The 72,089-nt window shown below is 41.3% G+C and overlaps 1 protein-coding gene across 1 annotated transcript; it reads right to left on the reverse strand.

Moving 5' to 3' along the window:
- Window positions 1-573: 573 nt before the first annotated feature.
- On the reverse strand, window positions 574-32,744 carry EXD2 (exonuclease 3'-5' domain containing 2). The gene is made up of 8 exons (XM_068966075.1): window positions 32,409-32,744; window positions 18,319-18,575; window positions 11,335-11,461; window positions 6,130-6,461; window positions 4,845-4,951; window positions 4,454-4,589; window positions 3,031-3,387; window positions 574-790 (listed from the first exon to the last, which is right to left on the reverse strand). The coding sequence occupies exons 1-8, from the start codon at window positions 32,742-32,744 to the stop codon at window positions 574-576; spliced, it is 1,869 nt and encodes a 622-aa protein (XP_068822176.1).
- Between the last annotated feature and the right edge of the window lie 39,345 nt (window positions 32,745-72,089).

The raw sequence follows: 72,089 nt of genomic DNA on the forward strand, positions 1-72,089 counted from the left end.
CCCAGCTGGGCCAGGTCCCCATCCAGGTGAGCTCCAGCATAGCATCAAGCCAAAGAACTTCTAATCATGAGGCTGAACTGGGAATATGAATCCAACCCCTTTCCACCTCTCCAACCTCTAGAAGAACGTTTTATTTTTTTCTCCCTCCTAACCGGGTGGGATTGAAATACTTGACAGGTCCTGTTTGAGATAAACCAACACGCTGGACAGGGAAGAAAAAATATTAAAAACTTGAGAGTTTTAACAAGACACTTCAGGAAGAATCCTTCATGTGTTGCCTGTATAGGGAAAGCATTATAGGGAGAGGGGAAAAATATGTAGGCCAAGGTTCCCATTTGTCCAGAAAAAGGTGGAATAGAGAATTCTCACTCTGCCCAGCTGAAATTCAAAACCAGGAGCACCCCTGAAAGCATAGCCTTGCTCCACCAAAAGCATCCTGGGATGATCACGACGGGTTAGTATTGTGAGTTGTGTCACCAGAATCTGACAATGACATTAAAACAGGAAGAGGTGACTTGGCAGCTCCCCCCGCTCCAGCTTCCCAGGCGTCCTAACCCAGAAGGGAGGCAGCGATCACGACAGCTTGATGGGAAGGTCCTCCCCGTATTTCCGGAGCAGCTTCTGATGGTTGTGGTCCACCGACCACTGCTGGGGCAGGTGCCTGGGCTGCATGGAGTCCAGGAAGTGCTGCCGCCAGCGGCTCTCCAGCTGCATGAGGGAGCGCAGCCCGCCCTGGGTGTGGCGCTGCACCACCTTCAGCCCGTGAGGAGCGTAGTTTTCATTGGAAATCCTGCCAAGATACAAAGGACAAGGGTCTGAGGAAAGCAAGCACAGGACAGCATCTCAACGGCTCCAGGTGCTGTGGGCCAAGGGGCCGCCATGGGGTACATAGAGAGGCTACGGAGTCCTGAGGGGTGGCTACTCTGATGCTTTTAAAAACATCTTTCCCATAACTGACTTTTTAAAAATAGTTCGAACATACTAAGCACCATCGATCCAAGAGAAGGCATCTGGGGATTCTGAGCTATACTTGTGGGAAAGCCACTGCATAACACTCAACCCTACTATCGGGGGCCCCACTGCCTAGCAGATGATGGGTGGAGAACAGAGGTCTTTCATTTACTCAAGGGTTTCCTTCCTATCGGCTCACCCTTCTTCTTTTTTAATATTTATTTATTTGACTGCGCTGAGTCTTGGTTGCAGCACGGGGGATCGTCAATCTTTGTTGCAGTATGTGGAATCTTTAGCTGTGGCCTGTGGGATCTAGGGCTTCCCGGTGGCTTAGATGGTGAAGGACCCACCTGCAGTTCAGATCTAGTTCTATCAGATCCAGGGGAAGAACCTAGGCCCCAGCATTGGGAGCGCAGGGTCTTCGCCACTGGACCACCACGGAAGGCCCTCGCCCTTCTTTTAGGCTACGCATTCTGATCGATACTTAGTCTTTATATGAGCTCTTCAATCAGCCCACGTGTTCCGGGTTTTGATCACAGTATAATACCTGAATGTAAAATAAAGGCGGCATATTTCTTTGGTGCCTTCATTCTCATACAAAGAAATGCCAAGCCACATCCACAAGACGTGTTTGGGTCACAACGAAATGCTACCGTGGTTGCTCAGTTGCACAGCTCGTGCTGTTTAATGAGAAGATGAAGCCCTGCCTCCTTTCTCACTAAGATGCCTTGTGAACAGTGCCGTCACCTCCTGTGAATGAAAGGATTTCCCTGTCTGGGATTCAGTTCCTCTCCCTGGGTCCACACCCGACTCTCAATCCTCCCTGTCTAGCCTGTTCGTGTCCTCTGGGTATTTGTGGGGCATTTTCTTATTTAGCTCACAGACATACCATTAACTTGCCTAACTTCCCCCAAATGGCTGTTCTTCTTGGTCCTAGACATCCAAGCCCAGCACCCTCCCATCCAAGGCAGCAAGATGAATTTACTAGAAAGGGGAAATGTAGCTGTTTTAGGAAATACTTTTGGGAACTGGTTAAAGGAGCCAGTCTCCTTAATTTGTAATGTAATCTTAACCTTAATTTTGAGGTATCTAAAATAAAGTTTGGAAAATAATCTTAAGAATAATTTTTAAATCTTGAGAGATTAAAAAAATACAGGATACGATGTTAGCAGAAATCAATAAGAAATCTAAATCCTACCTCACAGGGTTGTTATAAGAAATAATTAAGGCAATTAATATAAAGTTTATTAACTGGGCTAAACAGATTAGCATATCTATAAAAATTTGTTCAATAAATATTAGTTGCTATAATTGTTTATGGTTGTTTTTTTTTTTTAATAACAAAACTTATAGGCAACCAGCAGCACTATCAGGATTTGTGAACTTATCAATTACTTCAATCCCTGGAAAGAACTGACAAGTTGGGAAGCAAACTATAATAGGCAGCCCAGAGTTTTTATCATCTGGGCCAAGTTGCCAGTCATTTCTCAGGACTATAAAATGCCTCTCATCTAGGGACACTGAGTTAAATGATATGAATTCGGTGAATTCAACTAGGTACTCAGGGGGAAAGAGAGAGAAAGCAAGCAAGGAAGCAAAAACTAAAAAGTAATTTAAATACTAACAGCAATCCTGGCCAGCATGCCATTCAGCAGGCCAGGCAGGTTAGAGACAGGAAACAAGAACCCCTGTGTCTCAATTCCCACCGACCTGGATACGGGAAAAGATGCAAAACCACACACTGTTCGGTGCTGACCGGAAGATTTCCTTCTGCAGAGAATGCATAAGGTTCAACTCCAGCGCCTTTGAACTCTCCTGCTCATTAGGAAAATGGCTGGACGTGCAGATATGATCTTAAAAGGTCAAGGACAGAAAGCAAGTCTCCTCTAGAAAGTTAATCAGCAAATAGATTGCTCTGTCCCACCTGCCTGGTTATTTTGAGCCACACAGACTAAGTTGGGGTGAGCCCGAGGCTGCCGCAGGGCACCTGCTCTGCCCTATAGGCACTCAAACCGAGCAGCGGGCGTAAAGACACTGGCCCAGTCCTCACTCCCCTCTGAGCAGGACCGCAGATCATACCTGGTCTCCAGGCTGGCTGCCTCCTGAAGCATCTCCTCCGTGACCGTGTCTGTGCGATAAAACTCTCGCAGCGCCTGCAGCAGCTCCTCCTTCCGGTGCACAGGCAGGCTCTCGGCGTTGAGCAGGGCCCTGGCCCCCGAACGCACCTGCCGGCGCTCAGGATCCTCCAGCAGGCGCAAGCCCTCCTCGGAGCCAATGGGGGCCTGGAACTCCCTGGCCAGCTGCTGCTTCAGGTGGTTGTCGTAGTAGTTGGAGATGGCGTGGCAGGAGGTGCAGAGCAGCAGTACATCGTGGGAGTTGTGGTCCTTCATCTCGATGGGAAAGTGCTTCCGGTACTCGTGCGGGATCACGTTCTTCCTAAGGGAGCCAGCACAAGGCAGCGCGCATTAGCCGACGACACAGACTGAACACCGAGTCGGCAGGCGCCCTGCTGGGATTCTGATCTGGGCCTAAACACGACTGAGGAGCTGGGGCCCCGAAACCCAACCGCCATGACATAAAGGCCCGACTACCTATTCCAGTCTCTGCCCACCTGCCTGTGGCCCTTGGGTCCCCCTCTCCTTGAAGTTAGCGCAGACCACCGGCTCCCCGACTCCTCTGGCGAGCCAGGGGTAGGAAGAGGCTAATAACCAGCTCTGGGAAGGCTGTGCTCCCCAACGGAAAAGTATCTTAGAAATGAAAAGAAATTCTAATGGCCTACTCCCGAAATTTTGGAAGCCTGGTGACCTGTAAGAGCCCATTTCCTTCATCTGAAGACTCCCTTACTCTCAAATTATTTCCCTGTTTATTCATCAAAGTCCATCATTGTCTTCTAAGGAGAACTAAGCTCTCAGGAAAACTGCTGCCCGCCACAACTATTTGTCTCACTTTGCAAGAAGAGATAGGAGCCAAGTGAGTTACCACACTTCAGTAGCCAGGGAGAAAGCCCAGGTGTCTGGGTACCTGGGCCCAGTGGTAACGTCACCTTTATTGCCTGGGGACGTTGACGCATATAATCTCAGACTATTCCAGAGGGTGCCTTCAGGTCACCTGGATACTGATGTACCCAGGGTCACAAAGCCTGTGAGCCACTCAGGGGAGGATCAGAAGGACACAAAAAGGCAGCTTCTGAAGGAACTGGTTTCCGTTCCTTCATGAGCAAAAAGGAACGACTCTCTCATGGCAAACTGTTTTGACAAGAGTGTTTCATTCCAGAAACCAAAAACTGGCTCCAGTTGGGGGGCAGGGGGTCGTGGCAGGCACCACCACAGCAAGGCCAGGCAGTGTCGAAGCTCTCAGGGATACTGGGATGCCCCCTGGGGACAAGTCTCTAAGCGAAAGGGGGCAGACTCAACCAAGCCCACCGAGGGCCCTGCATGTGGCCTGAAGGGCAACTTCCATCAGAGGCAGACAAGAGGGCAGCCCCAGCCTGCTGGACACTCACCGAATGTACGAGTCTTTCTTGCCACACACCACACACAGGTTCTCTTTAACCATCAAGTAGTAGTCTCCTGGGGATTCGGGTCTGCCCGCAGGTTCAAACTGCAGCTTGACCACAAAAGGCTCTTCACTCACCAGCTCTTAGAGGAGAGAGGCAGCGTTAGCGCATGACCATCCGCCCACCTCTCCCTGAGGGAAGAAGCACCACCTTAGTGGTTCTCTGTTGTATCCTGGGCAGGGATCACTATTTCTGGGCTTTGAACAGCTCCATCCCGCGTGTGTCTAGGGCTCTCTGCCTTCTACACATCGCAACCCTCTCCCTTATCTTAGGCCCACTCCAGTCAGTACCCACATGCACCTAATTATAAATCAAGTAAGACGGCTGAATCTCAAACCTCCGATGCCTTTGTCCAGGTACCACTGAGCCTTTCTTCGATCACAAGTGCAGAGAGGCTGTCCATCAGGAGCGTGGAGAAAGCAGTTATCGTAGAGAGGTGATTTTCTGGGGGGAAGGGAGAGAGAAATCTAAAATTTGGAGCAAACTATTGATCAAGGTATCAGCTACCTTCCTATATTCTGAGTGACCCAAGCCATTCAACACTAGGGTCATGTGTTACATTTATGGGGGACAAAAAAACATGGTGAGAAACCATGTTTATTCCTCCATCTACAATGGGCTAGGAAAGAGAAATTAAAGTGAATTAGTTTATACCATTAGTTTTTATATTTATAGATTGGGAAATTGGGGAGTAAGTTGGGTAGTGTTTATATGGTTCTACCATGAAAGCAAGCAGGAACAGAACATGAAGAAACTTCCCTGTAATCACTGGATTAAACCAAGTCAATTAAAATTCAAGCTAAAGTAATGAGTGCCTTGTGGATTTATTTCTGGCTCATATGCAATACTTGCTTCAATTTAATCATCCAATTCCTAAAGGCATTTTGCTTAGAGGAACCAAACTTCCACTTCAAAGTATTTATTAGTCATCATTCTTCAATAGAGACATAAGCTGTACAGGAAAATTCTCATTGACTAGAGAATAACATAAGTTTAGGGCCTGGATACCATTCTAAACAATCAAATGCCAAATGAGTAAGAAATCAGATGATTCATTTCTCCTGAAAAGTCTGAGGCACTTCATGTTACTTTGCTCTCCTGAGGCACGCAAGGAATAATAATTATACCCCCTGGTGGCTCAGATGGTAAAGAATCTGCCTGCAATGCGGAGGATCCAGGTTCAATCCCCAGGTCAGGAAGATCCCCTGGAGAAGGGAAATGGCAACCCACTTCAGTATTCTCGCCTGGAGAATCCCATGGACAGAGAGGCCTGGAGGGCTACAGTCCACGGGGTTCACAACTGAGGGACTACACTTTCACTTTTCTCATCTATAGTAGAAATACAGCTCTAAGGTTGTATCAAGGTCAGTGGCAAAGCTAGGTTAAGCACTCCTCATTTCCACTTCCACTGCTCAAAAATAAAACAGTAGAAGGGTAAAAGGGAAAAGTACACAAATAAAGGCTAGCTCCAAATGTCCTTAAAGGAAAGGAAAAATAAAAATCCTTGGAGAGCCTCTGCCATCTTACCACACAAGCCTTCTTCCCAGACCCAGGGTAAAGCATCATGCCTTTTGCTGCAGGCGGGGCCACGGAACCTACTAGACACAGAACGACTCAGTTACCTGGCAGAATAGCCCACTCCCAGGGGCTTTCTTTTATGTTTTCTGGGGTCTCTCCCTTGGTGGTTGCCTGGCATCGTTCCATCAGCTTTGGACTTCTTATTTCTTGTCTTCTGCTGAGATTCTGTTGCTTCCCCATTAACCTCTTCTCCTGATCTGCTAAGCCCTTTGCTTCGGAATGGGATATCTACCACATCCTGACATTTCTCTAAGATTTTTCTCCAGACAGTATGGTCATCGTTTTCTTCTACAGTCGAATTCCTAGAGAAAGGGTATCCAAGAAGATGGAGAAAGAGAGCCACTGAAATCTGGGCATCCCTGGCAGCATAAATTACCTAAAGAGAAAAGTCAGAGAAAGGTAAGAGACCGCTTCCAGGTTCTAACTCAAGATGCACAGTAACTCAGGCACCATCTACTCCTTAAAACCTTTTCATTACAAAAAAAATCAAACTAGACAAAAATAAATCAAATGGTATAATGAATCCTCATGTAACATAGAAATAATGACTTCTTAGAATAAGTCATGCTTGAAATTCCTAATCTATATAAATCAGTGAAGTTTCCTTCTATCTGCTATCTGTCTTCTATCTTCTATGTATTCTATCTTCTATCTGTCCACACCTGCTGGACAGATTTTCTTCCAGCTTGGGGTAGGGTGCTTATCACAGGTCTGACAGCTAGTACATGAATTTCACTTTGGAAATCGTCATCACCTAGGACAACTGACACCAAGATTCATTAAGAGGCCTGTGTGACTACTGATCAGAAGCAAACTGCTGTACATACTAATAAGATGTGTAAAACAAGAAAAACAGCTTCAAACGTGGACCTCAGATCAAAAGTCACAAGGGTCTATTTCTGGAATTTTTGAATAGTAAGTCATTCTCTCAAGCAACTAGGCACAGGCAAGCCGGTCATAAATAAAAGTAGTCAAAACTGTTAATTTTATTAATAGCTCTTCCTAACAAAGCATGTAAGGACTTTAATTAAAATTCCTTTAATTCACCTTTAATAATCAAGCCTGGTAAATAACACTATTAGTATGGATCTTTTTTCTGTGTGTTCTTTTAGAACAACAAAAAAAGAACAGAATATTAGAAAAAGAAATTTGGATAAAATTTTCCACGTAGAAAATTTACAACCATCTACATATCTGTCAGCAAGCAGTCTTCCACAGGAAAAGAAGGTGTTTGAATGTGAAGAGTGGAGAATACTTTTTTAACAAATTGTTTTCAAATGATAAGGAATCCAAGGCACTTTCAACAAATGGTGCTGGAATAGCTGGCTATCTACATGCAAAAGGATAAATTTGGACTCCTACTTCAGACTGCACACAAAAATTAACTCAAAATGAATTACGAACCTAGGTGTAAGAGCTAAAACATAAGATTCTTTGAAGAAAACATAAGAGTAAGTGTTCATGACTTTAGGTCAGGCAACAATTTCTTAGATATGACAGCAAAGGCATCAAGAATAAAAGAAAAAAACAGATAACTGGACCTCATCAAAATTAAAACTTTCATGCTTCAGATGATCCCATCAAGTAAGTGAAAGGAAAATTTGCAGAAAATGGGAGAAAGTATTTATAAATTATATATCTGATAAGAGATTAGCATCCAGAATATATAAAGAATATGTATGCATACACACACACACACACACATCTGTTAAAACTCAACAATTTAAAAACAAACAACATTAAAAAATAAAATAAAAAAAACAAACAAACAACATAATTAAAATGTGAACAAAGGATCTGAATAGACATTTCCCCAAAGAGGATACAACATTAGCCAATAAGCACATGAAAGATGCTCAGCATCATTGGTCACTAGGGAAATATAAATTAAAACCAAATCAGACACAATATGGAAAATTGGAACCCTCATACATTGCTGGTGGGTTACTTTGGAAAATAGTTTGGCAATTGCTGAAACAGTTAACATAAAGTTACCATATGACTCAGCAATTCCATTGTAGGCTGTTTACCCAAGAGAACTGAAGATGTATGTCCACATAAAAACTTATACACAGATATTCAGAGTGGCATTATTCATAACAGCCTAAAAAAAGGAAAGCAACTTAAAATTCTACCAAATGATGAACAAATGTGGTCTATCTATACAATGAAGTATAGTTAGCAATGAAAAAAAATGAAGTACCAGGTCACATGACTTACTGCAGTAAACTCATATTACTGCTTTGTTTTACTCAGTGTACAGAGTTTGGGTTTTGACAAGTGTAAGTTATATAGTGGTTAAATCACAGAGGATCTGAACCTAGTAATATCAGGGGTGGCAGAGGTTGGGGGCAAAGTGGGCAAAAGAGGGATTATGGGAAAATCTACATATTAAATAATCAGATAACCAGCACCACCTCTTCCACTCAGCTACCAGAATATAGGCTGTAGGCTTATACTTCTTGGGTAGAAGACTAGAAGATTCTAGTGGCCTGAGAGAAAAGACTTACAGTTACCAACATTTGATTATAGTTTACAGTTACTGATAATAAAACTCACTAGTCAAAAAAATTTGGCCATATGTGCTGTGCTCTCATGCCATTTCTTTAAATGTCAAGTTTAAATATTATTTTCTATATTTTACAAAATCTCATTAAGCATTATGCTTAAAATTAAAAAAACAATAAACATTTTGAATGAATAAGAGTCTTTGGAAATTCTGAATTTTCATAACAATATGGATCACAAATCTGGTTTCAAATTTGGTGGCAATTAACCTTTTCTCCCCAATGTTTTCTTTTGAAAGTTTCAAACCTACAGAAAAGAATGACAACTAACATTCACAATTGTCAACATGTGCTTTATCTCTTTATAATACATTCACCAAATACTTCTCTTTTGGCTGAGCACTTTTCAATATTGAGTTGCAGCTACTATGATACTTCATCCTTAAATACTTTAGTGCATATCTTCTAAGAACAAGGACATTCTCCTACATAGTCACACCACTGTCACACCCACTTTAACACTGACAAAATACAATAATACACGGTTGCCTTCTAATGTCTCCAACTGTCCCAAATATGTCTTTTAGAGATGCTGCATGACTCAGGATTTTTCGTATATTTACAGAATTGTGCAACCTTTATCATATCAATTTTAGAACATTTTCATCCACCCAATAAAAAATCTTATATCCTTTAGCAGTCATCCCCTACTTCTTCCAGTCCTAAGCAACCACCAATTTGTTTTGTCTCTACAGATCTGCCTGCTCTGAACTCTTCATATAAATGGACTCATACAATATGTGATCTTGTGTAACTGGCTTCTTTCACTTTTTAGCATAATGTTTTCAAGACTCATCCATGTTGTAGCATGTACCCTTTTAACTGTTGAATGATATTCTATTCTGTGGCTATACTGTATTTTATTATTCATTCATCAGTTGGCACTTGATTCAATTGGCCAGTAGATTCAATTGGTGCTTTAATGTCTCCTTCGTAAATAAAAATGGATAGGTAAGGATCTAAACATTTGAAAAAAAAAATCTTTAATATGAAAGACAAAGACCAAATCAAACATTTAAAATTAGAAATTCAGAGGAAAAGGAGGCAATGCAGAAAGGAAAAAAAAAACCTTCAGAACCTTCAATACTCTAAGATAATAGAAGATATTATTAAACAAAAATGAAAAGTTATTTTAAAGGTGAATATTCAGAGAAGACCAGGAGCTCTTATAACAACAGGAATAATTAAAAATGTGAGTGACATATTGAAAGATAAACTTGAAATTTCCCAGAAGATAAAACAAAAAATATAGAGATGGAAAATCAAAGAGAAAACATTTTACTAAAACAACGAGAAGATTAATTCAAGGTATCCAATATACATACAATACGAATTCTAGAAACAAAAGAAAGGGAAATTTCCTAAGAAATGTTATGAGAATGATACCCTGAACTGAAAGACATGAGTTTCAGATCGAAAGGGTCCACTGAATTCTAAGACTATAGGGGAAAATGTCTCACACTAATGTATATCATCATGAATTTTAAAACTAAGAATAAAGAAGAAAAAACGAGTCACATACTCAGCATCAACACTGGAAGCTACAAGCAGCACTGTCTTCAGAGTTCTGAAGGAAAATGATTTCCACCCTAAAATGCTATCCTCAGCCAAAGTATCAGTTAGTAGAGAGGAAACAAGTATCTTTTCAGATGTGCAGCGTGTCATAAATTAACTTCTCATTCTCCTTTTCTCAGGAAGCTATTTTCAATGTATTCCACCGGGACAAGAAAGTAAAAAGACACAAGATTTGTAAAACAGAGGACATGCTATAGCAGAGAGGTGTAGAGAATTCCGACTCTGACGGTAAACACAAACAGGATGAGAGTCTGGCAGGCAGGGCTACAGAGCAACCAGTCCTGAAAGTAACAGGAAGACCAAGGACTCCACGAGGGCTAGCTCCAAGGGAAACTTAAATGACTAAGTTACCTGACTGTGTCTGAACCAGCAGAGAGGAGAGTCTGCAGTAGACATAGTTAACAGGTATACAGAAAACTAAGCAAACGAAAATATAAATGACTACTCCTGGGAAATCAGAGTTGTATAAGAAAAATACTTAACTGCAATTGACTATGTGGAGCAGCTATAAATAATATCAATATAAGTAGATATTAACCTGATAAAAATGACGATTTACCTCTGTTGGGAGCATGGGGGAGGGAATAAGTATCTGTATGGGGATACAGGAATTGCAAGAACACTAAATCTTGCTGTTTTCCACAGCAAGAAGTCAAAAGATAATATGTAGAAAAGGAAAGAGTAATATATGCAATTTTACAATATAATGATAATTATCAGAAAAAAATGAAATTGGTTGCCTCTGAAAAGAAGGAAGAGCAATTAAGAATGAGGGAGGAAGGCAGGAGAACTACTTGCTGTTCCTTATAATAAGTCTTATAACACTGTTTTTTTAAAGTATGCATTTTTATTCGTGATAAAAATTTTACATTTTTCTGAAATCCCTGGCATATAGTAAATGCTCAAAAAAAAAAATAGAACAGCGAGTCTTACCCTTTTATTCAAGTGGCATGTACATCATTATAGAGCATTTATCTTGAGTATCATCAAGGAGGCTATTTTAAGGCATTTCCACCCAACATATATCATTTTGAGGCTTAGAGTTTTTAATTATACTTTATAAGCAATGACTCTTTCACTCTTCAACTACTCTGATAAGAGAAGTACCTGGTCCTCAGAAAGATTCTCAGCATCCCAGTTGCTGCAGCGAAGCAGAAGGGACTTGTCAAGAGGAAAGTTCAAAACAGTCTCAGAGAGTGATTTCAGGCTAAGCCCATTAGAGAGCAAATTGTTTCTACAAGAAATAAATAAAATCATGTGTCAAAAATGGGCAAAGGACAAGAAAAGGACAATCGAAAAAGGCACATAAATGGCCAATAAACAAATGACAGATACTCAATCTCACTACATCAAATAAAACAAAAAGTATATACAATTTTAACCTCCATCAGATTATGAAGATCTTTAAAAATAACTACATCTAGTATTGTGGAACATGAAGAATTAAATTACAGTCTAATCTAAAATTTGTGAGCTGAACATCTGTTCAATCTTCATGAAAAAGTTTGTCAATAAATGTTGTTTGTTGTTCAGTTGCTAAGTCATGTCCAACTCTTTGTGACTCCATGAATTGCAGCATGCCAGGCTTCCCTATCCTTCACCATCTCCCAGAGTTTGCTCAAACTCCTGTGCATTGAGTCAGTGATCGTATCCAACCATCTCATCCTCTGTCATTCCTTTATCCTCCTGCCTTCAATCTTTCCCAGCATCAGGGTCTTTTCCAGTGAGTCAGCTCTTCCCATCCGGTGGCCTAAGTATTGGAGCTTCACCTTCAGCATCAGTCTTGCCAATAATATTCAGGGTTGATTTTCTTTAGGATTGACTGGTTTGATCTCCTTGCTGTCCAAGGGACTCTCAAGAGTCTTCTCCAGCACCACAGTTTGAAAGCATCAATTCTTCAGCACTCAGCCTTCTTTATGGTCCAGCTCTCACATCTATACATGACTACTGGTAAAACCATAGGTTTGACAGTACGGATCTTTGTCAGCAAAGTGATGTCTCTGCTTTTCAATATGCTGTCTAGGTTTGTCATAAACCTAGGAATGTCTAGGTTTCCCATTCTTCCAAGAAGCAAGCAATCTTTTAATTTCATGGCTGTACCCACCATCCACAGTGATTTTGGAGCTCAAGAAAATAAAGCATGTCACTCTTTCTATTTTCCCCTCATCTATTTGCCATGAAGTGATAAAACCAGATGCCATGATCTTGTTTTTTGCTGAGTTTTAAGCCAGCTTTTTCACTCTCCTCTTTCACCTTCATCAAGAGGCTCTTAAGTTCCTCTTCACTTTCTGCCATTAGGGTGGTATCATCTGCATATCTGAGGTTGTTGATATTTCTCCCAGGAACCTTGACTCCAGCTTGTGATTCATCCAGCCCAGCATTTCACATGATGTAGTCTGCATATAAATTAAATAAGCAGGGTGACAATATACAGTCTTGACTCCTTTCCCAATTTTGAACCAGCCCATTGCTCCATGTCCAGTTCTAACTGTTACTTCTTGACCTGCATACAGATTTCTCAGGAGGCAGGTAAGGTGGTCTGGTATTCCCATCTCTTTAAGGATTTTCCACAGTTTGTTGTGATCCACACAGTCAAGGCTTTTTTAGCTATCAAAATTTTGAACAGGAATATTCTGTGATTTGATAATTCTACTTCTAGTAAATTATCCTCAGGCAAATGTACATAAAACAATCTTCATTACAGCACTATTTATAGTAGCAAAGAACTGGAAATAATCTAACACCCTCAATAGAAGACTAGTTAAATATCCATGCAATTAAATTCCATATAGCTGTTAAAAATAAGGATGTGGATCTATATTGATGTGAAAAGATGTCCATGACATATTAGCGAAGTAAAAAGAGATTATTAAAGAAAACATATGTTATGAACTCTTTGTATTAATATATATACAGTACACAATAAATGTGTGTATGTGACTCTAGGTATGTGAGAGAGAAGCAGCACAAAGAGTTAAGTAGAAAAATATTAATCAAATGTTAGTGATGCTATCTCTAGGTGTAGGGTTTGGGGTAATCAGAAATCCTTACATTTTTTATATTAGAATTGGCTAGTGTTTGTGCATTACTTTTCAAATTTGAAAAATATGATAAGGCTATCTTCACTGAGGGAGTGAAGATACCATAAAATCAAATAATCCTCTACTTTTTTAACACTTTCTGATTAAAATAGCTGCAGGGAGGTGAAAAAAATTAACTTAGCCAAAGATTGGAAAGTTCAAATAAAGTTTAATGTAAAATTAAGAATATATCAGTCCAAAAATAAAAAGAACAAATCAGTCTACACAAGTGGGGCTGACTTCCTGGTTACCAGGTGAGAGCTTAGAAGTTTTAGAGGAAGCTAGGAGATGAGGTTCCCGTCAGTGTTAGATATACAGGACTCCCTCAGTTACTCTGAAAAATGAAATCATTGTAATGATAAAGAAAAGGAAGTCTTTCCTTACAAAAACAAGCAGTAACTTGATGGATTTCATCGCCCCCAAATGGCAGCACTGAATAAAAAGTTAAAAAAAAAAGTCCAGATATACTTATGTGAAATATATCAGGTCAGGGTCCAATTGATGGGAATGAAGACTTTGCGGTAAACAAAGTACTTTCTCTTTAAAATCTTTTCATGTTTTCCTTTATAATAGTAATCATAAAAGAAATGAATGCTTATTGTTAAAAATGCAGACAACAGAGAAGAGTAATCGGTGAAAAGTAGAAGTCCTCCACCCCCTCACTTCCACTCCTCAAGAATAATGACCCTTATGAGTTATGCTGTGGCCCTTCCAGACACTTTCTACAGATAAGCAAAGAGGTGGCTAGATGGGGGAGCAGATATAGTGTTTTAGTATTTGTTCTGGTTTTGTTCTGAAACTTGCTCTATCACTTAATGCATCGGGGACCTCCTTCCATGACAGTAAATACTTACTTTATCCTTTTTTGTTTACTTTTTAAATTTTATTTCCGACTGCATGGATCTTGGTTGCTGTGCACGGGCTTTCTCAGGGGCTGCTCTCTAGCAGCAGTGTGCAGGCTTCACACTGCAGCGGCTCCTCTTGTTGGGGAGCACGGGCTCTATGCACATGGGCTTCAGCAGTTGTGGGCTACAGGCTTAGTTGCTCTGTGGCATGCGGGATCTTCCAGGACCAGGGATTGAACCTGGGTTCCCTGCATTGGCAGGCAGATTCTTGCCACTGGACCACCAGGAAAATCCTTATTTCAATCTTTTTAACATCTATCCAATTTATCAAGCCTTGGTATTTTGTAATTTTTGAAATCATTTCCCTCACTGAAAAGCAGCACTTGGTTTTTATTAATTCAATTCCATTTAGGTCATTAATCTTTTTTTTAAATGTCATATTTGGGCAAGCTTCACATTTTTTGAGGATGAATTAAAAACAAGAGGCCATCTTTGCCACTTCAAAGTTTCACTAGGAAACATTCCAGAATCATACACAAGTTTCAATAATTGCCTGGAAAATCCCATGGATGGAGGAGCCCGGTAGGCTGCAGTCCACAGGGTCGTGAAGAGTTGGACACGACTGAGGGACTTCACTTTTGCGTTTCACTTTCATGCACTGGAGAAGGCAATGGCAACCCACTCCAGTGTTCCTGCCTGGAGAATCCCAGGGACAGGGGAGCCTGGTGGGCTGCCGTCTCTGGGGTCGCACAGAGTCGGACACAACTGAAGTGACTTAGCAGCAGCAACATATAATAAAAATAGAGAGAGCATGAAGAAAAGAGAACAGCGTTACCAAGAAAATTTGTGTTCCTTTCCAAAGTCAAATGAAAGTATCAATCTCTTACAGCCAACATCAGGGACAACCTATAGCTAAAAGTGTTAAGTATAATGTCTAATTTCTTCTACTATAATGTCAAAAATTTAAAATTTTACTACTAAAGTATTCAATAATAAAATAATGTTTAAAATTTTATAAGATTTCATTAAAAATTAAAAAGCTTAATGCTTCAATCTTATATCTAGAGAAGTTTACAGTAATATTCCACTTTGGCCAAATTTTTATTTTGACACTTGGCCATTCTGCATTTAGCCGTGTAAGCAAGGGTACTTATAACTTCTATACACTCACAATGCATGGGTGTGTGCTCAGTTGCTAAGTCATGTCTGACTCTTTTGCGACCCCATGGACTGCAGTCCTCCAGGCTCCTCTGTCCATGGGATTTTTCAGGCAAGAATACTGGAGTGGGTTGCCATTTCCTTCTCCAGGGGATCTTCCTGACCCAGGGATTGAACCCACGTCTTCTGCATTGCAGACAGATTCTTTACCGCTGAACCATCAGGGAAGCCCATATACTCACAAAGAGGGCTGTAACTGGATAGAAAGTGATCTGGAAGGACAAATCAATCGAATGATCATGGTGCTGAAGGTGGTAGTAATGATGAGGATGATGACTGAAATTTACCCAGCACTCTGACTATATGTCAAACACTATTTCTAAGTTCTTTACATAGTTTAACCCATTCAATCCTCACACCAATCCTATGAGATGGGAATATTGTTATTTCTACTTTTTACAGACAAGGGGAACTGAGGAACAGTGAGGCTCAGGAACTTGCCAAAGGTAACACAGCTGTTAAGAGGAAGATGGGGACTCCCGCCCACACAGTCCGCTCCAGAGTCAATTCCTGGCGGCTATACACACGTCCTCTAATAGCAGTAGCTGGGCACTATGGTGACCCAAGAACAAAAGAGCAGATAAAACCAAGGAGGGTCTTGGAAAGGAGGAATGGAAAAATCAGGCCCTTATTGCCTTTCCCTCCCCCATGAGGTAATTATTAATGGAGCAGTATAACCTGTCTTCCCTCCTACCCCATAGGGAGGAGGGATTTGCCTTACTCTTCACCCCACCCAGTATACATGCCTCATCCAACCAGCAAATGACCCGCAAGACCCCATCCCACTCCTTGTACTCTGCCCTGGGTATAAAGGTGGACTAAGGATCCCCATTCAACATCGGTTCCCTTGAGCTGGTCCACAAACAGCGTCTCCCACTCTAATAAACTTTATTTCCTCTCATTCTGTCTCATGTTTGGAAATTCTTTTCCAACCCGCGCCCGGACCATGACAGGCACCTCTGGGGAGCCAGTGCTAGGGGGAGGAAGGCCTGATGGAAAGTGGCTTTTGCTGGTAGACTCCAAATACTTTTACTGAGCTAAAAAAATTATATAGTAAATATTTTAATATATTACTAGAAAAAAATGGACACTTTATGAGTTTTACTAAGCCAAAATAGAATTTCACTTAATACTAAAAAATTATGATAAACATAGATTTTAATCAGGCTTTCTCTTGATTTATCAAATCATCCAAACATTTAGTATCAGTATCATGGAGAAAGTCAGGGATAAGGGCTGTTTCAGTTCACACTATTAAAACGTGGACCACAAATATACATGAAAATATACCTTTAAAAAAAGGTAGAATTTCCCTAATAATAGAATGCCAAGGAAAAGGACAATCTCTTCCTCTCAGTGAAGCATTAGGTTTCATCATTTTTGGCCTAAAGCATGGTTTGTACATTCAAATGTTTATCAGGATGAGTCAGGGGTTACAGCAGGAGAGGCGGGGACTCTGGCAAACTGAACAAAACATGCTCATCTAAAGAGGACAGCACTACCCGCCAACTGTTACCACCCAGAACTGACTTCATGTAGTCAAATCACCTAAAATTCCCCCAAATATCATCAGTTCAGTTCAGTTCAGTTCAGTCGCTCAGTCATGTCCGACTCTTTGTGACCCCACGAATCGCAGCATACCAGGCTTCCCTGTCCATCACCAACTCCTGGAGTTCACTCAAACTCATGTCCATCGAGTCGGTGATGCCATCCAGCCATCTCATTCTCTGTCGTCCCCTTCTCCTCCTGCCCCTAATCCCTCCCAGCATCAGAGTCTTTTCCAATGAGTCAACTCTTCGCATGAGGTGGCCAAAGTACTGGAGTTTCATCTTTAGCATCAGTCCTTCCAATGAACACCCAGGACTGATCTCCTTCAGAATGGACCGGTTGGATCTCCTTGCAGTCCAAGGGACTCTCAAGAGTCTTCTCCAACACCACAGTTCAAAAGCATCAATTCTTCGGCACTCAGCTTTCTTCACAGTCCAACTCTCACATCCACACATGACCACAGGAAAAACCATAGCCTTGACTAGATGGACTTTTGTTGGCAAAGCAATGTCTCTGCTTTTCAATATGCTATCTAGGTTGGTCATAACTTTCCTTCCAAGGAATAAGCGTCTTTTAATTTCATGGCTGCAGTCACCATCTGCAGTGATATTGGAGCCAAAAAAAATAAAGTCTGACACTGTTTCCACTGTTTCCCCATCTATTTCCCATGAAGTGATGGGACCAGATGCCATGATCTTCATTTTCTGAATGTTGAGCTTTAAGCCAACTTTTTCACTCTCCTGTTTGACTTTCATCAAGAGGTTTTTTAGTTCCTTTTCACTTTCTGCCATAAGAGTGGTGTCATCAGCATATCTGAGGTCAATGACACCACCAGGCCAAAAACAGAAAAATCTGCAACTCTAATTTGCCTAAGGAGTTCATCAGTTTACAACCTGTAGCTTATAGAGAGAGACACCTTATTAATGTTTCACTAAAAGACCAGTTCTAGGTAGCTAAAGTTTTCTCAGAAGGTGGAAAATTTCCTCACAAATTCAATAGGCATCTTAGATGCCTCTAAGCTTCTAAAGTATTTTAGAGGCTTCATTATTGAATCTCAGTAAAAGGCAATGGTACCCCACTCCAGTACTCTTGCCTGGAAAATCCCATGGACGGAGGAGCCTGGTAGGCTGCAGTCCATGGGGTCACTAAGAGTTGGACATGACTGAGTGACTTCACTTTCACTTTTCACTTTCGTGCATGGGAGAAGCAAATGGCAACCCACTCCAGTGTTCTTGCCTGGAGAATCCCAGGGACAGGGGAGCCTGGTGAGCTGCCGTCTCTGGGGTCGCACAGAGTGGGACACGACTGAAGTGACTTAGCAGCAGTAGCAGCAACCTACAACTTTTGCTAAAATATTCGCCCCACAGCTACAGGAATCCAAGTGTTCATACAAACCATACCTCTGCCTCATGGCTAGGTATCGGAGGTCCAGGCACCCCTTAACGATGAGGCCATAATCCTGCAGAAGCTTGCTGGCATCTTCTGAACACCCTACTCCGACTTTTAAAATTGTGCCGTCTGCCAAAATGTCCAATAATGTTTTTGGTAGTGTTTTTCCTCCACAGATCAGCTTGGGCAAGCGAACCAAAACACAGAAGCCACTTGGAGAGGCCATCTGAAGGAGTGACAGAGGACTGGCTTTGCCTTCCGAATTCACCTGCAACAGAGGAAAACAGGGCCACAGCTCACACTCCAGCACAGCACCAAGAACAACGTGACACTGACAAAAATGTCTGAGAGGTACTCCCTTGACTTCCCAAAGAGAAGAGCTGACCAGTTTGGCTCAAACCTAAGGATGAGCCTTTGCTAACAAATGCAATGGACTCCGAAACAGCAGCCTAAACAGGTTACTGAGGGCCCAAATATGAGCCTGAAATATGAGCAGGCCATAAATAGTGACCAGCTGACCTGGAGGAGCACTGGGACACACACACTGGCAGAGTCATGTGAAACACATTGGTTTTAAAAAGCTAAGGAAATGAGCGCCAAATGAGAATACATTCTTCATTTTCTAGACTCTTTAACGTGCATGCTTGTAAACTGACTCGTTTATAGGGCATCACTGGCTGTAGATCTGATTTTCACAAAGAGGCAGGAAATACAATACTAACAAGAAATGGGTACCTGCCAATATAATAAATCCTTGTAGCACAAAGTGCTTTCTCAGCATTTTATGTTCATAAGCTGTTCATAAAAATGTATACTGAGCATAAGCTAGGATTCTTATATCTTAAGAGATGAAAATAACTTTACATATTAACTGATTTAGTTTTAATTTTTTTGAAGTAATAGATAAATTGGAGAAAATGCTTACAGCTAAGGAAATTATTCCTAGAAAAATTTACATGCAAAATTCACATTAATTCAAGGTCCCCTAAAGCTATCCAAGGAAGCCAAGTTAAGCATTCAATAAATTTCAATCCTTCTCATTTTTCAGGAGAAGAAATGTAAGGGCTACAAATGAGGTAAACTGCCTAAACATGGAGAAACTGGGGCAAAGTCAGAACTGGAACCTGAATTTCCCAATCTGTAGAATGTAGAAGAAACAGTCTAGACCAGGAATCATAAACTTAGGAGGGACTGCATCTTCAGCTTCTACTTCTATGTTAAGTAAAACCATGGTTTGACTCACAAAAGCTTTAGGAGTTCCCTTCTCAGGCACTGCTTTATCAATGAGGGCTATTCCATATCCTCAAATGAAAGCAGGTCAGTTTGATGCCCAATGTGTCTGTTTCTTGGGGCTCAGCCAAAGTCTAAAAGATCTAGAAGAAATTCAACTACTGCTTCCTGTTCTGTAATATTCACCTGGATGTGGCCAAATCACCTTTTTTCAATTAGTACATAATTCCCTCAGTGTATAACATCAGGTTTCTCCAAGAAAAAGTAGAAAATCTCCACTTCTAATATTTAGCACTGCTGCTGCTGCTGCTAAGTCACTTCAGTCGTGTCTGACTCTGTGTGACCCCAGAGATGGCAGCCCACCAGGCACCCCCGTCCCTGGGATTCTCCAGGCAAGAACACTGGAGTGGGTTGCCATTTCCTTCTCCAATGCATGAAAGTGAAAAGTGAAAGTGAAAGTGAAGTCATGTCCAACTCCTAGCGACCCTATGGACTGCAGCCTACCAGGCTCCTCTGTCCACGGGATTTGCCAGGCAAGAGTATTGGAGTTGGTTGCCATTGCCTTCTCCGTTAGCACTGCTAATTTGATATAATACTCACTGCTAATTCCTAAGGCCAGGGATCTTTGAAAATCTTTTCAATCAAGTTCCACTGTCTAAAATACAGTAAACAGATAAGTTATCTTTTTAGTACTGTTTCTGGATTGTGCTTAAGATCTACTGAATGATAATTAAGGTTTTTCCACTAGGAATCCAAACGTTTATGATTCCAATAGGTACCCAATTTATACTCAATGTATAATTGGAAGAATAATGCTTCTAGCAGAGTCAATTTGACATAAAGAATAAGCTATTTAGTTTTAATTTCTTATATTTCATTCTCTGCCAACATCTTTTTGCCCTGACATCAGTTACTACCCATGGAAAACAATGAAATTCTTGGTTTACCAATGCTATATTTAATAGGAAAAAAATAAGCTATATTTTAATTTTGTTAGTCTTATGCAATCCAGTGGTCACTGTCTTTTTTCTTCTTTCTGGATTAGTCAACTCATAAAAAATATTTGGGACATACACAATAAATATACACATGCATTTTAAATCATATAAATGTGGTACTATACTAATGATATCAGTTCAATTCAGTTCAGTTCAGTCGCTCAGTTGTGTCCGACTCTTTGCGACCCCATGAATTGCAGCACGCCAGGCCTCCCTGTCCATCACCATCTCCCGGAGTTCACTCAGACTCACGTCCATCGAGTCAGTGATGCCATCCAGCCATCTCATCCTGGGTCTCCCCTTCTCCTCCTGCCCTCAATCCCTCCCAGCATCAGAGTCTTTTCCAATGAGTCAACTCTTCGCATGAGGTGGCCAAAGTACTGGAGCTTCAGCTTTAGCATCATTCCTTCCAAAGAAATCTCAGGGTTGATCTCCTTCAGAATATAGATGTTATTAAATACATACAAGAGCAAAAATTTTAAATGGATGGTGCCATAAATCATTGTAAACAAAATTTCTAACACTTTTTCTATATTTCAGTGATTCACTTAGAGAGAATTGGTTTAGAGATTATGGAAAAGTCTGTGATTCTTTAAATGACCCCACGATGGCAGCAGGGAGCAAAGAAAAATCCGAAACCATATTTGTAGGCTGGAACAAAGTTAACTAGCAGTAAAGAATCTGCCTGCAATACAGGAGCCACAGGTTCAATAACTGGGTTGGGAAGATCCTCTGGAGGAGGGCATGGCAACCCACTCCGGCATTCTTGCCTGAAGAATCCAGGGACAGAAGAGCCTGGTGGGCTACAGTCCATAGGGTCGCAAAGAGGACACGACTGAGCGACTTAGCATGCATGCACATTGAGCACCCCCTCTGTGGAGTTAATGAATCAGTTAAATTAGACCATGGCTTTGAAGGAATGAACTTGTCCATTCGGGCAACAGAATGAAGGCCCAATGAGGCTGGAAAGTAGTAAGAAAGAGGATGGAAAGAGAATAGGAGACAAAATGAGAGATGCTGAGAGAGGCGAAAGAAGGTGAGTCATTAAGAACACATAATTAAGACACCTTGGTTTTATACAATGCAGTGGAGGCTTTTAAGCAGGGAACTGAGGTGATCAAGCGTGCATTTTTAAAAGATCACTTTGCTAACTCAATGGAGAAGGGATCGTAGGTATATAAGAGTCCAAGTAGGGAGGCCAGTCAGGAGGCATTGCAAAGGTGCAGATAAGAAATACTTGAGGCTTGGACTAGAAAGGAATTAGAGGAGATGTAAAGGTGTAGACGATGCAAAATCTATTTCAGAGCTAGCACTGGTAATACTTCCTAAATGGAAGGGAAGGGTTAATAGTAAGGAAAAGGGAGGTGACTTCAGGCAAGCCTGAAGCCTAGGCCTGCAGAGGGATGCTCTTGGGAAAATGACCTTCACTTCATTCAATCTTTATTACACTAATTATTTGCATCTGTTAAGCAAGGCTGTCTATAGCCAGAGACTCCAGAAAAAAATCAGGCAGGAGTCAGGGGTTGGAAAGATAGTTAACATCTCCATCCCCTGCCTCCAGGAGAAAGGCAATAATAGCTTCTAAAGCATGGAAGAATCCTCATTTTGTACAGGATTTATCCACAGTTGCACATCACCATGGGTAACTCGGCGGAATCTGGAAACACATACCTCTGTCTGGGAGAATGCTGTGTTATTTCCTGCTTTCTATAACTGCTTCTTTGAATTTCCATATATTTTGCCAATAAAGAAACTTAACATTCTATAACTGCCTATTTGTGTCTGACTTTCAATCATATCACTTCTGTTAGACAACCTGTAAGGGGGAGGATGTCTCTCTGATTTTAATCTTAAAGGTGGAGAAGACTAGGGATAATACAAGTGTGAGAAGAAAAATCAAGAGCTCTGTTAGGAACATATTAAGTCTGAGATGACTATTAGACATTCAAGGGAGGATTCAAGTAGATAGATGGATATAAAGAGCTGGAGTTCTAATTTTTAAAGTCTTCAGCTTATCATGACACTTAAAGCCACAAAAGTACATGAGATCCCTTAGAAAAAGAATATAGAGGACACAAGTTAGAGATGCTGACCCACAGATATGTTTAATATGATTTTTTTGGTCTCCACATTTTAAAAACAGTGTCAGAACTTTTAAATTAGTGGAGCTCACATTTTAAAAAATCTATTATGTTAAGTTTCTTTTTAAAGAACTGGACAATCTGGCAACACTTGGCTTGAACTGCACAGCAGCTTCTTCATTTACATAAAGCACAAATTCTCTAATTCACCATAATGTCTTCTCAACACTGAAGCCAACTGTCATTTCCCATTTATCATTGTAGCTGTAAACCACTGTTTCTCCAATACAGAGAAATGTTTCTCAGTCCATGTCCCTATCAAAACTAGAAAAATGGAAAATAGATCATAGACCTTGTGTTTAAAGAAAAAAGGAAGGGAACATATTTCTTTATGAAATTGAAAACTATTCTTATGCCTTCAAAAGTGCAAAACAATCTCTCTACATCATTCACTGACATTTCCTATCTGGACCTTGTAGGCATCTGAGTTTGAACTGGGGTGGGTACAGAAGAGACCAAGCATAAGCCATCTCAATTTTTAGATATGAGGTAGAAGGGGGATCAGAAAAGGAAAAAGAGGAAGACTAGGGGCTTTCCTGGTGGCTCAGTGGTAAAGAATCTACCTGCCAATGCAGGAGACATGGGTTCAATCCCTAGTCCAGGAAGATTCCACATGTCTTGCAGCAGCTAAGCCCATGAACTATTGAGCCTGTGCTCTGAAGCCTGGAAGCTGCAACTACTGAGCCCATGTGCCTCAATTACTGAAGCCTATGCACTCTGGAGCCCGTGCTCCACAGCAGGAGAAGCCACCGCAATGAGAAGCCCTGCACCACAACTAGAGAAAAGCCTGCGCAGCAGCAAAGACTCAGCACAGCCAAAAATAAAAATAAATTAAACAAAAATTTTTTTTAAACAGAGGAAAGACCAGTAAGATAGGAAATAGGAGAGTGTGATGGCATGAATGGAAAAGGTCAGTTTTCATTCCAATTCCAAAGAAAGGCAATGCCAAAGAATGCTCAAACTACTGCACAATTGCACTCATCTCACATGCTAGTAAAGTAATGCTCAAAATTCTCCAAGCCAGGCTTCAGCAATACATGAACCATGAACTCCCTGATGTTGAAGCTGGTTTTAGAAAAGGCAGAGGAACCGGAGATCAAATTGCCAACATCCAGTGGATCATGGGAAAAGCAAGAGAGTTCCAGAAAAACATCTATTTCTGCTTTATTGACTATGCCAAAGCCTTTGACTGTATGGATCACAATAAACCGTGGAAAATTCTGAGAGAGATGGGAATACCAGACCACCTGACCTGCCTCTTGAGAAATCTGTATGCAGGTCAGGAAGCAATAGTTAGAACTGGACGTGGAACAACAGACTGGTTCCAAATAGGAAAAGGAGTATGTCAAGGCTGTATACTGTCACTCTGCTTATTTAACTTCTATGCAGAGTACATCATGAGCAACGCTGGACTGGAAGAAACACAAGCTGGAATCAAGATTGCTGGGAGAAATATCAATAACCTCAGATATGCAGATGACACCACCCTTATGGCAGAAAGTGAAGAGGAACTAAAAAGCCTCTTGATGAAAGTGAAAGAGGAGAGTGAAAAAGTTGGCCTAAAGCTCAAGATTCAGAAAACAAAGATCATGGCATCTGGTCCCATCACTTCATGGGAAATAGATGGGGAAACAGTGGAAACAGTGTCAGACTTTATTTTGGGGGGCTCCCAAATCACTGCAGATGGTGACTGCAGCCATGAAATTAAAAGACGCTTACTCCTTGGAAGAAAAGTTATGACCCACCTAGATAGCATATTCAAAAGCAGAGACATTACTTTGCCAACAAAGGTCCGTCTAGTCAAGGCTATGGTTTTTCCTGTGGTCATGTATGGATGTGAGAGTTGGACTGTGAAGAAAGCTGAGTGCCGAAGAATTGATGCTTTTGAACTGTGGTGTTGGAGAAGACTCTTGAGAGTCCCTTGGACTGCAAGGAGATCCAACCAGTCCATTCTGAAGGAGATCAGCCCTGGGATTTCTTTGGAAGGAATGATGCTAAAGCTGAAGCTCCAATACTATGGCCACCTCATGAGAAGAGTTGACTCACTGGAAAAGACTTTGATGCTGGGACAGATTGGGGGCAGGAGGAGAAGGGGACGACAGAGGATGAGATGGCTGGATGGCATCACTGACTCGATAGACATGAGTCTGAGTGAACTCCGGGAGTTGGTGATGGACAGGGAGGCCTGGCGTGCTGAGATTCATGGGGTCACAAAGAGTCGGACATGACTGAGCAACTGAACTGAACTGAACTGATGGCATGAAAGCCAGAGAGAATGTCTCGTGCAGGAATTACACAGATGCTCTGGAGAGCTAGCATAACATGAGTCCAAATAAGTGTCCACTGAATTGGAAAACAAGAAAGCCATCAACTTCATCACTTTCAGTGCAGCAGTATGATAGGATGTCAGATTAGAGTAGGTTGACGAATAGATGGAGAATAGCAAATTATACTCAGGCAAGTCGAAGAAAAGAAATAATGAACAGCGCAAATTGGTGTAATAGAACACAAACAAACAATAAAGACCAACAACGCCAGAGCTGATTTTTTGAAAAGACTAATAACATTGATAAACACATGGAAGGAGTAATCAAGAAAAAAGAGAGAAGCAAATAAGCAATGTCAAAAATGAAAAAGGAGCCATCCTTACATATCCCTCTGACAGGGAAAAAAAATTGTTAGAGGATATTATAAACAAGTATACGTCTGTAATTTAAAATTTTGAAAAAAAAAAGACAGATTTAGATGAAAAATATAATTTATCAAAATAGACATGAAGAAATAGGAAATATGAATAGCCTCCAAACTATCTTAATATTGTATTCATAATTCAGAAACCTCCTTTAAAAGAAAATTCCAGATGGTTGCACCAGTAGATTTTAATCAAACATTTAAGGAAAAAAGAATTGACAATCTTACACAAACTTTTCCAGAGAACACAAAAATAATGAACAGCCCTAACCTATTGTATGAAGCCAGCCTCATACTTTAGTCAAAATCCGACAAGGAAAAAAAAAAAAATCTGACAAGGTCATTTCTAGAAAGTAGAATTATAAGCCAGTATCACTCATGAATATAGATTTTCTTAAAAACACTAGCAAAATGAAATCAGCAACAATGTATAAGGAGAATAAGACATCATGACCAAGTTGGGTTTATTCCAGGAATTTAAAAATTAATGCATTTCATCACAACAACAGACTAACAGAGAAAAACCACATACTCATCTCAAGAAATGCAGAAAAGGCACTTGATAAAATTCAACAACTATTCATGATTTTTAAAAAACTTAAAAAAAATTTAAAAAAACTTAAAAAGCTGAAATATAATTGATTTATAAAATTGTTAGTTTCAGGTGTAGGGCAAAGTGATTCAGTTATATATATATTTCAGATTAATTTCCATTATAGGTTATTACAAGATATATAATAAACCTTTGTTGTTTATCTATTTTATGTATAACAGTTTATATCTGTTAATCCCACACTTTTAATTTATCCCTCCTCCACCCCCTTTTCCCTTTGTTAAACAGAAAACGGATTTGTTTTCTATGTCTGTGAATCTCTTTCTGTTTTGTATATAGATTCATTTGTATCATATTAGATGATATCCTAGAATATCTGTCTTTGTCTGACTTAGTATCCTCTGGATCCATCTATATTGCTCCAACAACATTTCATTCTTCCAAAAAAAAAAAAAAAAAAAACCTCTAGTGAATTCCCTGGCAGTCTGGCGATTAGGACTCCATGCTTTCACTCCCAAGGGTCTGGGTTCACTTCCTGGTTAGGGAACTAAGATCACACAAGAGACCAGAAAAACAAAACAACATAAAAGCTCTTAAGAATCAAGAGTAGGGACTTCCCTGGTGGTCCCATGGTTAAGCCTCTGTGCTCCCAATGCAGGGGACCAGGTTTGATCCCTGGTCAGGGAACTAGATCTCACATGCTGCAAGGAAGATCCTGAGTGCTACAACTAAGACCCAGCACAGCCAAATAAGTTAAAAAGAAAAAGAAACCAAGAATAGAATTGAATATATTTAATCTGTAAACAGGGCTTCCCTGGTGGCTCAGAGGTTAAAGCGTCTGCCTCCAATGCGGGAGACCCGGGTTCAATCCCTGGGTCGGGAAGATCCCCTGGAGAAGGAAATGGTAACCTACTCCAGTATTCTTGCCTGGAGAATCCCATGGACGGAGGAGCCTGGTAGTCCACGGGGTCGCAAAGAGTCGGACACAACTGAGCAACTTCACTCACTCACTCAATCTGTAAACAAACCTTACTGCAGATAACATTTGTTGTCTTCAGTTGCTAAGTCATATCCGACTATTTGAGACCCCATGGACTGCAAAACGCCAGGCTTCCCTGTCCTTCACTATCTCCCAGAGTTTGCCCAGACTAATATCCATTGAGTCGATGATGCTATGCAACCAACATACTCAATGTGAAAATGTTGAAAGCTGTCATTCTATGACAGGGAATGAATCAAGGATGCCTACTATCACCACTCATACTGAGTACTCTATTATGATCCTGGCCAGAACAGTAAGGCAGGGAAAAAAATACAAAGTGTAGGACTGGAAAGAAAATTCTCTCTTCACAGATGACATAACAGTTTACACAGAAATCCAAAAGAATCTACAAGTAATTAGAATTAATAAGTGGGTTTAGTTAAGTTCTTTAATAAAATGACATTTCTATCTATCAGAAACAACATCTTTTAAGATTTCACTTGTAATAGAATTTATTAAATCTCATAAAACTACAAATACATTACTAAGAGAAGTTAATGATCTAAATAAATATTTTTATATTAGAAAACTCAATATTAGAATAAGGTCATTTCCTCATAAACTGATCTATTAGATCCAATGCAATCAAAATATCAAGAATTTTTCTTTGGTAGAACTTAAAAAGTCGATTCTAAAATATTTAAGGAAATGCAAAGGACCGAGAATATCCAAGACCTTCTGGGAAAATAACAAGATGGAAAGTTTTGCTGGGACTTCCTTGGGGGTCCAGTGGTTAAGACTCTGCGCTTCCACTGCAGGGGGGCACAGGTTCAATCTCTGGTCAGAGAACTTAAGGTCAGGCCAAAAAAAAAAGAGGAAGTTTTGCTGTCACATCTATCAAGAGTCATTATGAAGCAACCATAACCAAGACAGTTTGTGACCACCGGTGGAAGAATAGAAAATTAGATTACTAGAGTGTCCAGAAATAGATCAACTCATATACAGATGCTTGTTTTATAGTAAAGTAGCATTGCACAGCAGTGAGAAAAATTTTTATCTTTTCAACCAATGGTGCTAGGACAACTGAATATCCATGAGGGTAAAAAATGAAACTCAACTATACCTCACATCATACACACACACACACACACTCAATTCCAGATAGAGTATAAAATCTAAATATGCAAGGTTAAAACTATAAAACTCCAAGAAAATAATATAGGAGAGTATACTCATGACTAGAGAGATAAGGTAAGGCTTGTTACACAGCACTATATAGATTTTCTGATCATCAAGCTTTAAAAGAATGTAAAGGCAATCCATAGAATGGGGGAAGACATTTACATCACATTTAACTCACAAAGGGTTCATAACTATAATATAAAAGAACGCCTATAAATCAGTAAGAAAAAGAAAACTTGATTAAATAAAAAAAGGAGGGAAATGACTTAAACAGGTACTCCATTAAAAAAAGATGTCCAAATGATCAATAGAAAGTTTTTAAAAAGACGCTCACTCTCAGAGCTAATCAGGGATATGCAAATCAAAACCACAATGAAATATGACTACACATCCATTAGAAGAGCTAAAATTTTAAAATCTGACAGTACCAGATGTGGACAAGGATATTGGACAAAGGCAATTTTCATACAGTCTTAGTGAGAAGTTAAATTTTTAGAACCACTTCTGAAAATGGCTGAAAATAACGGGTACATTCATTACTATGGATGACGGTAAACTAGTTAAAACCATCTTGGAATACAATTTAGCATTATTTATAAGAGTTAAAGATATACATAAAACTCCAAGACCCAGGACTCCACTCATAAATACTGTACACCCAATAATAAGTGCGTTTGTTCACTTCAGCATTCTTCGTAACAGCCCCGAACCGTGAACAACCCAAAAGTTCATCAACATTAAAATGGATGAAAAAATCATGATACATTCACACAATGGACATATGGTAATGAAATCACAGTCACACACAACATGGGTAAACATTACAAGCATAATGTTGGAACAAAGGAAGCCAGACACAAAATACATACTAGATATTTTCATTTGCATTAAATTTTAAAAGCAGACAAAACTTAACTATAGTGTCTAGGGATGCATGTTTAAGTAGTAAAAGTATAAAGAAAGACAAGAAAGTAAATACCATAAAATCAAGATAATAGTAACCCTGGTGGGGGGGACAATGATTACAAGGGGCCACAAGGGGAGCTTCTGGGGTGCTAGTAAATACTGTTTCTTGACCTAGTTTCCAGTTACACACTGTTCTCTTTAGATAAACTATCTAGCTATTATATTAATATTTTTGTTTCAGGCACTTTTCTTGATGTGTTTTATTTCACAATTAAAAAAAAAGGTTTAAAAAAAGATTCAAGGAGTAAGTTAAATAGCAGATTAGACAAAATGAAAGAAATAAAAAGAGAACTGAAAAATAGACCTGAAGAAATTGTGCAGAATAAATCCAGAGATTAAGACATGTTTAATATAAAAGAGATTACAAGACATGTCAGAGAGCAAAAAAGTTCAGAATATAGCTGATCAAATTTCAACAAGAAAGAAGAGGTGAAAGAGGAGGGGTGAGAAGAGAAAGAAGAGAAGAAAAAACAGGGAAGGTAACCTTCAAAGAGAATTCAGAACCGATGTACAACACCAGTCACTATATCCAGATATCTCTCTGAATCCCAAGCAGGAAATACAGAAAGACGACAACACTTAGTCTCTCTTAGATTATTAGTGAATCTTCAGAATCAGCAATTCAAAAAGAAGATCTTAAAAGTGTCTACAAAAAATCTGAGTACGTATAAAGAATCAACATTTAGACAAACAGTTACTTGCAACAGCAACAATGGAAGCCAGGAGACAGTGGAAAGTGACCTTGAAACTGATAAGCTGCTAAACTAGAATTTTGTATCCAGTGAAAATATCTTCAAAGATCAAAAGCAAAATAAGGACATTTTCAGAACAATGGGGTTCCTTGATGGCACAGACAGTAAAGAATCCACCTGCAATGCAAGAGACCCAGGTTCAATCCCTGGGTCTGAAGATCCCTCGGAGAAGGGAATGGCAACCCACTCCAATATTCTTGCCTGGAGAATCCCAAGTTCAGAGGAGCCTAGGCGGGCTACAGTCTATGGGGTCTCAAAGAGTCAGATACGACTGGGCAACTAATACTTTCACAGAATAATAATTAATTTACTATCAATGAGCCCTCAAAAAGTGAACTTCTAAATGACAGACTTAAAGAGGATGATGCCAGAAAGTTCTGAGATACAAGGAACGATGAGCAAAGAAAAAGGTAAACACTGGTAAATCTAAACAAATACTGACTGTATAAAACAAGGACAAAAATAATAACTAAGCAAATATACAAAAGCAAACAAAAGAGAAAGGGAATCAGAGATGGAAGAATGGAAAGGAGGATGGATGAAGGTTTTTCTGTGGCAGCAATCAGGGAAATGCAATCACACCCGAAGGGAGGTGTGGCATCAGCGGAAGTTCAATACACTGAAAGCTAAAATGAAGGGGGTTTTGGATTATTTGCCACTTTAACTTACTCTGCTATAGTAAACATATCACTATTAAATCAATAGCTGCTACTAACTATTCACTTCATCCTACCCTATTGTTTCTGCAGTTATACTTCATTTGGTTGGAATAATCAAGGTGTTTGACAAATGAGATTTTTCCTAATCTACTAAAGCTCAATGTTTACTAATGCTTTCTTCTACTGCTGTTGGTGTAAACATTTCTAAAATAACATAGAAATATGTTAATATTTCTAAAATGACATAATTCTTATACACAATCAACTAAAAATCGCCAATCCTTTCTTGATGGCCCAAGGTCACTGACATAAACTACTACTCAACTATTGCTGATATAAAGAAATACCCTCAGTAGCTCTGTAAGGCCTTGTGTGAATACTAAGCCTTCCCCACAGCATCAGGTGTTCTCTTCTTGGTCATCACTGTATTGGCATCTTTAGTTCCTCCTACCAACCAGTGATCTGATTTGGTGGCAGCTATTACTTCCCTGGTGGCTCAGACGGTAAAGTCTCTGTGTACAATGCAGGAGACCTGGGTTCGATCCCTGGGTCGGAAAGATCCCCTGGAGAAGGAAATGGCAATCCACTCCAGTACTATTGCCTTGCAAATCCCATGGACAGAGGAGCCAGGTAGGCTACAGTCCATGGGGTCGCAAAGGGTTGGACACAACTGAGCAACTTCACATTCTGCTTGGGGCCTCCTTTGATTACATTTCCTGGCTCCTAAAACTGTATTCCAGATATCCAGAACACAGAGATAACAGAATCCTGGCAAGGTATTATGCTGAATTAATAAGAGATGTGGAAAATTCTTAAAGAGATGGGAATACCAGACCACCTGACCTGCCTCCTGAGAAATCTGTATGCAGGTCAGGAAGCAGCAGTTAGAACCGGACATGGAACAACAGACTGGTTCCAAATAGGAAAAGGAGTACATCAAGGCTGTACATTGTCACCCTGCTTATTAAACTTCTATGCAGAGCACATCATGAGAAATGCTGGGCTGGAGGAAGCACAAGCTGGAATCGCTGGAATCAAGATTGCCAGGAAAAATATCAATAACCTCAGATATGATGATGGCACCACCCTTATGGTAGAAAGGGAAGAACTAAAGAGCCTCTTGATGAAAGTGAAAGTAGAGAGTGAAAAAGTTGGCTTTAAGCTCAACATTCAAAAAACTAAGGTCATGGCATCTGGTCCCATCACTTTATGGCAAATAGATGGCAAACAGTGGAAACAGTGACACATTTTATTTTGGGGGGCTCCAGAATCAATGAACATGGTGACTGCACCATGAAATTAAAAGATGCTTACTCCTTGGAAGAAAAGTTATGACCAACCTAGACAGCATACTAAAAAGCAGAGACATCACTTTGCCAACAAAGGTCCATCTAGTCAAGGCCATGGTTTTTCCAGTAGTTATGTATGGATGTGAGAGCTGGACTGTGAAGAAAGCTGAGTGCAGAAGAATTGATGCTTTTGAACTGTGGTGTTGGAGAAGACTCTTGAGAGTCCCTTGGACTGCAAGGAGATCCAACCAGTCCATCCTAAAGGAAATCAGTCCTAAAAATTCATTGGAAGGACTGATGTTGAAGCTGAAACTCCAATACTTTGGCCACCTGATGTGAAGAGCTGATTCATTTTTGAAAAGACCCTGATGCTTGGAGGGATTGGGGGTAGGAGGAGAAGGGGACGACAGAGGATGAGATGGTTGGATGGCATCACTGACTCAATAAACATGAGTTTGAGTAAACTCCAGGAGTTGGAGATGGACAGGGAGGCCTGGCGTTTTGTCCATGGGGTCTCAAAGAGTCGGACATGACTAAGCGACTGAACTGAACTGAATTAAGAACAAGCTAATTCTCCTTTAATCTTATCTTCTATTTGACTACTCAAGATCTCTGGAAAAGCAGAAAATACTTGTTTCAGTTTTGCTTTTTAACTTACCCACTCACAGTCGATTCCAAGCACTGGAAAATCTTCTATCTCACTCCTAAGTGAGGGCTCAATTTGATCCCACTCTGCCTCCTGAGACACAGTCATCACCTTTGCTCCAAGGATCCTCTCTTCCCATGAGGCTCTGGGGGCAATGGACTGTGGCTGGTCCTCTCCTGGAGCGGGCAGCTCTCTCCCGCCTGGCACTTGCTGCTGCTGCGACAGCCGCCGCCGGGTCACCAGGCTCGATTTACTCCTCCGGCGCTGGAAGCCCTTCCATAGGACAAACCCTCCGACAGCCACACCAAGAAGGGCGGTCACTGTCAAGGCCACTAAGTGTTTAGACATCTTCAACTTTCCTGCTGTTTAGGAAAGCATATCACTAACCCCACAATCTGCAAAACAAATGGCAACACTATATTTACAAACAAAATTTGAAGCTACACGGCAACAAGTACCCCCTCCACCCCGCAAAAACATAAAAAGTTCCATTTACAATCCATGTAACCACAAACTTAAACAATGGCTACAAATTTCCACATGAAACAGTGGTATTTTAATTCTTCCCCCCTTTGGTATGTCTTGTACTCTACTTCTGGGCTTCCCAGATGGCTCAGTGGTAAAGAATCCGTCTGTCATTCCAGGAAAATGCAGGAGACGAGGGTTCAATCCCTGGGTAGGGAAGATAAGCTGGAGAAGGAAATGGCAACCCACTCTAGTATTCTTACCCGGAGAATCCCATGGACAGAGGAGCCTGGAGGGCTACAGTCCACAGCGTCACAAAGGACTGAGCGACTGAGCACATATGCACATACTCGTACCTGTATCTCCATCCTCATCCAAGGAAAAAACCCTGCCCTCTATCAGTTGCCCAGGGCTCTCTTAATCCTACAAAATCAAAATAGAAAAATCTAGACTCTTCCTTCCACTTGTTGATGTAATGTGAGTAAATTTTAGTTAATGGGTCTTCCTTGGGGTGTTTGTGCTTAAACCCTCAATTTCTAACAGTTGAACAGAAACATCTGCTTTGCAATTTGAAAAATCTAATCACCAGCGAGTTGGTGGGGAGACTTTTACTTTTTAGAAGGTGTGAGCTGTAGGGGATGGAACACACAGGCCTGAGTAAAGGTGGACTTTCTGTTGTTTCAGAAGTTCTCAGTAGTTCTCCCATAGAAACACACTCAATTACCGAGGTTAAACGAGGGCAATGCAAAAGAGAAGACAGACTAGAAATGAAAACGAGCAGAACTTAGAGAGCCAAGCTGCTAAGTCGCTTCAGTCGTGTCCGACTCTGTGGGACCCCAGAGATGGCAGCCCTCCAGGCTCCCCCGTCCCTGGGATTCTCCAGGCAAGAACACTGGAGTGAGTTGCCATTTCCTTCTCCAATGCATGAAAGTAAAAAGCGAAAGTGAAGTCGCTCAGTCGTGTCCGACTCCTAGGGACCCCATGGACTGCAGCCCACCAGGCTCCTCCGTCCATGGGATTTTTCCAGGCAAGAGTACTGGAGTCAGGTGCCATTGCCTTCTCTGTGAGAGCGAAGAGGGGGCTGCAATTTGAAATGTTCACAAGGTCGAAACAGGATGACATAAATAAGTGAAGCAAGCCAAGTGCAAGAAAAAATTGACACAGATGTCCTATTAAATAGGTAGGCACTGTCTTCCTTTCTATCACAAAATAGTTTCTTCTACATTTTTCATATGTGAAATAAAATTCATTATTTTAGGTCAAGACAAGAAAAACAAAAATTTTTTTCTGTCCTTTGGCCTCCTCTCTCTTCCCACTGTGCATTATGTATCTGCATTATGCATTAACCTAAACTTTCCCATCGGCAGAAATACCTGCTCAGTCATAAAGAGCAATATTCTCCTAGCATCAATAAGACAACTCCTCAGAGATAACATTCCTTCTTGATCTCACAAGGGGTCACGTGGCACTTGGATCTCGGTAATATAAACGGGCAATAATACAACACCTGATGTACAGCCCTTGGTCCCAAAAATCTTTTATAACTGTGCCTTGACTTCTCAGTGATGGAACAATTCTCAGAGCTTTCTGAGATGTTCTCCCCAGGTTAACATCCTCCAATTTGGCTCAAAGAAAATTTTTCATTTCTTCCTTGGATTAACTGATTAACTTTTTTACCGATATTTACAATATGGTTTTTGACTACCTAACTTTTTTTTCCTATTTTTGATAGAAAACATAGGTATATACTACTATTTCTGCACTATTTTTAAAATAACATTTAAGGTGTAACAATAGGGAACGGCTATCCACTCCAGTATTCTTGTCTGGAGAATTCCAAGAACGGAGCCTGGCAGGCTACAGTCCATGGGGTCGAAAGAGTAGGACATGGCTGAGTGACTTTCGCTTTCACAAGGGTAACAACAAATGGCAAGGGGCCTCTGGCCTCTAATGGAGGGAAAACGAGGGAGAGCAACCATCGAGCACCAGCTGCTGTGCTCTTCCTCACCTATTCGTGAAGTAGCCCCAGTATGTTCAGATTATCCTGATGACTTAAGAGAAGTTGGATACCTGAATTTTTTGTGAAATGTCGCCATTTTCAAGTGTCAGCAACAAATCTAGTTTCTGAAACACTGTGCCAGCGAAATAAAAAAGTTTGAGGTTTCAATAAATTTTAAAAATAATCTAAAACTTAAAACTATTTTGGGTTCTAGGGCTACCCGTCTGTAGTCTCTGATCTAAAAATCTATACTGTTCAAAGACACAGCAATTTGCTAGACCCCACCTATACTTTTCAAATAGCCATGAATGGATGTGAGAGTTGGACCATAAAGAAGGCTGCTGTGCTTAGTTGTTCAGTCGTGTCTGACTCTTTGCAGACCCATGTACTATAGCCCATGAGGCTCCTCTGTCTATGGGGATTCTCCAAGACAAGAGTACCGGAGTGGGTTGCCCTGCCCTCCTCCAGGGGATCTTCCCAACCCAGGGATCGAACTCAGGTCTCCCGCATTGCAGGCGATTCTTTATCTTCTGAGCCACCAAAGTAGCCCAAAGAAGGCTGAGCACCAAAGAACTGATGTTTTCAAATTGTGGTGCTGCAGAAGATTCTTGAGAGTCCCTTGGACAGCAAGGAGATCAAACCAGTCAATCTCAAAGGAAATCAGCCCTGAACTGGAAGGTTTGATGTTGAAGCTGAAGCTTCAGTTCTTTGGCCACCTGATGCAAAGAGCCAACTCACTGGAAAAGACCCTGATGCTGGGAAAGATTGCACATTCTAGGAGATAGTGAAGGACAGGGAAGCCTGGTGTGCTGCAGTCCATGGGGTCGCAGAGTCGAAGAGGACTTAGCAACTGAACAACAATACTGCTCTGTGACTCTTGGTTTCCATTCAATGTGTACTTTATTTTGTTTCAGCCACACCACATGGCCTTTGGGATCTCAGCTCCAGACCAGAGATTGAACCCGGGCCACCAAAGAAAGCCCAGGACCCTAACCGAAACGCCACCAAGGAACTCCCAATGTGTACTGTTTTTATCAATTTTTAAAAGTTTCAACTGTTGCAGGAAGGGGGACCCCTTTCAGGGTCAGAAACTGGGCTCTTGTCTAACACTTGGAAATGAATTGTCCGAGGAGACCCATGTGCTGACAAAGCAAGAGATTTTATTGGGAAAGGGCACCCGGGTGGAGAGCAATAGGGTAAGGGAACCCAGGAGAACTGCTCTGCCGCGTGGCTCCCAATGTCGGGTTTTATGGTGATGGGATTAGTTTCTGGGTGGTCTTTGGCCAATCATTCTAATTCAGAGTCTTTCCTGGTGGTGCACACATCACTCAGCCAAGATGGATGCTAGCAAGAGGGATTCTGGGAAGTAGACGGACACACGGTGTCTCCTTTCAACCTTTCCCGAACTCTTCCAGTTGGTAGTGGCTTACTAGTTCGGTATTCCTTATCGGGATTTCCTGTCATAAAACAACTCATGCAAATGGTTACTATGGTGCCTGGCCAGGGTGGGCGGTTTCAGTTCAGTGTGCTTCCCCTAACACAACAACAAAATTTTTAAAAATACTTTAATATTTACAACAACTGATCCTTATGCCTACAGAGATATTTAGCACTGGAGAAAAAATGGAATCACAGTTATTACAGTACTAATGAAAACACTAAAATGGCTACGCTGCTCTTAAAATACTTTTTTGCAGAAACTATGCTTCAGTATTCATGTGTATGTTCTCCAGTACTTTTCCTGAAGAAGAAATTGAGACTTAATGAGATTAAAGAAACTTGCATAGTGAGATTTCTAGTTAAAATACTCTGAGAAGATTAAAAAAAAAAAAAAAACCCCTTCCCTTTCCCACTCTAAACAATACAAATTTTGGAGAAAATATTAAAGAGATAACAAAAGTTTAATACACAGTTAAACTTAAAAAGAAGACAGGTGTCAGAAATGGAGGAAGGGAACCTACAGTGGGCAGGAGGTAAAGTTGGGCAGAGACCAGAACACACAGCAGCCCCAGTGCAGGGGTATATCGCCAGCCCAGGGACAGAAGTCTAGGCCACAGGCCCAGAGCACAGCAGAGATGCAGGAAAGTGTTGCCTTGTTCAATAAAAGAGCCTCTAAGTGTTCACCCACCATGGCCCGGGTAAGTCACCCACCCAAGGGTGAGAATATGAACAGCTACTTGGAGATCGACCAGGATGGTAGAATAGAAAGACCCTGAGTTCACCTCCTCTCACAAGCACACCAAAACCACACCTATCTACAGAACAACCATCTACGAAAAAAGACCAAAACCTCCTGAAAAGATCGTCTACAGCTAAAAGACACAAAGAAGGAACCACAAGATGGGCAGGAGGGGCTGAGTCATGATATAAAGTCTGTACTCGCAGGTGGGCGACACACAAACTGGAGAATAATTACACTGCAGAGGTTCTCCCACAGGAGTGAGAGTTCTGAATCCCACACTGGGTTCCCCATCCCGGAGATCCTGCACCAGGAAGACTAGCCCCCAGACCATTTGGCTTTGAATGCCAGCAGGGCTTAATTTCGGGAGCCCCCAAAGGATTATGGGAAACACAGACTCCACTCTTGAATGACACACACAAGATCTTACGAGCACTGAGGCTCAGGCCAAAAGCTGTAATTTGATAGGAGACTGGGTCAGACCTACCTGCTGGCTTTGGAGAGGTTGGGGGCGGCTGCGGCTGGCAACAGTTACATTTGGGAGCTCAATCAGTCATATAAGCCCCTGCAGATCTTTGTTCCTCCCTCTAGCTCATTAGGGCCTGTGGCCCTTACCCAATAGCTTGTAGGCACCAATGTTGGGATGCCTCAGGCCAAACAACTAACTGGGTAGTGACACAGCCCTACCCATAAGCTGTCAGGCTGCCTAAAGACTTCCTGAGCCCACAGCCCCCTCCAGACACTCAGAGGCAGCTAAGAATTTGCATATGTGCTCAGTGGCTTCAGTCATGTCTGATTCTGTGACTCTATGGACTGTAACTCAACAGGCTCCTCTGTCCATGGAATTCTCCACACAAGAATACTGGAGTGGGTTGCCACAGCCTCCTCCAGGGTATCTTCCCACCCCAGAAATCAAATCTGCATCTCTTAAGTCTCCTGCACTGTCAGGCGTTCTTCACTACTAGTACCACTTGGGAAGCCCAAGAGTTTGCATGCCCCAACTAAAGGTCAAGCATGCCACCACAACGAAGACTGAAGAGCCCACGTGCCACAACTAAGATCTGGCACAGCCAAAAAAAAAATTTTTTTTAATTAATTTTAAAAATATCTTTTAAAAACCTTCATTCCCTGAAAAGGGTGGGGGTGGGGTGGGGTGCTTCCCTGGTGGTCCACTGGTTAAGAGTCTGCCTACCAATGCAGGAGACACGGGTTCAATCCTTGCTCCAGGAAGATTCTACATGCTACAGGGCAACTAAGCTGGCGTGCCACAGCTACTGAGCCTGCGTGCCTAGAGCCCATGGTCTGCAATAAGAGGCCACTGGAATGAGAAGCCCAGGCACCACAATGAAGAGTAGCCCCTGCTCACCACAATCAGAGAAAGCCTCAGCAACGAAGACCCAGTAGAGCCAAAAATAAATAGGTAAAAATAAATAAATCTGGAAAAAAAAGAACTACCATATGACCCAGCAATTCCACTCCTGAGTGTATACTCCCAAAAAACTAAAACACTAATTTGAAAAGATACATGTATCCCAATGGTCAGTGAAGCCGTATTTATAATAGCCAAGACATGGAAGCAACCTAAATGTCCATCACCAGATGAATGGATAAAGATGGGGTATATATACACAATGGAGTATTATTTGGCCATAAGAAAGAATAAAATAATGCCACTTGCAACAACATGGATGGACCTGGAGATTACCATACTAAGTAAAGTCAGACAGAGAAAGACAAACATCATATGATATCACTTAAATGTGAAATCTAAAAAAATGAAACAAGTGAACTTATTGGCAAAACAGAAACAGACCCACAAAGAAAACAAACATGATTACCAAAGAGGAGGGGGAGCAGGGATAAAACAGGAGTTTGGGATTAATATACACACATTGCTGCTGCTGCTGCTAAGTCGCTTCAATCATGTCTGACTCTGTGCGACTCCATAGACAGCAGCCCACCAGGCTCCCCAGTCCCTGGGATTCTCCAGGCAAGAACACTAGAGTGGGTTGCCATTTCCTTCTCCAATGCATGAAAGTAAAAAGCGAAAGTGAAGTCGCTCAGTCGTGCCTGACTCTTAGCGACCCCATGGACTGCAGCCTATCAGGCTCCTCCGTCCATGGAATTTTCCAGGCAAGAGTACTGGAGTGGGGTGCCATTGCTTTCTCCGATACACACATTACTATACATAAAATAGATAACTAATAAGGATCTACTGTATAGCATAGTACATAAAATATACTAAATATTTTCTCATAATCTATAAGGGAAAAGCTGTATATACCTGAATATAAGTATAAAACTTTTGAAAACTGTAAAGTACTATAGAATAGAAAGAATCTTTCCCTGGTGGTGCAGAGGTTAAAGCGTCTGCCTGCAATGTGGGAGACCTGGGTTCAATCCCTGGGTCGGGAAGATCCCCTGGAGAAGGAAATGGCAACCCACTCCAGTATTCTTGCCTGGAGAATCCCATGGATGGAGGAGCTTGGTGGGCTACAGTCCATGGGTTGCAAAGAGTCGGACACGACTTCACTTTCACTTTCACTTTTCATTCAATTTAAGAAAAGAGAATATGAACAGAGTTCCCCCTAACAGGACAACGCCTCAGATCTGCACTCTGGACTGATAACAGGGGCTGAGTTCACGTTATACTTACAAAAGGAAACTCTTAGCCAAGAAACTAAAACTGAAGATGAGTTCGTTACAAAAAGACACAGCTGATCATAAAACTGTTTCCATCACACAAGAAACATGCAGGATTGCCACGGAAGATCAGTCTCTACAAGAGTGTTCACAAATGAGAGAAAACAACACAAAACCCCAAGTCCTAAAACCAATAAAAATAGCTCACAGAACCAGCAAAAAAAAAATAAAAAGAAAATCATATCTGAGATCTGAAAGAGACTTCAAAGTAATAATCAGGGAAATTCAGGAAAATAAAATCTAAAGCATGAACAGGAGACAACAGAAAGTAGAATTTCTAGATACGAAAAACATTTGTTAAAATTTTTTTAAAAACTCAATACTCAACAAACAGTGGATCAGGCAGAAAGGAAGAGTTACTGAACTGAAGATAAATCTGAGGAAGTCACTCAGAATGCATCACAAAGATAAAGAGATAAAAAATATAAGAACAGACACAAAGGATAAATTGAGAAACTCAATATCCACAAAAGGAAGATTTGGAAGATGAAGGAGGTCAGATTTGGTACAGTTCTGAGTCCAAGTTGGATAAATTGAATATATCCACAAAAAGACTTGTATAAGCATATTCATAACAGCTTTATTCATAATAGCCCCAAACTGGAAACAGCCCAAGTAGCGCATCCATACAATGCAATGTTAATCAAGAATAAAAAGGAACTTATTACTAACACATGCAACTGGGATGAATCTCAAATAACCTTAGGCTGAGTGAAAGAAGACAGATATAAGAGAGATACTGTATATATTTATATATTTATATATAAAGAACATCTATTTATATATATTTAGAACAGCTATGGTAGAAAAAAATCTGAACAATAGTTGCCTCTGAGAGAGGTGGGTCCAGGGAAGAGACATTTAAGCTGTGCACTGAATGACAAAAATTGAGCCAGTTATGCTCAATTCCAGGGAAAAGCATTTCAGATATGAAGGAAATTTCTGAAATTGTGGTAAAGTTCCGTATGTTGATGGAGGTGTGGGTTACACAAGTGTAGGTGATTTTTTAAACTTAGGGATATTTCTGATTTTTCTCCTGTTGGCTTGACTTATGAAATAATGACTGCTGGTTCATTCACTGTCTATCTTTCCCACCAGAATGTAAACCCCATGAAAATAAGGACCTCACATGCTTCTTCACCTTAACTGGCTTCTTCATTTATATATAACTATCTCCAGCAATTTGCACAGAGCTGATAACAATAAATATTTACTGGATGAATAAAACAATTCAAGGTATTATATGCTAACATTTTAGGGTAGATATTTCTAATTCAATTATCAGACTACAAAACTGTTTATCCACATGAAACTAAAAAAAAATGTCTTCCCTTATTGAGCTGTGATACTATAAACAAGCAGTATGGGTCAACACTGGGCTAGGAGTGAGAAAAATCAAATCTTGGGTTATAAATGGAATGTCTGTGTCCCTCTGAAATTCATGAGATATCTCAAACTCCAACTGATGGTATTAGGAAGTAGGGCCTTTGGAAGGTAATTAGGATCAGATGAGGTCATGAGGGTGGAGCCCTAGTGAATAGGATTAGTGCCTGGAAAAAAAGACCTTGTTTCTCTCTGATCTCTGCCACTATGGATACAATAAGAAGTTGTTAGCAGCCTGCAGCCCAGAAGACTCAACCATGCTGGCAATCTGATCTTGGACTTCCAGACTCCAAAACTGTTAGAACTGGTGTCTCTAAGCCACCCAATCTGTGGTATTCTATAAATTCAGACTAAGACACAACACTAAGGACTGCGTCTGAGATCCAAAGCTTTCAATGCTTCACCATCTTCAGTGACAAAGGATCTGCAATTCTTTTTTAAAAAACTGTATTAAATATTATATAAAATAATTGCATAAAATAACTGTTATAAAACTGACAACAGTGGTTACCTAAGGCAGTAGGGTTAAAATAGTTTTGATTTTTCAAATTCTGTGCAAGTATGTATATATTCATAAATTTGTTGCTGTTGTTGCTTTAGTCCCTAAATCACGTCCTACTCTTTTCTGACTCCAATTAGAAACATGTTTTTTAAAGTACTTTTTAGAGATGGGCTTCCCTGATGGCTCAGACTGTAAAAATATCTGCCTGCAAAGCAGACTTGGGTTCAATTTCTGAGTTGGGAAGATCCTCTGGAGAAGGGCATGGCAACCCATGCCAGTATTCTTGCCTGGACAATTCCATGGACAGAGGAGACTGTCAGGCTACAGTCCACAGCATCGCAAAGAGCTGGACATGATTGAGTGACTAACACTTCATTTTCACTTTTCAGTTCAGTTCAGTTCAGTTGCTCAGTCGTGTCCGACTCTTTGCGACCCCATGAATCGCAGCACGCCAGGCCTCCCTGTCCATCACCACCTCCCGGAGTTCACTCAGATTCACGTCCATCGAGTCAGTGATGCCATCCAGCCATCTCATCCTCTGTCGTCCCCTTCTCCTCCTGCCCCCAATCCCTCCCAGCATCAGAGTCTTTTTCAGTGAATCAACTCTTCTCATGAGGTGGCCAAAGTACTGGAGCTTCAGCTTTAGCATCATTCCTTCCAAAGAAATCCCAGGGCTGATCTCCTTCAGAATGGACTGGTTGGATCTCCTTGCAGTCCAAGGGACCCTCAAGAATCTTCTCCAACACCACAGTTCAAAAGCATCAATTCTTCGGCACTCAGCTTTCTTCACAGTCCAACTCTCACATCCATACATGACCACAGGAAAAACCATAGCCTTGACTAGACGGACCTTAGCTGGCAAAGTAATGTCTCTGCTTTTGAATATGCTATCTAGGTGGGTCATAACTTTTCTTCCAAGGAGTAAGCGTCTTTTAATTTCATGGCTGCAGTCACCATCTGCAGTGATTTGGGAGCCCCCCAAAATAAAGTCTGACACTGTTTCCACTGTTTCCCCATCTATTTCCCATGAAGTGATGGGACCAGATGCCATGATCTCCGTTTTCTGAATGTTGAGCTTTAAGCCAATTTTTTCACTCTCCTCTTTCACTTTCATCAAGAGGCTTTTTAGTTCCTCTTCACTTTCTGCCATAAGGGTGGTGTCATCTGCATATCTGAGGTTATTGATATTTCTCCTGGCAATCTTGATTCCAGCTTGTGTTTCTTCCAGTCCAGCATTTCTCATGATGTACTCTGCATAGAAGTTAAATAAGCAGGGTGACAATATACAGCCTTGACGTACTCCTTTTCCTATTTGGAACCAGTCTGTTGTTCCAAGTCCAGTTCTAACTGTTGCTTCCTGACCTGCATACAGATTTCTCAAGAGGCAGGTTAGGTGGTCTGGTATTCCCATCTCTCTCAGAATTTTCCACAGTTCATTGTGATCCACACAGTCAAAGGCTTTGGCATAGTCAATAAAGCAGAAATAGATGTTTTTCTGGAACTATCTTGCTTTTTCCATGATCCACTGGATGTTGGCAATTTGATCTCTGGTTCCTCTGCCTTTTCTAAAACCAGCTTGAACATCAGGGAGTTCACGGTTCACATATTGCTGAAGCCTGGCTTGGAGAATTTTGAGCATTACTTTAGTAGCACGTGAGATGAGCACAATCGTGCGCTAGTTTGAGCATTCTTTTGCAAATCCTTTCTTTGGAATTGGAATGAAAACTGACCTTTTCCAGTCCTGTGGCCACTGCTGAGTTTTCCAAATTTGCTGGCATATTGAGTGCAGCACTTTCACAGCATCATCTTTCAGGATTTGAAACAGCTCAACTGGAATTCCATCACCTCCACTAGCTTTGTTCGTAGTGATGCTTTCTAAGGCCCACTTGACTTCACATTCCAAGATGTCTGGCTCTAGATTAGTGATCACATCATCATGATTATCTGGGTCCTGAAGATCTTTTTTGTACAGTTCTTCCATGTATTCTTGACACCTCTTCTTAATATCTTCTGCTTCTGTTAGGTCCATACCATTTCTGTCCTTTATCGAGGCCATCTTTGCATGAAATGTTCCCTTGGTATCTCTAATTTTCTTGAAGAGATCTCTAGTCTTTCCCATTCTGTTCTTTTCCTCTATTTCTTTGCATTGATCGCTGAAGAAGGCTTTCTTATCTCTTCTTGCTATTCTTTGGAACTCTGCATTCAGATGCTTATATCTTTCCTTTTCTCCTTTGCTTTCCGCCTCTCTTCTTTTCATAGCTATTTGTAAGGCCTCCCCAGACAGCCATTTTGCTTTTTTTGCATTTCTTTTCCATGGGGATGGTCTTGATCCCTGTCTCCTGTACAATGTCATGAACCTCATTCCATAGTTCATCAGGGACTCTATCTATCAGATCTAGGCCCTTAAATCTATTCCTCACTTCCACTGTATAATCATAAGTGATTTGATTTAGGTCATACCTGAATGATCTAGCGGTTTTCCCTACTTTCTTCAATGTGAGTCTGAATTTGGTAATAAGGAGTTCATGATGTGAGCCACAGTCAGCTCCTGGGCTTATTTTTGTTGACTGTATAGAGCTTCTCCATCTTTGGCTGCAAAGAATATAATCAGTCTGATTTCCGTGTTGACCATCTGGTGATGTCCATGTGTAGAGTCTTCTCTTGTGTTGTTGGAAGAGGGTGTTTGTTATGACCAGTGCATTTTCTTGGCAAAACTCTATTAGTCTTTGCCCTGCTTCATTCCTCATTCCAAGGCCAAATTTGCCTGTTACTCCAGGTGTTTCTTGACTTCCTACTTTTGCATTCCAGTCCCCTATAATGAAAAGGATATCTTTTTTGGGTGTTAGTTCTAAAAGGTCTTGTAGGTCTTCAAAAAACTGTTCAACTTCAGCTTCTTCAGCGTTACTGGTTGCGGCATAGACTTGGATAACTGTGATATTGAATGGTTTACCTTGGAGATGAACAGAGATCATTCTGTCGTTTTTGAGATTGCATCCAAGTACTGCATTTCATACTCTTTTGTTGACCACGATGGCTACTCCATTTCTTCTGAGGGATTCCTGCCTGCAGTAGTAGATATAATGGTCATCTGAGTTAAATTCACCCATTCCAGTCCATTTCAGCTCGCTGATTCCCAGAATGTCGACGTTCACCCTTGCCATCTCGTTTGACCACTTCCAATTTGCCTTGATTCATGGACCTAACGTTCCAGGTTCCTATGCAATATTGCTCTTTGCAGCATCAGACCTTGCTTCTATCACCAGTCACATCCACAACTGGGTATTGTTTTTGCTTTGGCTCCATCCCTTCATTCTTTCTGGAGTTATTTCTCCACTGATCTCCAGTAGCATATTGGGCACCTAGTGACCTGTGGAGTTCCTCTTTTGGTATCCTATCATTTTGCCTTTTCATACTGTTCACGGGGTTCTCAAGGCAAGAATATGGAAGTGGCTTGCCATTCCCTTCTCCAGTGGACCACATTCTGTCATTTCACTTTTAGAGACAGCCAAAGTAACTTTCCCACTTAACACTTAAGACATGATATATTCCTGAAAGAAATCTCATTTTAATGAATTAAACAATAAGTTAAAATGTTCAGAAAGTAGCACAAGGTAGAGGATAAAAACAGAAGCCCCAAAGTCAAACACGCTGGGCCTCTGCCACTTGCCAGCTATATTGTTGTTGTTGTTTTACTCAGTTGTGTCTGACTCTTTTGTGATCCCATGGACTGCCAGACTCCTCTGTACAAGGGATTTTTCAAGCAAGAATACTGGAGCAGGTTGCCGTTTCCTTCTCCAGGAGATCTTTCTGACCCAGGGATTGACCCCTCGCCTCCTGCATTAGCAGGCGGATTCTTTACCCCTGAGCCACCGTGGAAGCCCTGGCAATTTACTGAACTTCTCTAAGTCATCAGTAAAATGAGAAGGATAGTACCTACCATGTAGGATTATTGTAAGGCTTTAGGAAGATGATGAAATAGCTTGACTTAGCATATTGGCTAGCACTTTAGAAGAAGTGAAGTGAAGTCGCTCAGTCGTGCCCGACTCTTTGCGACCCCATGGACAGTAGCTTGCACCAAGATCCTCCGTCCATGGGATTTTCCAGGCAAGAGTACTGGAGTGGGTTGCCATTTCCTTCTCCAGGCTAGCACTTTAGAGTTCAATAAATGTTCAATATGACTACTACTGGGTTCTATAAACGAAAGTAGTCTTATTAAAGGGAAACAAAGAACTATAGAGTTAAAATCTAAAAGCCAAATTCACACAGTTGAAGATTTCTTTCCTTCACAATCTTGACAGATCATGACCCGATCTCTACCTGAATACTTCCAGAAACAGAGTTCATTACCTTAAGAGGCAGTTTTTGTTGAAACATACTTGCATTCTGTAAAAGTTCCCTACATGGAAATTTTTCTCTTTGATGTTCAGTCTGGCCTCTGAAAATGACAAAAGTGTTTACTCTTTCCTAAGAGCTTGTGAAATATGTGAAGACAGCTCTTACAACTTCCCTTGGTACCTTCTACTTAATCCAATCAGTCTTCCTGTGACCTAGTTTACAGACCACTGGCCATTATGGCTAGATCCTTCTGAACGGCTCCAAGCTTGCCAATGTATCTTAAAATGTGGCACCCAGGTCTGTATTCAATACTTGAGACATGGTCTAATTGGTGTAGACTACATTGGTACTATTACTTCCCAGGCTCTGGGCCCTATATTTTATTTATGCTGGATGAAATGATAGGTGTTTGAACAGCAGAATCACACTGATGATTCATACAGAGTTTGTGGTAAATAAAGTTCACTGAAATCATACTGAATTCCCCATTTTATATACTTGTATACTTCACACTTAAATCCAAAATTTTACATTTCTTTCTTCTAAATTTCTGCTTGTATGTTTCAACCAAACATTTTATCCTTTGAGATTAATTTGGATTTAAAAATATATATATTTGTTCATTCATTTCTTGCACGAGGGCTCTCTCTAGTTGTTGAGAGCAAGGGGAGAGTGGGGGCTACTCTCTTGTGGAGCACAGGCTCTAGCGCATGGGGGCTTCAGTAGTTGTGGCCCACTGACTTAGCTGCCCAAGAGGAATCTTCCTGGAGCAGGGATCAAACCCGTGTCCCCTGCATTGGTAGGTGGATTCTTAACCACTTATCCACCAGGGAAGCCCCTCAACTTGCATCTTGATTGTGCCTTCCCCCACAACTTACAAGTTTTTGCATAGAAAAGTGAATTTTTGTTTTCTGTGAAAATAACATCTTCTAACGTGTTTTTATTAATTAGTTTTTCAAATTTATTTTTGTATTTCACACTACCTCCATGGTTAATAATGCTGAAATCAGGTTACATTAAAGCAGAATACTTAAAAAAAAAAAAAGAGCATTATTGATTTGCTTCCATTGAGAAGGGCTCCCTCAGACCTGGAATTCCCAAGCAGCCAGGCTCCCACTTATTATTTACCATCATGCGGCCTGTGAAAAAGAAAATCCTAATAGGGAAATTGAAGGAGCAAGTAGGGTACCTCCATATGAAGGAACTCTTGGCAACATTCAAAACAGTTATTAATTCATTTTTACATGGAGAAATTTTGTAGGGTATTTTTCCCCCCAGTCAAGGGATTCATTCAGTAAACATGTACACAACCCTTTCAATAAACCAAACACTGTGCCAGACTCTGGGTAAAAAGAGTTAAAAGGCCAATCTGCTTTCAAAAATGCAGGATTCAGAAAAGGAGAAATGGGTATACTGAACAATTTGCAATATAGTGAGGTAACACAAACCACAGAAGCACACATGAGTACAGGATGGCCAAGAAGAGGAGTGGGAATTATTACGAGAAACACTTGCTGAGAGGGGTGAGACTGGTACTGGTGTTAAAAAAGCAGCAAACTGGGGACTTCCCTGGGGGTCCAGTGGTTAAGAACACACCTTCCAATCGCTGGTCCTGGGACTCAGACCCCACATGCCTCAGGGCAACTAAGCCCTCACACCCAACTAGAGAAGTCTGCACGCTGCAACGGACACCCAGCACAGCCAAAAAGAATAATAAATAAATATATTTCAAAAATTAAAAAAAAATTTTTAAGTTTTACTAGTTTTATTTATGCTTATCTGTTTATGTATCCACCTGTGACCATTCATACACTCTAATGTCAAAGTGAAAGTGAAGTCACTCAGTCATGTCCGACTCTTTGCAACCCCATGGACTGTAGCCTATCAGGCTCCTCCGTCCATGGGATTTTCCAGGCAAGAGTGCTGTGTGGATTGCCATTTGCTTCTCCAACAAAAAAGAAAAATTTTAATGAGCTAGCACCCTCTAGGTGCACCAGGCAGAGAGAAGGGCACTCCAGGCAGAGGGAACAACAGCTCATGCAAAGATATGAAAGGCATGAAGTGTCACAGCACAAGTGGAGAAGTTCAAGCAAACTTAACATGCATCATAAGCGCAAAATTCTGAATTTTAAAGACTGACTCTGAAAAAAAAATTTTTTTTTATTGATAATTTCCATATTGGTTTTTTAAAAATATTTCTTTTTGGCCGTGCTGGGTCTAAGCTGCTGCACGAGCTTTTCTCTAGCTGTGTCGAGCAGGGGCTACTCTTCAATGCGGTGCGAGGGTTTCTCATCTCGGTGGCTTCTCTTGTTGCGGGGTACGGGCTCCAGGGCACTTGAGCTTCAGTAGTTGCAGCTCCTGGGTTCTAGAGCACAGGCTCCAAAGTTATGGCACACGGGCCTAGCTGCTCTGCAGCGTGTGGGATCTTCTCAGACCAGGGATCGAACCCGTGTCTCCTCCACTGGCAGGTGGATTCTTCACCACTGAGCCACCAGGGAAGCCCTTCCATATTGACTTTTAAGGTGACCTTTTTATTTCATTGTAGTAAAACATACATAACACAAAACTTACATTTTAACATTTTTAAGAGTATCATTCAGTGGCATAACTGCATCCACAAGGCTGTGCAATCATCACCACTATCCATTTCTTTCTCTTCTTTTTTAATATTTATTTATTTGGCTGCATCACGTCTTAGTTGTGGCTCATGGGCTTAGTGGCCCAGCAGCTTATGGGATCTTAGTTCCCCCACCAGGGATAAAACCTGTGTCCCCTGCATTGGCAGGCAGATTCCCAACCACTGAGCCACCAGGAAAGTCCCATCCCTTTTCATTTCTAGAACTACTTCATCATCCCAAACAAACTCTGTACCATTAAACAGTAACTTTCCATTCCTCCCTCCCCAACCCTCAGTAACCTCTATTATACTTCCAGTCTCAAGTAATTCCATACTGATTTTTTATATCTCACGTTGTAATGATAGTTTGGATCTACTGGGTTAAACAATACCTGTTAAAATTAAGTTCACCTGTTTCTTTTTATACTCTTACTGTGGCTAGTAGAAAGCTTTAAATTATGTCTAGGGCTCACATGATATTTCAACTGGACAGCACTGTGCTAGAGCATAATGTATAAGTAAGGAGACAGAGAGGAATGATGCTAGAAGGAGGAGATACAGGTCAAGTCATGAGAAGCCCTATATTACCTGGTAAGATAAAACCTTACAGGTAATGGAGAGTGAATAACAGACTCAGAATCGCAGTGACAAGTTTAAGCTCATATTTCAAAGAACACTGTGGTCACTGTGTTTGTGCTAGATTGGATGAGGGCAAGGCTAGAGGCAGGCAGACCCATTAGATTAAGACTCACAATAGCAGAGCCAAGATGGGAAGAAGATTCAAATCAGGGCAGAAGGCAGAATGGAAAAGAACACCAGTTCCTAACAGAACGCTGGCATCGGAATAACCTGGATTAGTAAACAAGTCACAACTTTTACAACTTAGAATTTTGAAAGTGTGATGAATAGAAAACTAATAGCTCCCTAAACCCATTATAAAAATATGAAGAAAATCTCATTCATAATAGAAATATACACTATTTTAAAACTACAAGCCACATGTTTTTAAATAAACATACGCACACAAACACAAGTATAAACTCAACAAGAAATATGCATGATCAACTGAACTGATCTGAACCGAATACGAAGAAACAAAGAAAACTTTACTGAAGATACAGAAGGCTGGAAGAGCAGGGATATAACAGGTGTCACTTACAGAGCATGTTATCAAGTGCCAGGCTCTTTACACACATATGCCTATATATTTATGAATACATTACTCATCTAATCCTTTTCAACAATCCTCTACAGAAGGTACTATAATTACTGCATTTTTCTTTAATAAAGAAGAGAAGGTGTTTTACAGAAATACTCCAAATGTGCTCTAGACCCCACACACCACAACTAGAGAAGCCTGCATGTTGTAATGAAGACCCAACGCAGCCAAAACAAAAAAATAATTAGTGTTGAAAAAAGAAATACTCAGAATAATGCAAATTAAATGCAAACTTAATTAAAAAAAATTTTTTTAATGAATTGACTATCAAGAAAGTGAAAAAAAAAAACACAGGATGGGAGAAAATATATTTGCATCATCTATCTCCTGAGGGCGTGTATCTAGACGATATAAAAAACTGTTACACTTCAATAAAAAAAGAACAACCAATTTAAAACAGGCAAAGACATGAATAGACATTTCTTCAAAGAACATACACAAATGGCCAATAAACACGTGAAAAGACGCTCAACATCATTAGCTGTTAGGGAAATGCAAATCAAAACCACAATGAGATACCACTTCACACCCACTAGGATGGCTTTAATTAAAAAGACAGCTAATAAGTGCTGGTAATAATGTGGAGAAATTAGAATCCTCATATACTGTTGATGTTGACATAAAATCGTACAGCTGTTTGGAAAATAATCTGGCAGTTGCTCAAATGATTAAACATAGAGTTGCCATATGACCCAGCAACTCCACTTCTAGGTATATATCCAAGAGGAATGAAAACACATGTCCACACAACAGTTCATAGCAGCATTATTCATAATAGCCAAAAGTGGAGACAACTCAAATGTCCATCAGCTGATGAACAGATAAATAAAATGGGGTATATCCATAATGTTACGTGATTCCCCCAAAAGATATGTTAATGTCCTAACTCCCACTACCTATGAAGGTGACTTTATTTGGAAACGGCCTCTGCATACCTAATTAAGTTAAAACAGGGTCCTGCTGGAGTGGAGTGGGCCTTTAATTCAATAACTGGTGTCCTTATACGAAGAGGAGAAAATACTAAGACGGACTTTCACAAAGAGAGTTACACGTGAAGACAGACACTCTGGGATGAAGGCCAGGTGAAGACAGAGGCAGGCGTTGGGAGTTACGCAGCTGCAAGCTAAGGAATGCCAAACAATGCCAAGGACTGCTGGCAATGTCAGAAGCTAGAAAGAGGCAGGAAAGGATTCCCCCGTAGAGACCTGAGAGAATGCACTCCTGCTGACAACTTGATTTTGGACTTTATAGCCTCCAGGGCTGTGAGAGAATGTATCTGTTATTTTAAGTCATCCAGTTTTCCTTACTTCAATGCTGTAGCCCTAGGAAACAAATACACCACAGAATGAAATTTTATTCAGAGATAAAAAGGAATGGGTACTGACACATGTTGCAACATGGATGAACCTTGAAAACATTATACCAAGTGAAGGAACCCAATCACAAAATCGTACAAAAATTGTACAATTCCATTTATACAAAATACTTAGATCTATGAAGGCAGAAAGATTAGTGACTGGGGCTAGGGCTAGCAGCTTCCCTGATGGCTCAGATGGTAAAGAATCTGCCAGTAATGCAGAAGACCTGGGTTTGATCCCTGGGTCAGGAAGATCCCCTGGAGGAGGAAATGTCAACCCACTTCAGTATTCTTGTCTGGAGAATCCCATGGACAGAGGAGCCTGGTAGGCTATGATCCATAGGAGCTGCAAGAGTCGGACACAACTGAAGCGACTTAGCATGCACAGGGCTAGGATATTGGGGAATGGGTATTGATAACAGGGAGGGGCTTCTTTGGGCTTCCCAGGTGGGTCAGTAAAGAGTCCACCTGCAATGCAGGAGCTGCAGAAGACATGGGTTTGATCCCTGGGTGGGAAAGATCCCTCAAGAAGGGAATGGCAACCCACTCCAGTATTCTTGCCAGGATAATCCCATGGACAGAGGAGCCTGGCAGGCTAGAGCCCATTCAAAGAATCGGACATGACTGAAGCAACTGTCTTTGGGGGATGATAAGTGAAGTCACTCAGTCGTGTCCGACTCTTTGCGACCCGTGGACTGTAGCTCACCAAGCTCCTCTGTCCATGGGATTCTCCAGGCAAGAATACTGGAGTGGGTTGCCATTTCCTTCTCCAGGGGCTCTTCCTGACCCAGGGATCGAACCCAGGTCTCCCACATTTCAGGCAGACGCTTTAACCTCTGCACCACCAGGGAAGCTGGGTGGGGGGGGATGATAATGATGTCCAAAAATTAGGCTGTAGGGACTTCCCTGGTGGTCTAGTAGCTAACACTCTGCACTCTCAATGCAGGGGGCCAGGGTTTGATCCCTGGTTGGGAAACTAGATCCCACATGCTGCAACTAAGCCTGGCACAGCCAAATAAATAAACTTTTAAAAATAAAATAGAATTAGGTTATAGCAACAGCTGCTTAACTGGAAATATACTAAAAAATCACTGAACTGTGTACTTTAAAAAACAAATTATGTGAATTACATTTCAATAAGACCACCTTATTTTTTAAATGCAATTATTTTTGTATTAATTTTTATTGGAGTACAGGTGCTTTACAATGTGTTAATTTCTTGTTGTAGAGCAAAGTGTATGTATGTATACATATGCCCACGCTTTCTTAAATTTCCTTTCCATTTTGTTGCAATCACCAAGTCATGTCTGACTTTTTTGGGACCCCATGAACTGTAGCCCGCCAGGCTCCTCTGTCCATGGGGTTTCCCACGCAAGAATACTGGAGTGGGTAGACATTTCCTTCTCCGGGGGATCTTCCCAATCTAGGAATCAAACCCATGTCTCCCGCATTGGCAGGCTGATTTTTTACCACTGAGCCACCAGGGAAGCCCCCTCCTCCGCGCCCCACCACCACTTCCCATTTAGGTCACCACAGTAAACTCACTTTAAAAAAGAAAAAAAATACTTGATAAGCTGATTCTAAAATTAATCTGGGAAAGAAACTGTAAGACTACCCCCAAAACACTGATTAAATAATGAGTACATGAGCTGATAAAGTATGACTTCCAATAAAATAACAATAAAAAGAATCATGAGGGACTACTTACCCTACTGCTACTGCTGCTGCTAAGTCACTTCAGTCGTGTCCGACTCTGTGTGACCCCATAGACACTAGCCCACCAGGCTCCCTCGTCCCTGGGATTCTCCAGGCAAGAACACTGGAGTGGGTTGCCATTTCCTTCTCCAATGTATGAAAGTGAAAAGTGAAAGTGAAGTTGCTCAGTCGTGTCCGACCCTTAGCGACCCCATGGACTGTAGCCCACCAGGCTCCTCCGTCCACGGGATTTTCCAGGCAAGAGTACTGGAGTGGGGTGCCATAGACTTACCCTACTAGATACCAAAGTATAATATATATTTAATGTAGAATGCTATGGTATTGGCCCAGCAAAATAGAAAATTCGGACATAGGACAGAAGAGCTTACAGAAAATACACTGTGTGGGTGAGACATTAGTACGTGATAAATGTGGTATTTTAGATTAACAGGTCAAGGATGGACTGATATTCAGAGTGACATTGCTTGGAAAACAAGAAAAAGGCACACACCATTATTCTCTCTCTCTCTTTCTCTGACACACACATAAAGGAATTAGAGAAAAACTCTAACATGTAACAACTTATAGGAGAAAACATGGTGGTAAGAGAAAACGTGGCCTCAGGGTAGCACAGGGTTTTTCAACCTCAGCACTACTGACATTTTAGGCCAGAAAAATTCTTTGCTTAAGGGCTTTCCTGGGCACTGAAGGGTGTTTAGCAGCATCCCTGGCTTCTACCCACTGGATGACAGCCAAAATACATCTTGTGACATTGCCAAGTGGCTCCCAGAAAGCAAAACAGCTCCCATTTGAGAACCACTGGGATTAGGAATGAAAGCCCACTAAATACACAAAGTAAAAGACATACATTTAAACACAGAATTTACAACTTCGATTCTGCAAAGATGCCACATGGTTAAGAGATAAGAAACAACTTCAAAATGTTGGGAATAAATAATTCAAACGTATATGAATGACAAAAGATTAATATATAAAACATTACCATATATAACCAGACAACCCAAAAGAAATGAGGCATTTCTCAAAAGAAGAAGGAATACAAATAGCCAACGATCATGAAAAGATGCTCAATCTCACCAATAACCAGGGAAATACAAATTAAAACACAAAATTAGAGTCATTTCCCACACATCAGATTGGCAGAAGCAAAAAAGGCGGACACCATCAAATGTTTAAAAGAGCTGGTAAAGCAGAGACTATTATACACTGCTGGTGGGCAGTTTGGCATTAAATATCCACACCCTCCCACCCAGCAATTCCACCTGCAGGTTTCTATCTTTGAGAAATGCTCACTCAAGCTCACAGACGCTGTGGGAGGATGTTCTCTGCCGCACTGTGCCTAAGACGGAAAAACTAAGCAACCTATGGAATCTCACATATTATGGGATTGTAACATGTTCTGGAATTTACAGAGCGAGAACAAATATGGCAGATGTCTACATATTAACCAAGAAAAAGTTCCAAGACCCATTTTTAAGCACAAGTTTAGTTGTTGAAGAGGTACAATATACCACATTGGTAAAAGTTCAACCCCAAATTTTACACACCTATCTGTACAAACACATATCAATAAACGTAAACAAAAAAAAATAGAAAAAACATGCCAAACTGATAACAGTTTTTACCTTGGGGAAAAGATTAAAAAAGAAAAGATGGAGATGAAAAGAGGTCAAAGAGGATCTATTTTGTGTAAATGACATGGGCTACATGACACGGGCTACAGCTAAAATAAATATAAAAGAATAAATACATTTTTTAAAAGCAAACTCAACTTGACCAAAATTCATAATTCCTTCCCTTCTCTCAAATAACTCTTTTTCTCTCAAACTTCGCAACTTTGATATTACAAAACCTTTCAGTGCAGTTCTACGGTGTTAATGTTTTCAAGAAATGAATGCCTAAGGGAGTTTGTGTCCATTAATATACCAAAAGCTTGTAAAAGTTTAGGTTTCGTTTATATTTTAACAAGCATGTATCAATTCTGTAATAAATCAACATTACGGTTCTAGTCCTGATCTATATTCCAGGGTTGCGAAAAGAAAAAGAGGTGCCTCCCAACAAGGTCCATAGCAGCGGGTGTGGTCTGGGAAGAAAAAGGTGGTAACAATGGGGGCGGGCGTAGGTCCCCACGAATCGAGGGCACGAAACTCTTATCTGTGGACGCGTGCAACACGCAGCGCCTAAGGAGCTGCCAGATGTTGCGAGCGGTGCTTCCTTTGTAGCTAACTGGGTCAAGAAGCCAGGAAGGTTTGGTAGGTACTCCTTAAGGAGAGCAGCCGCCGGTCCGAGGAGGCGGCCCCGGAAGGCCACCGGGAGCCAGCGATCGAGGTGACAGCCCCCGCGGCGCGCCTAGGTGCTGAACTGCCCCCGCCACCGGCGAGGAAGGCGGGGAGAGGGGCAGGGCCAAGTCGCTCGGGGACAACGAGGTCCCCGCAATCATTCGCCCCCGCGCATGGTGACCTCGCCAGCATCTTGAGCCCCCTCCTCAGTCCGCACGGAAAACCGCCTCCACCATTCCACAGACCCGGAGAGCAGCTTCTCCGGCCGCCGATCCTCACTTACCTGCGGCCCTGGACCCGACCCGAACACCTGCGGCACCCCACGCTGAAGATCTGGAACCTCTGTGACCACCTGCGCGCACCCACCCGAATCCTCTAGGACGGAAACCACTTCCGGTTCCGTGACGTAACCCGAGCAGGGGTGTACAAGTGGGCGACGCCATCTTGTACGGAAGCTGCTGGGGCCGCTGGGGCCTTACCAGTTTCTCCAGTGCTGAACAAAAGCTCTGTTAAAATCGGAAAGGCTTAACATCTTTTCGGATAAGTGGTGCCTTTCCTTTTTTTTCTGGGTGATATTTTTGTCTTGGTTTTAAGGAATGAAGCCTCTGTAACCGTCACAGATGCAATATGGGATTTGTAACTAACTGTCCTTACTGATTGGAGAAGGCAATGGCACCCCACTCCAGTACTCTTGCCTGGAAAATCCCATGGACGGAGGAGCCTGGTGGGCTGCAGTCCATGGGGTCGCTAAGAGTCGGACACGACTGAGCGACTTCACTTTCACTTTTCACTTTCGTGCATTGGAGAAGGAAATGGCAACCCACTCCAGTGTTCTTGCCTGGAGAATCCCAGGGACGGGGGAGCCTGGTGGGCTGCCGTCTATGGGGTCGCACAGAGTCGGACACAACTGAAGCAACTTAGCAGCGGCAGCAGCAGTCCTTACTAATTAGCTAGGGTGGTGTTTCTCCACCGCAGTGATTTTCTTAGTTAAATGAAGAAGGTAAACAGAAGAGACACTTGTTTAAATAATACATTCCTCATTCAGTTCAGTTCAGTCGCTCAGTTGTGTCCGACTCTTTGCGACCCCATGAATCGCAGCACGCCAGGCCTCCCTGTTCATCACCAAATCCCAGAGTTCACTCAGACTCACGTCCATTGAGTCAGTGATGCCATCCAGCCATCTCATCCTTTGTCGTCCCCTTCTCCTCCTGCCCCCAACCCCTCCCAGCATCAGAGTCTTTTCCAACGAGTCAGCTCTTCGCACGAGGTGGCCAAAGTACTGGAGATTCAGCTTTAGCATCTTTCCTTCCGAAGAAATCCCAGGGCTGATCTCCTTCAGAATGGACTGGTTGGATCTCCTTGTAGTCCAAGGGACTCACAAGAAGTCTTCTCCAACAGCACAGTTCCTTGCAGTCCAAGGGACTCTCAAGAGTCTTCTCCAACACCACAGTTCAAAAGCATCAATTCTTCGGCACTCAGCTTTCTTCACAGTCCAACTCTCACATCCATACATGACTACTGGAAAAAACATAGCCTTGACTAGACGGACCTTTGTTGGCAAAGTAATGTCTCTGCTTTTCAATATGCTATCTAGGTTGGTCATAACTTTCCTTCCAAGGAGTAAGCGTCTTTTAATTTCATGGCTGCAGTCACCTTCAGTGATTTTGGAGCCCAAAAAAATAAAGTCTGACACTGTTTCCACTGTTTCCCCATCTATTTCCCATGAAGTGATGGGACCAGACGCCATGATCTTCATTTTCTGAATGTTGAGCTTTAAGCCAACTTTTTCACTCTCCTCTTTCACTTTCATCAAGAGGCTTTTTAGCTCCTCTTCACTTTCTGCCATAAGCGTGGTGTCATCTGCATATCTGAGGTTATTGATATTTCTCCCGGAAATCTTGATTCCAGCTTGTGTTTCTTCCAGCCCAGCATTTCTCATGATGTACTCTGAATATAAGTTAAATAAGCAGGGTGACACTGTACAGCCCTGATGTACTCCTTTCCCTATTTGGAACCAGTCTGTTGTTCCATTAGAAGTGCCTTTGATACTATATCCATTATAATATGTATGCCATCTTTTATAACAAGAACCACAATACCTTCTGTTTATATTTAAAAACTTTCATCCAGTCTTTATCAGTAACTGTCATTTATGAGGCACCTTATGCGTGCTATGTGCTGTTGCTTTGTCCTAGAATGTGTAAAATAGAAATGAGATGTGCATAAGCAATATAAGGGATAATAATAGCTGCCATTTGGGGACTCTGTGCTAATAGTATGCTAGGAACTTTCCAAAACGTTTTACATATTTTATCTCATTTAATCCTCATAATCTCATGAGACAGTACTATTATTAGTGCCATTTTACATAATGTAGAGAAAGGTTAAATAAATTTCTCAAGGTAATTCAGCAAGTAAGAATTGGAGCTGGGAATCAAAACAGTATACCTGATTGCAAAGCTTGTTGCCCTCATCGCTACATCGTTTGGCTTCCAGTACAGGAGAAAAGGTTCTAAGTTCCATTATGTAATCATTCATTAAGGGAAATTTTCTGGCAGATATACAGCATTAACCCGCTGCATTTTCATCTGCTCCATCTTGCAAATTAAAACCTCAGAGAAGGACTTCTTGGGTGGTTCAGTGATTAAGAATCTGTATTGCAATTCAAGGGTTGTGGTCCATCCAGTTTGGGGGACTAAGATCCCACATGCCGTGGAGCAAGCCCTCGCACCACAACTAGAGCCCATATGCCACAAGGAAAGATCTGGCATGTGGCAACGAAGATCCCACAAATAACATATTTTTAAAAAAACCTCAGTGAGACACCGTTATGCACCCATGTACATGCGTGCATACTCAGCCATTCAGTCGTGTCTGTTTGTGACCCCCATGACCTGTAGCCCACCAGGCTCTTCTGACCGTGGGATTCTCTAGGCAAGAAAACTGGAGTGGGTTGCCATACCCTTCTCCAGGGGATCTTCCCCACCAGGAATTGAACCCATGTTTATTGTCTCCTACTTTGACAGGTGGGTTCTTTACCACTAGCACCACCTGGGAAGCCCTTACATACCCACCAGAAAGGGTAAAATGAAAAAGAGAGAAAATACAAAGGACTGGCAAGACTGTGGAGCAACCAGAACTCTCAGGCTAGTGCTGCTGCTAAGTCGCTTCAGTCGTGTCCAACTCTGTGCGACCCCATAGACGGTAGCCCACCAGGCTCCCCTGTCCCTGGGATTCTCCAGGCAAGAACACTGGAGTGGGTTGCCATTTCCTTCTCCAATGCATGAAAGTGAAAAGTGAAAGTGAAGTCGCTCAGTCGTGTCCGACTCTTAGTGATCCCATGGACTGCAATGTACCAGGCTCCTCTGTCCATGGGATTTTCCAGGCAAGAGTACTGGAGTGGGGTGCCATTGCCTTCTCCCTCAGGCTACTGAAGGGAACATAAATTGGCCCGATCATTTTGTTAAACTGTTTGGCAGGATCAGCGAAAGCTGAAGCTATGCATAGCCAAAGATGTGTACATATGTTCACTTAAAGGACATGCACAAAAAAAGCTTATGCTTATACTTAGTAATAGCACTAAACTGGAAACTATGCAAATATCCATGCTGTTAGAAGTCAATGTGTAACCAAGCAGGACCTTACTGGGCCTTCCAAGGACAGAACTTCTTGTTCCCCATGTTCTCCGCCTGCCTCTGGTCTGTAGAAAAACTTTAGCCTTCTACACTTTACCTGAATTCTAAAGAATAAAATTAATCAGAAGTGAGAAAATGCAGAAAGAAGGGGAAACACTCAAGCAAGACAAACTAATAATAGTTTAGCCATTAAACAAAGTCAAGGACCTTTAGTTACTCCTCAAGGGAGGAGGAGAAGGGGGCGACAGAGGGTGAGATGGTTGGATGGCATCACTGACTCAATAGACATGAGTCTGGGCAAACTCCAAGAGATAGTGAAGGTCTCAGAAGCCTGGCGTGCTGTGGTCAATGGGGTCTCAAAGAGTCGGACATGGCTTAGAAACTGGACAACAAAAGTTATAGATAATATTCTAAGCTATGTCCTTTGGGCTATTTTGCAGATACCAAAACCCTAGCAGGTAAACAAGTTAACTATATGCTGTTATAAGCATTAGATCCCAGACCAGTTGTAAAAGAAGGTGGATAATGTTGACTCCTGATTACCTCATCGCCAACCAATCAAAAGAATGTCCACAAGATGATCATGCACCGGCTCCCTTCCCCCCTACCCCGCCCCCGCTACCCCCCACCGCGACCTCTCTCCCTCATCCCTGTCTTTAGAAACTCTGCCCTGAAAGCCATCAGGGAGTTCAGATCTTTTGAGTCCTAGCTGCCTAGATTCCTTGGCTTGGTGCCTGCAATAAATGCTGCACTTCGCTCCACTACAACGCTGTGTCAGTACACCCACTTGACTGTGCACAGGTGAGTGGACAGAAGTTTCTTTTGGTAACAAATGTAGTGATTACTCTTAGTGGAGTAATGACTCTGAAAGAGAACATGGGAGCTTCTTGCTAATAATGTTCTGTCTCTTAATCTGAGTGCTGATTTACATATGTGTTCAGGTTGCATGTTTGTGGACACTTTTCTGAAGGCATTTATACTTCAATAAAAAGTGGGGCTTTTTTGTGTGTGGGGCGGAGGGCTTTTATTTAGAATGAAGGTAAAGGAATGAAAAGTTTGTAAGACTGAAGAAGAAAAAGAACAGGAGAGGAGACAAATATCGGTATAATTTTAAGAGACAGAAATTAGAATGGAAGGATACATCATTGGAAGGATCCCATAATAAGCTGTCTATATCCATAAGCAATCACCTTACATTTAAGGTCCAGTCAACAAGCTCCATCTGTGCATAAATAATTTCCAATCAACTTGTTAGTATCTCACTCTTTGTTTTAGTTCCTTTGGACTGTAATTAGAAATTACTATTGACTGTGCTAAGTTGCTTCAGTTGTGTCTGACTCTTTGCCACTCTATTGACCCCAGGCTCCTCTGTCCAAGGGATTCTCCAGGCAAGAATACTGGAGTGAGTTGCCATTTCCTCCTCCAGGGGATCTTCCTAATTCAGGGATTGAACCCAGGTCTCCTGCATTGCGGGCAATTCTTTACTGTCTGAGCCATCAAGGAAGCCGCTATTGGATGGGCAGCTTATAAACAACAGAAATTTACCTCTCACAGTTCCGGAGGCTGAAAAGTCCATGATCGAGGTGCCAACAGATTTATTGTCTGGTGAATGCCTACTTCCTGTTTTATAGACCAAGACCAGACTGTGTCCTCACTTGGCCTAAGAGATAAGGAGCTCTCTTGGGTCTCCCTTATAAGGTACTAATCCTACTCATGGTGACTCCACCCTCATGTTCTAGTCATTTCCCAAAGGCCTCCCCTTCCTCATACCATTACGTTGGGAGATAGTTTTCAACATATGAATTTTCAAAGGACACAGAACATTCAGCCTACTGCACACTTAAATATGAAAAAACATCTAAGACACACAGTAATTGCGGGCAGATTCTTCATTGTCTGAGCCACCAGGGAAAGGAATATGTATAGAACTCTTGCACCCAGCATTTTGAGAGAGCACATACTTTAAAAACAAAGAAGATTTAAGAAAATTAATTTTGACTTAGGTCATTGAACAACTTTATACATATTGAAAAAAATGCTGTAAAGAATCTTTTAGTAAAATATTAAAAATTCTCCAAATATATGGAGTTTTAAAAATAATCATTTTTGTATTGTTTTTAACTTAATTATAATGTGGTCAGAGAATACAGCTCTCATTCTCTGACCACAGAGAAAAATGCTGTAAAAAATCTTTTAGTAAGATTTTTTAAAAATTCTCCAAATATGTGCTAGTGCTAGGCCACTTCAGTCATGTCTGACTCTTTGTAACCCCGTGGACAATAGCCTGCCAGGCTCCTATGTCCATAGAGTTTTCCAGGAAAGAATACTGGAGTGGGTAGCCATTCCCTTTGCAAGGGGATCTTCCAGACCCAGGGATTGAACCTAGGTCTACTGTGTTGCGGGCAGATTCTTTACTGTCTGAGATTCCCTGACCACATCACACTGAAGTTAAAAATCAATAATAAAATAATTATTTTTAAAAACTCCATATATTTGAAGAATTTTTTAGAAATCTTAAAGTTATAAGAAGAAATCCCAATTTAAAATATATAATATTAGATTTGAGAAGTAAAAAAAATGCTATACATATTTAGAAAATACACAATACATGTAAACAGATAACATATGCTTTTTACACTAGAAAATAAGAAATACTGAAAATCAATTATATAAGTGACCATCTAATACATTAGAAAGAAACAAGAGAATAAATTCAAAGTACTAGAAGGAAGAGGATAACAAAATCAGAGAATAAATTAGTAAAATAGAAAAAGACATGATTCATACGGCCAACAAAACTAAGATTAGATCTTTGAAAGTGAAAGTCACTCAGTTGTGTCTGACTTTTTGTGACCCCATGGACTATACAGTCCCTGGAATTCTCCAGGCCAGAATACTGGAGTGGGTAGCCTTTCCCTTCTCCAGGGGATCTTCCCAACCCAGGGATCAAACCCAGGTCTCCCGTATTGCGAGGAAGATTCTTTACCAGTTGAGCCACAAGGGAAGCCCAGATCTTTGAAAACACTAGTGAAAAAAGTTCTGTGAGTCTGATCCAGATAGAAGAGAAATAGCAACAAATAAATAAAGTTAGGACTAGAAGGGGAAACATAACAAAGTACAAGAGATACAAGAAATTAGAAAATATAATGAACTTTATTTCAAAAATGTTTTAGACAAGAGAATGAAAAAACAAGTCACAGACTTGGAGGAAATCTCAGCAAAATACATATTTAATAAAGGACTGTTATCCAGAATATAGAGAGAACTTTTGAAATTCAATAACCCAGTTAAAAAGTGAGCCAAAGATCTAAATAGTCATCTCAAAGAAGTTATATGATATCCAAGTAAACGTATGAAAAGATTATCAACTTTACCTGTTGTTTGGGAATTGTAAATTAAAACAGCAATGAGATACCAGTACTTCATTGAATCACTAAATTATATTAGAATGGCTAAAATCCAAACACTACAACAGCAAGTACTTCTGAGGCTACCCAGCAACAGTAACTCTCATTCATTGCCTGCTGGAATGCAAAATAGTACAGTTCCTTCTGAAGATAGGGCCTCCCTGGTGGCTCAGAGGTTAAAGCGTCTGCCTCCAATGTGGGAGACCTGGGTTCAGTCCCTGGGTCGGGAAGATCCCCTGGAGAAGGAAATGGCAACTCACTCCAGTGTTCTTGCCTGGAGAATCCCATGGACGGAGGAGCCTGGTAGGCTACAGTCCACGGGGTTGCAAAGAGTCGGACACGACTAAGTGACTTCACCTTCACCTTCCTTCTGAAGATAATTTGTCAGTTTCTTAACAAAGTTAAACATAGTTTTGCCAGTCAGTCCAGCAATTATGCTCCTAGGTATTCACACAAATGAGTTGAAAACTTAGTCCACACAAAACTTGCACATAAATGTTTACAACAGCTTTCGTCATAAATTGAAAGCAACCAAGATGTTCTTCAACAGGTGAATGGGTAACCAAACTGTGTTACATCCATACAATGGAGTACTATTCAATGACAAAAAGAAAATAACTATCAACGCACAAGAAGGAATCTTAAATACACGTTGCTAAGTGAAAGAAGCCAATCTGAGCAGGGTACATACTGTGTGAGGATACATACTGTGTGATTCCAACTACTGTACATGACATTCTGGAAAAGGCCAAAGTATGGTGACAGTAAAAAGATCAGTGGTGGCCAGAGGGCTACCCAGTGGTGGGGAAGAAGAGAGGGTGCATAGGTGGAGGGAGCACTGAGGATTTTTAGGGCAGTGAAACTATTCTGTATGGCACTGAATGACATGGTATTCTGTATGGTACTGAATGACATGATGCACGTGTCAAAACCCATAGGATTGTGCAACACGGGAAAATCCTAAACTATGAACTTAAATTAGTAATAATGTCAATATTGGTTCATCAATTGTAACAAACATACCACACCAGTGGAAAATGTTAATATTATAATAGGGAAGCTGTGTAGGGTGGGCTTAAAACTCAACATTCAAAAAACTAAGATCATGGCATCTGGTCCCATCACTTTATGGCAAATAGATAGGGAAAAAATGGAAACAGTGAGAGACTTTATTTTTGGGTGGGCTCCGAAATCACTGCAGATGGTGACCACAGCCATGAAATTAAAGATGCTTGCTCTTTGGAAGAAAAGCTATGAAAAAAAAAAAAAAGAAAGAAAAGCTATGACCAACATAAACAGCATATTAAAAAGCAGAGACATTGCTTTACCAACAAAGGTCCATCTAGTCAAAGCTATGGTTTTTCCAGTAGTCATGTATGGATGTGAGAGTTGGACTATAAAGAAAGCTGAGTGCCAAAGAATTGATGTTTATGAACTACGGTGCTGGAGAAGACTCTTGAGGGTCCCTTGGACTGCAAGGAGATCAAATCAGTCAATCCTAAAGGAAATCAGTCCCGAATATTCATTGGAAGAACTGATGCTGAAGCTGAAACTCCAATACTTTGGCCACCTGATGCGGAGAACTGACTCATTGGAAAAGACCCTGATGCTGGGAAAGATTAAGGGCAGGAGGAGAAGGGGATGACAGAGGATGAGATGGTTGGATGGCATCACCGACTCGATGTACATGAGTTCGATCAAGCTCCAGGAGTTGGTGATGGACAGGGAATCCTCGAGTGCTGTGGTCCATGGGGTCACAAAGAGCCAGACACGACTGAATGACTAAACTGAACTGGGGGTTGGGGGAAGGCATATAGGAACTCTGTACTTTCTATTAGAATTTTCTCTGAATCTAAAACTGCTCTATAAATAAAGTCAATTAGTTACAAAAGAGAAAGTGATCATGCTGTGAACTGCTTGATTTATCTGAAATGTAATTAATTGATTCCAAGGACAACTTAATGCCAAGCATAGGGATGTCATGTACAGAAAATTCAAGAGGAACTGTGGCAAAAGTGCTAGTGGCCTACCCAGTATCCATTCTCCTCTCTACTTAGTAACAGTAGTCAGTGTATTACATGCATTAAACAATACATTTTTCTGTCTCCATTGTGATTAAGTATGGTGGCCATGTGACTAAGTTCTGGCCAAAGAGGTTATAAACAAGTTATAAATAAGTTTTTGCACTTGACTTTGGGCAAAGTTATTTAAAAGGTCCTTTTTGGTGGTGGGGGTGCTTTTTATCATCATGCTTCTTTCTTGCTGAGACTAAAACCTGATGGCTAGAGCGCCACAGCCCCCTGCTACCACAGTGACACCTTGAAGATGGAAGCTAGATGCCTAGAAAGGGGGAGTGGAGAGGTTGAAGAAGCCTGAATTTCTGATGTCTTCTGCAGTTTCTGTACTAACCCTAAGTTTAGATTACTTCTGGACTTCTTTTACATGAGAAAATTAATTTTTTTAAGTCATGCAGTCGTCTTTGCTACTATCAATAGAACCTAATCCTTAAGTGATACAGGAAATGAAAGATACTAATAATGAATGCATATCACACAGGTCAACTAAAATCTACTGAATACAGTGCCCAGTAGATGTACAATAAAAGTGAAAACCATTTATTCGATTTGTTTAGTGTGTTGAAGATAAAGGTCAAAACTTAGCGGAACCACTAAATAGGCTTATTCAATATCCTGTTTCCTTCCTTTGAAACATTGTCATTCCTTTCTGCCCACTGATCCCTTCTATAAACTTTTCTAATATTTTAGGTATTATATTATACAGATTATAAAAATATGCAGCTATGCACTCAAGAAGCTTACAAGCTAGCTGGGGATGCAAAAAAAGACTTTACTGTCAGCAAGTGAGAAAAGGCATCCTTTCTTGGTGGTTTAGAGACTCAGAACACTTTTTTCTCCTAAGGAAGTGGAATGAGACTATCTCTTGAGGAAAATGCCCATATTCATTTAGAAGAAATTCATGAAGGCCCCTTAGAGTAAGGGTGAGATACATACACCCCCACAATGAGACAAGTTCATCTAACAACATGGGTTGAAAGCTGAATCTTCCTGGAAGAAAAACATCTGGGAGGAGAGACTGTGGGAGAGAAAGAGTGTTTAAAATGTTCGGAGATGGGATTTTAAGTTACTTATGAGAAGTGTGTGCATGTTATGCAACCTCATCTTCTCTTCCTCGTCGGTAGGTGTCCATAACGTCTGTATCATTCTCTAATGCTTTTGTTCCAGGAGATTCATTAGAGGAATTTGAATAGGTATTGAATTTTGCATCCAGGTTTGCAGGAGGAAAAGACAAACATTATTTGGGGCTTTTTGGAGCTGAGGGTAAAGCGTAGGGTAGACTCTAACATCTAGGTCACAAAGAGAAGAGCACAGAAACAGACCTCCAGTTAAATGACGGATTGAGCCATATGTAACTCCACTTCCTCCTGAAATCTCTCTTTAAAAATGGGAAAACACAAACCTTCAAGGTAAAAAGATACAGAAAAAAAGAAAAGCCCCTAAATGAGAAAAAAACAGAAGCTATTTATTCAGAACTTGCTATAGGAGGGAGTCAGCCACCATCACTTGTGTTTGGCAAAGACTCAAAGGCAGGCAGAGAATTGGGGAATCTTTATAATGAAAAAACGAGAAGGCTTTAGATCTATTCTGAATGGAGGTCATTGTCCTAGGGAAGTTCAGTTCAGCTCAGTTCAGTCGCTCAGTTGTGTCTGACTCTTTGCAACCCCATGAACCACAGCAAGCCAGGCCTCCCTGTCCATCACCAGCTCCCCAGAGTCTACCCAAACTCATGTCCATTGAGTCGGTGATGCCATCCAACCATCTCATCCTCTGTCATCCCCTTCTCTCCCTGCCCTCAATCTTTCTCAGCATCAGGGTCTTTTCAAATGAGTCAGCTCTTCACATCAGGTGCCCAAAATATTGGAGTTTCAGCTTCAACATCAGTCCTTACAATGAAGACCCAGGACTGATCTTCTTTAGGATGGACTGGTTGGATATCCTTGCAGTCCAAGGGACTCTCAAGAGTCTTCTCCAACACCACAGTTCAAAAGCATCAATTCTTTGGTGCTCAGCTTTCTTTATAGTCCAACTCTCACATCCATACATAACTACTGGAAAAACCATAGCCTTGACTAGACAGACTTTTGTTGACAAAGTGATGTCTCTGCTTTTTAATATGCTGTCTATGTTGGTCATAACTTTCCTTCCAAGGAGTAAGCGTCTTTTAATTTCATGGCTGCAATCACCATCTGCAGTGATTTTGGAAGGGAAGTTAGGGATGGGCTAACTGGAAGCCAGGATTCTTATGTGATTGATTTAGCTTTCTCTGTTTGGTCCTGTATTGGAAGTGGGGGCCAGGTATAAGGAAGCTGACCTCATGATAAATTCTGACCATTTTCATGCCAGTTAGATGCTAACCACCTGGCTTCCTAGGCCGGTTGCTGTGGAGGTTCTGGGTCAGTGTTCTCTTGTCATACATGGAATGGCTATTTGTTCATTCATATGGTTGATTTTTCACAGAAGAGGAGATGAAATCACTAACAGTTTGGAAGCTGGAAAGCAGAAGGATGGTGGGAACTGACTTAGCAAACTCATCATCTATCAACGGACAGGCCAAGAGAAAGCCCCATTTGCCCCCAAAGAACCACTGAAAGACTTGAAAATGGGGAGTGCCAGGTACCTCAAAAACAGGGGTAGGGGTTTCCCTGGTGGCTCAGTGGTGGGGAATCCATCTGCCAATGCAGATGTCCCCAGTGCAGGGGACACGGGTTTGATTCCTTGTCTCGGGAGATCCCACATGCTGCGTAGCAACTGGGCCCAGGCACCACAACTATTGAGCTATGTTCTAGAACTGCAGCTGCTGAAGCCCGTGTACCCTGGAACCCATGCTCTGCAGCGGGAGAGGCCATGGCAATGAGAAGCCCACATGCCGCAAGGGGGAGTGACCCCTACTCACCACAACTAGAGAAAAGACTGAGCGGCAACAAAGACCCAGCACAGCCAAAAATAAATTAAAAAAAAAAAAGAAGAAGTAGGGGTAAAGTTGGGACTAAAAGCACAATAACTGGTTAAAAGTGTGCTTCAGAACCAGACACCAGACTTCCTCCCTTACTCCCAAATCACTCCCCTCCTGGCCCCTGCAGAAGGCTTAGGCTTGATTCCCTGGAGAGGTTAGAGGTGACCCTATCTAGTCAAGAATAGGGGTGCCATACTAATGAGAATTCAGTGAAAAATCACTGAGACTCCTGCACTACTCTCCTGCATCAGCAACCAGTGTTAGAAGTCAAGTGCTGAAGAAAACTTCAGATAATTTTGATATGAGCACATATCAAATTTTCATTTTCATCTTGCAATGAGGAAGAGGCTTTGTAGTAGGATATAGGGAAAAGTGTGAAATACTTTTAAATGGACAGAAAGATTACTGAGAAATTGGAGACTATGCATTGTTTTAAACAGTCTGGTAAGTGGAGACTTCCCGCTTATCAGATTCTATGGGATTTATACTTTTTTCTATCTTTGAACTATTTCACATCTCTGAGGAGATATAAGCTAATTTGTTAAAAACTGATAATAATGCAATTAATTATTGTCTTTAGATTTGCAAAAAAAATCCTGTTATGTAAAGCTTCTATTGACATCACTGTCCCCCTACATCCTCCAATAAGCTGGCATTGCAAATACTAAGAAAATTGGTTTCAACAATTCTGATAGGCTTAGATACTTCGTCTGGCCTTTGGATTTTCCTTTGAACCGATTGTAACATCTTTTCCAGTTCTCTCAATAATAAGTTAAATCTTTGACACATTCATTTCATATTTGCATATGAGTCTTTTTTTTAAACAATAATCCATTAAGAAATCAAATTCAAAGGTCTACTTTTAGTAGAGATATTTGAGAGGAAGAGATTGGTTAGAAAATCATTTTAGATACAAAAACGAAAAAATATTTGGTAAAAATCACTATACTCTTAACTGAAAAGTGGGTGGATAACTGGTTTCTCAGAAGTTTTAATCCCATTAGTTGTGAGTATTTAATCAGAAATTCTAATTTCTTCCTGGAAAGAGGCTGTATGTAAATTACCTCATGCAAAAATTGCATCCTGGTCCTAGTTAGGACTTTTTTTACAGATGATGATTCCCAAAACTCCAGTCCAAAGCTGTGCCTCTAAATACTTGTCGTATCAGTGCTACACAAGATGCTGGTCTGAAATGAGAAATCAACCTTGCTCCAGAATGTAAATCAGCATTCTGCTTCCTTCACTGAAAAATCTTCCTGCAAAAAAAAGTAAAGGGTGATTAACACAGTGCTTGCTACCAGAGTTTATACTCTAGCAAAAGGTTTCATCATGTTAAGGACTGGTAAAAACAGATTACACAAAATGGTGGTTCAGTTCAGTTCAGTTCAGCTCATTTCAGTTGCTCAGTCATGTCTGACTCTTTGCAACCCCATGAACCACAGCATGCCAGGCCTCCCTATCCATCATCAACTGCCGGAGTCTACCCAAACCCATGTCCATGGAGTTGGTGATGCCATCCAACCATCTCATCCTCTGTCATCCCCTTCTCTTCCTGCCCTCAATCTTTCTCAGCATCAGGGTCTTTTCCAATAAGTCAGCTCTTCGCATCAGGTGCCCAAAGTATTGGAGTTTCAGCTTCAACATCAGTCCTTCCAATGAACACCTAGGGCAGATCTCCTTTAGGATGGACTGGTTGGATCTGCTTGCAGTCCAAGGGACTCTCAAGAGTCTTCTCCAACACCACAGTTCAAAAGCATCAATTCTTCTGCGCTCAGCTTTCTTTATAGTCCAACTCTCACATCCATACATAACTACTGGAAAAACCATAGCCTTGACTAGACAGACCTTTGTTGACAAAGTAATGTCTCTGCTTTTTAATATGTTGCCTATGCTGGTCATAACTTTCCTTCCAAGGAGTAAGCGTCTTTTAATTTCATGGCTGCAATCACCATCTGCAGTGATTTTGGAGCCAAAAAAAAAAAAAAAAAGTCAGTCACTGTTTCCACTGTTTCCCTATCTATTTGCCATAAAGTGATGGGACTGGATGCCATGATCTTAGTTTTCTGAATGTTGAGCTTTAAGCCAACTTTTTCATGCTCCTCTTAGACTTTCATCAAGAGGCTGTTTAGTTCTTCTTCACTTTCTGCCATAAAGGTGGTGTCATCTGCATATCTGAGGTTGTTTATATTTTACCCAGCAATCTTAATTCTTGAAGCTTGTGCTTCATCCAGCCCAGCGTTTCTCATAATGGTGGTACGTATGCAAAATGGAATATTATTTAACCTTAAAAAGGAATGAAATTATAATACATGATACAACATGGATGAAGCTTGAATATATACCATGCTAAGTGAATAAGCCAAACACAAAAGGACAAATAGTATATGAGTTCACTTATATGAGGTAGCTAGAATAGTCAAATTCATGGAGTAGAATGGTGGTAGCCAGGGGCTGGGGGGAAGGCATGGGGAGTCATTGCTTAATGGTAAACAGTTTCAGTTTGGGATGATGGAAAAGTTCTGGAGATAGTGATCATAGTTGCAAAGCGATATGAATGTAATTAATGCCACAGAACTGTACACTCACAAATGATTAAAATGGGGACTTCTCTAGTGGTACGTTGGATAAAAATTCACCTGCCAATGCAGGGGACACAGGCTCGATCTCCGGTCCAGGAAAATTCCACATGCCAAGGAGCAACTAAGCCCTTGTGCCACAACTACTGAGCCTGTATATTATAACCACTGAAGCCCTCAGGCTCCGAGACCGTGCTCTGCAACAAGAGAAGCTACCACAGAGAGAAGCCTGTGCACCAAGAAGAGCTGCCCCTGCTCACCACAACTAGAGAAAGCCTGTGCACGGCAAGGAAGACCCAGCCCAACCAAAAATTAAGTAAGTAATTAAATTTAAAAAGAGGAAAATTTGTTAATGGTTACAACAGTTCAATTTTAAGATATTTATTTGTGAACAGCATTGAAACATGTATATTACCATATGTGAAATAGATCACCAGTCCAAGTATGATGCATGAATCAGGGCACTCAAAGCCAGTGTACTGGGACAACCTTGAGGATGGGATGGGGTGGGAGGGGGGTTCAGGATGAGAGACACATGTACACCCATGGCTGATTCATGTCAGTGTATGGCAAAAAACACTACAATACTGTAAAGCAGTTAGCCTTCAACTGCAATAAATAAATTAATTTTTTTAAAAAAGATTTTTATTTGCCTCATAATTTAAAATAGGATTAAAATGATAAATTTTCTCTTCTGTGCATTTTGCCACAATTTTAAAAATTATTTACTTATTTATTCGTTTATTTAATTTTACATTTGGCTGTGCTGAGTCTTTTTTGCTGCATGGGTTTTTCTCTAGTTACAGTGAGTGGAGGCCACTCTAGTTGCAGTGCATAGGTTTCTCACTGAGGTGGCTTCTTTCGTTGTATAGCATGGTCTCTAGGCACACGGGCTTCAGTAATTGCAGTGTATGGGCTCAATAGTTTTGGCTCACAGGCTCTAGAGCACAGGATCAGTTGTGGCATACCAGCTTAGTCGCCCCTTGGGGCATATGGAATTTTCCCAGATCAGGGATCAAACCCACATTTCCCGTATCTCCTGTGTTGGCAGGCAGATTCTTTACCCCTGAGCCACCAGGGAAACCCTGCCACAATTTTTAAAATTGCATGCTAGCTAGACCAGAGACACTTTGATTTGTATTATATTAGATTCCAGGTTTCTCAAACTAAATTTATCAACCCAACAGCTTTTTTTCACATACTACAAACTACCTCCTCTCTACTCCTCACTCCACATCTTTCTCCACTACTCACTTGGTTACTAATACTAGAAACCTGTTCTAGAACGTCCTAGAACCCTTCCTTTCCCTCATCTTTGTGTATGTTATCTAATCCTGGTTGTCTAACTGTGCTGGTTGTAAAGAAATTGTTCCTCAGCTTCAAACCCTCCCACCTCTACTCTATTTTTTGATGCTGGACTAGGTCTCTGCAGTTCACATATTTCCTTTGCCAGTCTGGCTCTCCGTTAGCTTCTGCCAATAGTGGGAGATCTGAGGCAGGAATGAGAGAAAAGGGACTTGCTCCTTCCTGTTCACTTCCTGTTTCTATCAGTGTCATCCAGGCAACAGTTGTCTGTGCCAGCAGTAACAGTTGGTTCCATCTTTGGACTTCTTTCCGTATTCCCAGAAGGAGCTGCATCACATTCCTCAGAGATACCAGCACCAGCCAGCCAGCCACCCTCCTCAGAGGTCTGAGTCCTGAAATGCAGGCCCTCCTCTGAGCCACTGAGTTACCAGAATAAGTCTGTATAAGACAGCGTGTTCTTCTCAAGGTCTGGATTCCATCTCTCTAAGGCCCCTCCTTCAAGTGTTCGGTCCCAATATTCCCAACCTTGACCTTTACTTCTCCATCTACTCTTCGCAGCGACTACTTTCCTGTTTCATTTTCCTTTTCTCATTTCTCCAATACCCGTGATAGTGCTAATAACTCTTTGTGTTAGTTTCCTCAGTTAAATAACTCCTGTGGTTTGTTTCCTCATTGAATCCTGACTAATAAGAAAATAGTCCTAAGCGTGGTTCTAGGAAAGAGACTTTCAGATATAGGATTTGGGGTTGATTTGATTATACCCTTACATTCAAACTCAATGTTGAACAATTCATCAATGGGAAGTGAGATGCAGTAACATCATAGATAATCAACTTATCACCTGAAGTGCCCACTAAAACAAATGCTTTGGAGCCATGCTTGACTATTTGATGGTAGAGGTGATTGTCATGGGGCCTCAGCGGTGTTATCAGGTGGCTCAGTGGTAAAGAATCAGTCTGCCAATTCAAGAGACATGAGTTCAATC

Source organism: Capricornis sumatraensis, chromosome 2 (genome assembly GCF_032405125.1).
Source record: "Capricornis sumatraensis isolate serow.1 chromosome 2, serow.2, whole genome shotgun sequence".
NCBI lineage: Eukaryota > Metazoa > Chordata > Mammalia > Artiodactyla > Bovidae > Capricornis > Capricornis sumatraensis.

Coding starts and splice junctions, on each gene's coding strand:
- EXD2 (XM_068966075.1), bottom strand. CDS start 32,744: ATGTCTAAACACTTAGTGGCCTTGACAGTGACCGCCCTTCTTGGTGTG. Junction 18,576..32,408: donor TTGGAATCGACTGTGAGTGG/GTAAGTTAAAAA, acceptor CCTCTGTTGCAG/GTGAATTCGGAAGGCAAAGC. Junction 11,462..18,318: donor TACCTAGCCATGAGGCAGAG/GTATGGTTTGTA, acceptor TATTTCTTGTAG/AAACAATTTGCTCTCTAATG.